Source organism: Saccostrea cucullata, unplaced genomic scaffold (genome assembly GCF_032062105.1).
Source record: "Saccostrea cucullata isolate Sc308-1 unplaced genomic scaffold, CSIRO_AGI_Scuc_v1 ctg4229, whole genome shotgun sequence".
In the NCBI taxonomy this organism is placed as follows: domain Eukaryota; kingdom Metazoa; phylum Mollusca; class Bivalvia; order Ostreida; family Ostreidae; genus Saccostrea; species Saccostrea cuccullata.
In genome coordinates, this window is record NW_026926713.1 from 85,454 (window position 1) to 157,542 (window position 72,089).

The 72,089-nt window shown below is 31.4% G+C and overlaps 2 protein-coding genes across 2 annotated transcripts; both read left to right on the forward strand.

The window, feature by feature from the left end:
• Window positions 1–10,729: 10,729 nt before the first annotated feature.
• Window positions 10,730–11,574, forward strand: LOC134272491 (uncharacterized). The gene is made up of 2 exons (XM_062754715.1): window positions 10,730–10,955; window positions 11,252–11,574. Exons 1-2 carry the CDS (start codon window positions 10,730–10,732, stop codon window positions 11,572–11,574), a joined length of 549 nt encoding a protein of 182 aa, XP_062610699.1.
• Window positions 11,575–23,821: 12,247 nt separating this feature from the next.
• Window positions 23,822–37,497, forward strand: LOC134272492 (perlucin-like protein). Its single transcript, XM_062754716.1, has 7 exons — window positions 23,822–23,916; window positions 24,108–24,162; window positions 26,665–26,795; window positions 27,649–27,711; window positions 28,573–28,652; window positions 36,968–37,043; window positions 37,241–37,497. The coding sequence occupies exons 3-7, from the start codon at window positions 26,678–26,680 to the stop codon at window positions 37,495–37,497; spliced, it is 594 nt and encodes a 197-aa protein (XP_062610700.1). The 5' UTR covers window positions 23,822–23,916; window positions 24,108–24,162; window positions 26,665–26,677.
• The last annotated feature ends 34,592 nt before the right edge of the window (window positions 37,498–72,089 follow it).

The following is a 72,089-nucleotide window of genomic DNA, read 5'->3' on the forward strand; positions in this document are numbered from 1 at the left end:
CGATATTAATATAATTTCATTTAGGAAATTTTAAATAGTAAAAGAAAATTGCACCAAAGAGATATATTTATCGCAAGGTTACATTTGTTTTATTTGATAAAATTTTAAATCTTTTATCGTCTTAATTCATTGAAATTATTCAATCAACATGCTCTAGGAAAAATTTGACAATGCAAACATGCATATTGGGAAAAAAAATATAGGCATGTAAAGGATATGGAATAATGAAAATTATTATATAGTCTATTTGTATTCCCTATATAATCTTTACAAACGCAAATAGTTCATAACACTACATATTCACCGGATTCTAGGCCGTATTCACCGGAGGGTCAATGCGCGTGCAACGGCATTGTGACGTCACAATCAAAACATCAAACAACGTTGTAAACAACGGTTGCAACGGCCGCAGCGAGCTACGTATCTGAGCAGGAAAACAATTATTCAAACCTATTTCAGGATTATTTTTTAATATTTGGACGTCTTACACATAGCGAAATTCGGAATGGAAAACACGGAAGTTACAAAGATATTTTTTTTTTTTAACAATGGAAGATCGCAAATGAAAATGATGTCGTCATACAGACTTCAATGTCTTATCTATTCAAATCCCGACTATATAATAAAACAATTATGGACTCTTTTGGTGTTGAATATGGTTTGTTATTAACCAGAAAACTATCCATATTGACCTCGGCTTCGCCTCGGTCAATATGAATATTTTTCTGGTGAATAACAAACCATATTCAACACCAAAAGAGTCCATAATTGTATAGTATTTAATATCAAAGTCCATAATACAATACAAATAGGATTAGAGCAAACACGGACCTCAAAAACATCATCAGTTGATCAGGTGCCATGCAGGAGTGATCATCCCCTGCTGACCGGTCACACCCGCCGTGTGCTCCTTGTCATGATAGGGAAATAACGGTAAATTCTTCATCATTGCAGTGCATAAATATTGGAATAACAATTAGTTAAAATATATTAGTCAGCATTCGACTCAATGATAATAAGTATTTGCTGACAAGGTTATAGTATCGACCAAAGAACTTACGAAATGACGACTTTAGATACCACTGTTGATATTCTTGTTTCAGCAACTTGTTTGTCAATAATTTCCTTTTTTTTTTAGAAATTTTTCATACATAAAGCATTCTCTTGCGTATCAAATCAACTGAGGTATATAAGCGCTGCATGCAAGCGATGAAGGTAAATTGCTGCATAAGTACGGGAAGTTGACTATAGAAAATGTTAAAGTCATCACTAGATCGCACTCTGTTGAAAAATCAAGTATCATAATGAAAATAATGAATAGCTAAATAGTTTTTAAACTTTGACTTATTTCTTATTTATTTGTCACATTTTATATATATCAAACAGTTTTCATGTTCACATGGCCATACAATCTTTACAAATTATGACCAGAACAAACTCGGACTTCTAAATCAATAGAAATGTGATGATGTGCCATGGAGGAGATAGGTAGATCTAGTCTGTCCTCTGATATGATCGAACTTTGGTGCTCATTTTTTGTGACCTAACTATGCTGCAGATTTTTGACTGTGGTGCTAGAAATTTGACTGTGTCAGTGCCGCCTAGTTTTATGATTATCTATGTCTGTTGACGAGCAAAAAGTAATAATATTTTTATATTTGTGCTGATAAAAACTGAATAGAAGATTTCCAATAATGTCATGGAGCACAAAGCGGATGTGACTAGTCGGAAGGGAATGCTCACTCCTCCATGGCACCTCATCCAACTCTAATGCTTCAGAGGTTCATGTTAGCTTTGCTCCTAATTTGTTTTATTAGATTGGACTGATGTTTTTGGATAATGTTCGTTATATCAATGTTTCATTGCAAATCTCAGCTTAAAATAGAAATGCATTAAAAAAGTTTTTGTGATATTTTGGTACTTTATGTAGACAAAAAGACTCTGGCTTGACCTTGCTACTTAATCAAAAGAATCGAATTAGAATTGGTATCTTTCTTTGCGAAAAATGCTGCTGAAATTAAAGCAGTCGCTGAACACTTTGTTACTAGCTGTCTATAATACATGAACATCAGTTATTATTCATTTACGATATCATATTGATTAAACATAAAGTAAAAAAATCAGTCTCACCTTTTGCAGTCTTAATAAGAAATGTGATTGAATTCAATTGTACCTTTTTCGCCATTTAGCGAGGATATTTGATTAAATTTATCAGTTTTGACATGCTTATAACACGTTAATGATATAGAGGAGAAACTTTTGTTAGATTAACATGTGATTTCATTATAGAACTAGATTTTAATCTTGCGAGGAAATTGTGATTAGAATAGATTTCTCAGCTTTGACATGTTTATAACATACTCATGCTACAGAGGAGAAAATGTTGTAAGTTTAACAGGTTCTTTTCATTATAGATCTGATTTTTAATTTCGTAAAGTGTAAAATTCCATTTTTTCATCTTCTAAAATCCCAATGATATATACAAAGGAAAATGAATTTTATTGCCATTTTCCGTGTGGCGGAAAAGTTCTAAATCTTGAAGGACACGTCTGCTATTTTAATGTCTATATTTCATGCTATAAACTTTTTTTAAAAACTTGAATGAAATAAAATTATTTCACTTTATATTTTTTTTTCTCTGTGATAACTCTTTGAAGGTTAGTGGGGATAATAGCTTGATAATTCTATCTGAATGTAAATTAGGCAGGTTAATAGGTCAGGGTAAAAGGAGGCCTAATAAGCATGCACATTTCGTGCACATCTGTCTCTGTAACTGATGCTAAGGAGTAAAAAAAGGAGGCTAAGATACTTTACAAAACCGATATTAATATAATTTCATTTAAGAAATTTTAAATAGTAAAAGAAAATTGCACCAAAGAGATATATTTATCACAAGGTTACATTTGTTTTATTTGATAAAATTTCAAATCTTTTATCGTCTTAATTCATTGAAATTATTCAATCAACATGCTCTAGGAAAATTTTGACAATGCAAACATGCATATTGGGAAAAAAAAATATAGGCATGTAAAGGATATGGAATAATGAAAAGTATTTAATATCAAAGTCCATAATACAACACAAATAGGATTAGAGCAAATACGGACCTCTAAAACATCATCAGTTTGATCAGGTGCCATGCAGGGGTGATCATCCCCTGCTGACCGGTAACACCCGCCGTGTGCTCCTTGTCATGATCGGGAAATAACGGTAAATTCTTCATCATTGCAGTGCATAAATATTGGAATAACAATTAGTTAAAATATATTAGTCAGCATTCGATTCAATGATAATAAGTATTTGCTGACAAGGTTATAGTATCGACCAAAGAACTTACGAAATGACGACTTTAAATATCACTGCTGACAGTCTTGTTTCAGCAACTTGATTGTCAATAATTTCCTTTTTTTTTTTAGAAATTTTTCATACATAAAGCATTCTCTTGCGTATCAAATCAACTGAGGTATATAAGCGCTGCATGCAAGCGATGAAGGTAAATTGCTGCATAAGTACGGGAAGTTGACAATAGAAAAAGTTAAAGTCATCACTAGATCGCACTCTGTTGAAAAATCAAGTATCATAATGAAAAATAATGAATACCTAAATAGTTTTTAAACTTTGACTTATTTCTTATTTATTTGTTACATTTTAAATATATCAAACAGTTCTGAAGTTCACATGGCCATACGATCTTTACAAATTATGACCAGAACAAACTCGGACTTCTAAATCAATAGAAATGTGATGATGTGCCATGGAGGAGATAGGTAGATCTAGTCTGTCCTCTGATATGATCGAACTTTGGTGCTCATTTTTTGTGACCTAACTATGCTGCAGATTTTTGACTGTGGTGCTAGAAATTTGACTGTGTCGGCGCTGCCTAGTTTTATGATTATCTATGTCTGTTGACGAGCAAAAAGTAATAATATTTGTATATTTGTGCTGATAAATATAGGATCTCCCATGGTTTGTGGTTTGATATGATTTTTATCCAACGAGTTGTGTGTTTTCTATCCCCGAGCCTTGGCGAGGGGATAGAAAAAACACAACAAGTTGGATAAAAATCATATCAAACCACAAACCATGGGAGATTCTTTTTATCACATATTTTTGTTCACAATAAATGTGTATTTTGTCTTTATTTCTATTTCAACGTTCCCTTTCGGTTTCCTCGGACCAAATAACGTAATAAATAATATTACGCTGTATGAAATAGTTCTTACAAAAATAAAAGAAAGAAAGTGTTTCAACACTTATTTTTTTAAATTCATGAATGAAAATTTGTCAAATTTATCAAATAAAGTGAAATTTGACATATTAAGTTATTCTTTCCATCATGCACATGTATTTGTTTATTTACATTACGTCACGCAGCGTACGAATACATAGTGTTGATACGAAAACGATATCACATGAGCTATATCAACGGGATAAAGGTGAAAATATGTGATAAAAACTGAATAGAAGCTTTCCATGGCCAATCATGTCATGGAGCAAAAAGAGGATGTGACTAGTCGGAAGGGAATGCTCACTCCTCCATGGCACCTCATCCATCGCTAATGCTTCAGAGGTCCAGGTTAGCTCTGCTCCTAATTTGTTTTATTAGATTGGACTGATGTCTTTGGATAATGTTCGTTATCTCATTGTTTCATTGCAAATCCCAGCTTAAAATAGAAATACATTAAAAAAGTTTTTGTGATATGTTGGTACGAGGGGCGTTCAATAAATAATGTCATTAGCTCAATGACATACAACATAGTAGTCATATGACATAAAGCTTGACTTTCTCTCATTATTGAATCTTTAATGAATTTATAACAGTTTATGTGACCACTTTTCATCATATAGTTTTATCGTGAGAAGCTGGGAAACAAGGGCTATTCGAGACACTGCATTATAAATGAATGGTAAAGAATCAGTAAACTAGAGTGAAAATAAAAGCTACATTAAAGCTGCTGTAAAACTTGTTAAAAATCCCAAAGAAATATTCACTGAAATATGTGACATTTACAGCAACCGATGTCTGTTTTATAGACAAATTAGCAGGTGGATTTCAAAGATAAAAAATTATATAATGGGCATCAAAAATGGGCACCCTCCTTGCCAACAAAAATTATAACAACTTATGTACTGTTTGCCAAATTTCAACAAATAATATTTGATGTTGTATGATTGACTTTAAGACACATAGCAAATTTGATAGACTTCATATCGGGAGTAGTTTACACTGTTTTTAAGAAACGTTTGACAGTAATTAAGCTTGGTACTCTAAGGTCACCCTGTATTTTGAAAAATGAGTGAAAACGACAGCGTGTACAAAAGTCTTAACAATTATTTTAAAATATCAGTAATTGTAGTAATCCACGTTTGTTGTATATTCAAACAGATATTGGAACATGAATCTATTGCTTAAAACCATTAAAACAAAATTTACCATAAGATGTACTTGATAAAAACGGCGAAGGTCTGTCAAGAGCAAAGGTATGCAAGAGCACAAAAACAGATTTATATGCAATTTTCTTAAATATTAGTGGTATTATTGTTCAAATTCGTATTCGGGGAGACAGTTTAATATCTGGAGGTGTCTAGAAAGCAGTTTTTTTGCAAAGAAATCGAAAGGTTTATCAGAGAAAGGACCCAGAATCAGGAAAATACTACATTGAATTTTTTCATGACAGCGTTTAAACCCGCATGCCCTAAAGAGTAAAGGGGTTTACGGGATAAACAGAAAGTTAATGATTTTTCACATTAACAATATTTGCCATATCTTTGACCTTTTGACTTGTTTCTATTTCCAAACTTGAATAAAACACCTTTCAGAAGGAAAAAACAAGTCCAGGAAATCATTGGATCTGCCATTTTCCAGTATACTAAGGGTCATCCCCAAAAATGAGTTCTAAAAACAATCAGAAATTGGATAAAAAATGTTACGGACATGTGTTTGAATTAAAATAGATTAATAAGTAAAATCATGAAGACTAAATCATTGAAAAACGTCGTTTGCTTCTTTCTGAGCCCCAATGACATTATTTATTGAACGCCCCTCGTACTTTATGTAGACAAAAAGACTCTGGCTTGACCTTGCTACTTAATCAAAAGAATCGAATTAGAATTAGTATCTTTCTTTGCGAAAAATGCTGCTGAAATTAAAGCAGTCGCTGAACACTTTGTTACAAGCTGTCTATAATACATGAACATCAGTTATTATTCATTTACGATATCATATTGATTAAATATAAAAAAAAAATCAGTCTCACCTTTTGCAATCTTAATAAGAAATGTGATTGAATTCAATTGCACCTTTTTCGCCATTTAGCGAGGAATTGTGATTAAGTGTGTCAGTTTTGACATGCTTATAACACGCTAATGCTACAGAGGAGAACATTTTGTTTGATTAACATGTGCTTTTCATTATAGAACTAGATTCTTATCTTGCGAGGAAATTGTGATTATAATAGATTTTTCAGCTTTGATATGTTTATAACACACTCGTGCTACAGAAAATAAAATGTTGTGAGTTGAACAGGTTCTTTTCATTATAGATCTGAATTTTAATTTCGTAAAGTGTAAAATTGCATTTTTTCAACTTTCAAACATTGGTGATGGTATCACCATCTTTAAAATTGAAATTAAATTTACCATATGATTCCCTGGACACACTACGAAGAAAAGGCATTCTTATAGAAATAGTCCTGGTATATGGAAATGACTTCTGCAAAAAATTTTTGAAATCATTAGAATGGAACCTAAATACAAGTATGACTAACCCTTTACTTCTTTAGCGGCTATGTAAAGATTTAGAATTACGTGAATAGTTTCAAAATTGTTATTCTATTCCTGAAGAGTTTACTTACACACACGTAAAAATTGTGTTCACTTTAAAAGACAGCAAATTCTCAACTTCGGATATTGAATCTCTATCTACTGGTTAAAGCACAACTAAAATTATGCAAAATGCAAAGAATAACTTTGACGAATATCCTGTATATTTTGTTTGTATGTGTTCCAACTTAGATTTGAATTCTTGCAGTTGTGCCACATTTGGTCTCGAACAAAACACATACTTCAAACACGATATTCTATGAAAAATCAGAAAAAATTGAGAAACTTTTAATGTTTTGGGTAAAAAAATTTTGTTCCATAAGTGATGATATATATGAGAGGGCCTCTGAAGAGGCATTACCTCCATTTTCCTTATCTTTGAAAGACTATCAAAATATCAATTAATTTTATTGAAATTAAGGGAGAGAACGAGATGAAAAATGAAATCTTACTCCTTTGTTGAATGCTGACTTTTCAGTATTATAATTCATTTGGAGCAAATTAAATTTTCTCTGAATGTTCACATATTTTGTACTGAGGTCATTGTGTACATTTTTCTTCATTTAAGCTAGTGTGTATGCAACAGTACAATGTCATTTATTCAATCATATAGTAAGACAATACTATATTTACAATAGTTCTAAGTATACTGTGTGATAACGCTGTAGAAACGAGGACATATTCTATGCGATTCGACAAACGTAATCTTGTAATTTAGATGTGTTTATCGACCGGGTAAAATAGCATAACCATATTATGAAGGGTCTGTTACGGTTGACACTACTGGTTATGGATTATAACCTGATTACGTCGGTTTCTAAATTCGAGGGCGTAGTTGAACCAGTTCTTCAACAGGTGAATGAATTTTTGATAAATACATTATTTTACAGAATTCCAGTGCTATCTCGTAATAAATGCAGAAAAAAAGGAAGAAATGTAGTACTAAAGAAAAGGGATCTTTTCGCCCCAATTTATTTTTTCTCGTTTAAAATTCGCCCAGCCACAGTTTTATTTAAGAAATCACTCTGTATTCCTTGAATTCACCCGTTTTAAAAATGGAAAATAAAAAGGGGGCAAAATATTCCCTGTATACAGTATTTAAAGTTTGCAAAAAATTAGTTTCTGTCTTGCATTCATATTATAGGCCTTAGCATGTCATCCGCGGATCCCTGGACTAAGTGTCGCAGTTGTTAAGGATAACCAGGTATTGATCTCCAAAGGTTACGGATTGGCCGACCTACAAACCAGAACACCCGTCACAGAATTCACTTTATTCCGACTGGCGTCAATAACTAAAGCAGTTTCTGCAACATTATTGGCGAAGCTGCTTCATGAAAATCCAAAGCAAGTAGTAACAAATACTTATTATCTTAACTCTTTCACACACAATAAAGGCGATGGTTTTATGTCTTAGCATCTTCTAATTTCACATACGTGTTTGATTGTTTGTTGATTAATTTCCTTCTCGAGTCGAGAATTTTTCACTCATATAGAGGCTCCACCACTATACAAAGAGGCATATTTTTGTCCTATACTGGGCATTTAGGGCCGTTGAGCAGTTAAGGATCTTTTTTTGCCAGCATCTATTGTGATACGGTACCTCTGTTTATACGATATCATGCGAAAGACCGGTCTCCACTTTCCACAGTAGGATTCAAACCCCCAATGTCAGGAAAAAAATTCTATCACCGCGACTCCAGAGCTGATGCTTTGACCACTGTACCACGTGGGCAAGTATATGTACATACATATGTAAATGATAGACATGGTATTGTTAATACTCGCGCCTATTTAAACCACAATTGCACTGAACAAACTTTTTCTTTTTTTGATTTCGGCTACAACTTATGCACTCACTTAACTAGTTTCTATGATGGCAGTTTTAAATTTTCAACAACAATAAGAACCGAGAATGCCAACATCCGGGACATTTTGTCACATGCGCTCGCCATTCCTAAACACAGTTATCTACGATTGAATCCAAAGCTAAACAGAACGAATTTTCCAAGGCAAGTATATGATCATTTATATGTAGAGACAGAGATTTAGCGTCATTCAAATATTAGCCCTAAACTGAAAACAGTAGTGGAATATTATTCTTTGACATATTGAGACCTTCACAATTTTTGTTATTCAGCTAAAATATCTTCATTTAAAGTTCATCTCTTGTTATGAAATATGTGGAGATTACGAACAGTAGTTTAACGATGCATGAAGAACATTCTATCTAGCCTGTTGCTATAAACACCCATCAAGCTTCAAATTAATAATTTTTACATTGCAAATTCGTTTGGAACATTAATTTTGTTCATTTGGTCTCAAACCACGACATAAAAAATAAAACTGCAACAATATGTCAAAAATGTATGACGTCAAACGAAATGCAAACTTCATTCGTAACTAATCAAGATACATTCTCATATCATGGATCTGCCAAAAATCTGGAAGAGTTAAAAAAAAAACATAGTGCGAAAAAGGTAGTGGGACAGATTAACAGAAAGACAATGTGAAAGACAGACGGACGAACACACAGACGGACGGACAGACGTATAGGAAATACAGTCCCCGCCGCTTTCACCGTTAGGTGACTGAAGAGAATCAGACATATACTAGTAGAGCTTTTACTGATTAATATAAGTAATGACATTTTTTTTCTTTAGCATTTAATGCCAAAGATGTAGTTTGTATTTTCAATTCACTTGATACGTAAAAAAATATATCAGTAATTTGCGTTATTTCTTCCATTTTCAGTGTTATGAAGAATCTGAAGTCCGTCTATCCTTTCCGGGAAACATACAAGTACACAAACATTGCCTTTGGCTTGTCAACAACGATTTCCGAGAAAATAGGAGGAAGACCTTGGGAGGATCTGTTCGACAAGAACTTTTTCGCCCCTTGGAATGCATTCTTCTTCATTCTTTTCGGAAGCAAGGGGGACTGATCACGTCGCTAAAGGTTGCATCGATGACGTCACAAAATCCACACCCATTCCTGTTTCCTCGGCCTTTACAAGTAAGTTCAAAAACTACAGTGTACATGTATTAAAGGTATCATGAAATGATCAAAATGTCTCTATTTTAACAGAAGGGCTGCTTTAACGCTGTTTTCTTTCCAACCCTTTCCATAATCGACTGGCATTTTGAGAGCATTGTGTAAATTTCGGTTCGCATTAGAAAATGAAAATGAGATAAGTGCAGAAAATATTAAACAATAAAAAGGCGAACGGTCCGTAGAAAATCATTGTAGAAATATTAATGCAAACAAAGTCTGTAACTCACCAAAATACATAATTAGCAACATTTAGGAACTTGTACGTAAAACCAAGTGGGGTAGACTGAGAGACAAACAGAGGGACAGACTAACGGACAAATGAAGAGGAATGAGGACGAGAAGGAGTCCGACAGTCTTTTATATTAATGTTAAATACCAAGGTGCAGTGACTTTTATTTACAGTTATATTAACAAGGACATTTCATGCCGACAAGAAATGCATTCATCTCCTCGGCACATTTTCCACCACTGAAATTACCAGGGATCGTGTAAATGCATACATAATTTTTTTCGGATTCTCTTCCGATACGAGGATTTATATAAGCTTAAGGTTTTTTCAGATTAATTATTGTTTGCAGTCTTAATCTTTGTCATGATAGAATTTTATCCCATAAAATCTTGCATAAATGAAAATACACATACATTGATATTTCTAACAAATTCTTACTACCACTTCATTGATAAACTTGCATGACATTAAAACATTCTGAAATATTCTAATTTATTTTGCTTCAGTATGGAACAAAGTTCTTAAGCCTTCTTTCCGATTCGATGTGCAGAATTATTTAAAATTAATTATAGTATTACTTCCATCTTTTATAGTTCGTGGAAGAAAATATGCAGTTCAATATGCTTAATGAGTAATGCCCATGATATCGCAAAGTGGATGAAATTTCATCTCAGTGGGGGTTTGAACGAAAGTGGAAGTCGCGTTATTACACAAGACACATTGAAATCCACGTACAATGCACGGAATTCCATATCTTCATCAGGCATAAGTGGATATTTTCCAAAACCAAGGGTTTCTCACAAGACAAGTGAGGATAATTATGCTCTAGGGTGGCGAAATGGTCATTATAGAGGTAACGTTGATACTTTTCTTAATGCTTTCACATAACATCAATGTATAAATTCATACTAGATGCTGCTTTCATATTAAGCAGTGTATTTCATTTCTTTAAAATGTAAAAAAAATTAATTGAGGGCGTCTCCATATATGAGTGAAAATTCTTTAGAGGAAGGTTAAACAACATACAATCAATTGAAAATATGGATGAATTTTTTGCTCAAAACCTTGAAATATTCAATTAAGTAGTACTGTATTCCTTTTTTATCAGGAAAGTGGACACATTTAATTGAAATAGATTCTTTCTTACAGAGTATAAAATATTACGCCATACGGGAACAATACTAGGATTTTCGTCTCTTATAACTCTCATACCGGAGATGAACATCGGAATCTTTACGACAATGAATGGACAAGATTCTGATTATATTTTCCGAACTCTTCCTCACAATTACTTAGCAGATATTGCATTGGGGGAAGATGCATGGCTAAACTCCAGCACAATTTGTTCTTTTCCAAATCCATGGTACTCTATGCCCCCAGAAGCGAGTCACACAATCAATAAATCTCACAAGCTTTCGAGATCTCCATCGGAATACGTCGGACATTACGGTAACAATGGATACGGGGATTAATATATCTTTTCAAACACTTCCACGGGGTTTATTGATATGAAGTACGGCATTGCGACTTGGAACCTGTATCCAAAGCATTCCCGAGACCAGTTTGCAGGAGAGGGTTATGGCATTCTACAAGACATCTCTCCATACAATCTTGGCACGATTAAATTCCACCACAACACCCATAGTTCTAATGCTATTACCAGCCTTGAGGTCACCAGTTTTGAACCAAAAGACCCCCTAATCTTCAGCAAGGTCTCCAGCTCAGTGGGATCCAATATTATCATTGGAAAGTAAATTTTTTCATCATTACACTTGTGACAGTTTTTCGAATTCCTTAAATATGTGGATTTTGTATCAATATATATTCTACTTATAAATGAGTTATAGTATCACAGTTGTGAAAATGTTCTTTAAATAAATTTAATTCTACACATATTGATATTATACCAGTGATCGTCTAAGACAAGGTCTTTTGTTATTGTATAGCAATTAATAGGCTTTTTTTTTTAACTATAAGATTCAAAAAGCACTTTTTTTAGAGAATTGGAAAGGAAAACGATTTTCATTGATATTTACGTTAGTTTTAAAATCTTAATATTATTTTCCTGATTCACAGAATAATTTCATTTAAAAAACAAATCTGATTAAGTCTGGGTAACAATGAGTATACATCGCCACGTGTGGTAGATATTTTATTAAACGTCAAATTAATCGGGAATTAGTAAATATACATTAATCCTGTGGTTACAGCAATTCGAATAACATATACAGTAAAAATTGTCTAACTAAGATTCTTGTGTTTTCATGAACGACTGGATTTGCTTTATTTAGTGTTGATTTTCCATGCAGAACCTATGAAAATGAAAAAAAAAACTAGATTTAAGGAGGGAGTGCATGTACAACTGTATATCTTCAAGATCCTCCCCAGCATCCCTCTCTCCAAAAAAATTGATTAGTTTTAGCATGCTTCACCTACTCCGAATATTAACCAGACACAATTTATGAGGTCCAATCTACTTGATCTGAATATACGTTTTCACGCAGTTACGTTTCAGTCATGTCACAGAACGATTGATTGCCGTCACAGTTGAATACAGTATCGTCTAAATAAAATTACGTCAAATTGCTCAAAAATATTCTATAAAGATTAACTTGGTATGCATTGGACTGCGCATGTTAAAAGCTCGATCGCTCCTTCTGGTATTTCTAATAATTTACATGTTCTAAAAAAAGTTTTAATAATAAACAACATTGAAACTTTATCTAATATTTTTTAGATATCAATGTCTACGTACGGATTCATTAATTCTATCTTCTTTCATTTGAGTTTGTGAGTTATAACAAAATGTAACCGATTTTATTTTTTTTTTTCACCTTGGATATGTTGAAATGTTTACTCAGAATTTTTATTGAGGACTTAAATCGCATCCATCAGCTTGAGGTTTTAGCTCTACTGGTCAGAGACCAGAAGAGCTTATGCGATAGTAATGCGTCCGTCGTCCGTCCGTCTGCCTGTCTGTCTGTCTGTAAACAATTTTTCAAAATGCTACTCCTCCTACAGTTTTGGTCCGATTTCAATATAAATTGGCACATAAGTAGACTGCACTAAGCTACATAATTCTGTGCATCGGTTTTTGATTTCAATGAACGGTGTTGCCATAGATGCTAAAAATAGAAATCTCTGTGAAATGCTTTCAAAATGCTACTCCTCCTACAGTTTTAGTCCGATTTCAATATAACTTGGCACACAAGTAGACTACATTAAGATACATAATTCTGTGCATTGGTTTTCAATTTCGGTGAACAAAGTTGCCGTGGTTTCTAAAAATAGAAATTTGTGTGAAATGCTTTCAAAATGCTACTCCTCCTACAGTCTTGGTCCGATTTCAATATAACTTGGCACACTAGTAGACTACACTAAGATACATAATTCTAAGCATCCGTTTTTGGTTTCAATGAACGGTTTTGCCATGGCTACTAAAAATAGAAATTTCTGTGAAATTCTTGCAAAATGCTACTCCTCCTACAGTTTTGGTCCGATTTCAGTATAACTTGGCACACAACTAGACTACACTAAGGTACATAATTCTGTGCGTTGGTTTTCAATTTTGGTGAACAATGTTGCCGTGGCTACTAAAAATAGAAATTTCTGTGAAATGCTTTCAAAATGCTTCTCCTCCTACAGTTTTGGTCCGATTTCAATATAACTTGGCACACAAGTAGACAGATATTGTCATGATCATTTTCACATAAAACTCAACTATTTAATACAAATGAAAGTGTGCGCTCTTCAATAAAGGTACATGTATTTGTTAAGGAAAAAATGCGATGAACTAGTGAGATCAGTATTGATACTATTTATTCGTTCATCAGCTCTTCATGCAATTAACCGGTAAAAATCAAATTTCTATAATTAATGATTATTCGGGCATTTTATTAAAAACCCATAACGATTTTAAACAAAACTCCATTTGGCTCAGTCCAACTGAATGATAATAATAAGTCCGTTCATTTTAAATGACATACAAGAGAATAAACTACAAACACGACATTATATAGACAACTTTATTTCGTGGCCACGAATTTTATTTCGTTCCCACAAATTTTATTTCGTGGCCACGAAATTTTTATTTCGTTCCCACGAATTTATTTCGTGGCCACGAATTTCTATTTCGTTCCCACGAATTTTATTTCGTGGCCACGAATTTTTATTTCGTTCCCAGGAAAATTTTATTTCGTTCCCACGAATTTTTATTTCGTGGCCACGAATTTTATTTCGTTCCCTCGAATTTTATTTCGTTCCCACGAATTTTTATTTCGTGGCCACGAATAAATAAAAAAAAATCTCATACCATGTCCTATACCAGTCACCGTACAAAGTAGGGTCTTCTCACGAGAAATAAAATTGTAAAATAGGAAAGCCCTAGCACCAATTGTTCAAATTAATGGCTAAGGATAAGTGTTTGAAAGGAAGGTCAAACTCAAAGGTCAAAGGGTCAAAGTTGATGGTTTCTTAATAAAGGTTTAATCTAACAAGGATTACATTTGTAGGTATGATAGTACTAGTTCTACCGTTTAAAAGTTATAGCCAATGTAAATTAATAAAAAAATGGCATTTTTGTGTAAAATGGGACAAACTCCAAGGTAAAGGTCAAAAGGTCAAATTTGGTGGCACCCAAAGTAAGGTCTTGTCACAAGGAATGTACACAAATTGAATATGAAAGATTGATTGATTATATACTGTTTAACGTCCCTCTTCAGAATATTTCACTGATATAGAGACGTCACCATTGCCGGTGAAGGGCTGCAAATTTAGGCCTATGCTCGGCACTTAGGGCCTTTGAGCAGGGAGGGATCTTTATCGTGCCACACCTGCTGTGACACGGGGCCTTGGTTTATACGGTCTCATTCGAAGGACCGCCCCATTTAGTCGCCTTTTACGACAAGCAAGGGGTACTGAGGACCTATTCTTACTCGGATCCCCATGGGGCGAATATGAAAGAGATAGCTACAATAAATGAAAATTTATGGTAAAGGTTAAAGTTTTTGCGGAGAAACAGACCGCCAGATAGACAGATAGACATACAGACAGACACGATAAAACTATATACCCCCGAATCTTCGATTACTGGGACATAAAAAGAAATAGTCTTCAGATAACTTTTCATATAATGATGCAGTATAAAGAAGACGTTACAAAAATGAAAATGTTTGTTCTGATTTTCATATTAAATTCTCTGAAAAATATACTCAGGACTGGGTAAAATCGTGGAGTAAAACAAGAATTAAAAGGTTATGTCTACATGTATAGTTTTTGCATTAGAATGTGTATTCTACACTAGCCCATAGCTTTACAGTGCATATTTTTAGGTGTTATACCCACCCCTTACTTATTTAAGAGGAAGTTGATTATAAACAAAAGCAACAAAAAAAAAAAAAAAACAAAAAAAAAAAAAACCGTACCTTTATTTTTCTATAAGGAGGCACTAAAAATAAGCTTAAAATAATATATAATTCTACTAATTTTCAACTGTTACTCTGTCACAGTACTTTAAACTATGCTTTAATCATTGTAAAGTATATTATGATATGATTGAACTTGTGTGAAGGCTTAGCTTCATTTCTATATTTTATCTTGTGCCTCTTTCAGTATTTTTGAAAGGTATAGAGTTTTATTAATATTTTTGCTTTTCATTTTATTTTTGTTTTGATTTAACGTATTTGGGGGGGGGGTAAAAATTTCCTCCTCTTTCATTGTCAAATAGGATTTGCCAAACTTATACAAGCTATAAAAGTTGAAATGAAGGAAAAGTTAATTTTTCTATTAATGAGTATTGGAATCTGATTGTTGCATGCTTTGATTTCTAAAAACAAGTGGAATATCATTCTTTAAGCAAACACTATAAGGAGGAATATTAAAAAGAAATTGTATTTAATTGACAATTAAAGAATCTCTTTTCACTTTAAAGGGGGTCATTTTTCAACGGGGGTCAATTTTTTATAGGACTAACATATAAAATAATGACCCCTAGGACACTTTTTCTACAAAAAAATGATTTGTTTTCTACGGGTAGGGGGTCATTTTTTGTCGTTGAAAAATGACCCCGGTCATTTTTCGATGGGGGTCATTATTCGTCTTTACACCGGCTTTCTTACAAATATCCAATAAAGCATTCAGCACTGCGTATTAGTTGGAAGCAGATTTTTATATATATAGAAATAAATTTAAACATGTGCATTATGTAATCTAAACTGAATCTGATCCTGCAATGCTATGTTGAAAACGTCATGAATTAAGGAGGCTGAGGCTTAATAAATTAACCGTCAGATATGAATAAATTTATATTTAGTACCTTAATCTGTCAACTATCATTTCACAAAGAAAAATATAACATGTTTTAGTTCTAAAATTTTACAATTTTTGTATGTTTTCAGATGGAGCTCTTCTTCTAAAGGGGACGAATATTAGTCTTAAAATGGCCAAGACCCAAATCTCACTTACATTTCTGTATTTAGGTCACATTTGCTGCATCAAATGTAGTGTTGATTTCAGAAAATAAGTAGCAGTTATTTTCGAAAGATACCCAAGCATTTTTAAAAATTAATTCTATATGGCTTGTACATTATTTGGCGGAATCTGATATATTTTTTTTTACAATTTCGCGTAGAGTTGAGCTCGACATTCTAAAGTGTGTTTTATACAGATTTAACAAAAGCAAATCATTGAGCAATGCACTCCGTTTAGCGGAATATGTTTTCAAAGAAAGGTGGTAAATAGATTAAAAATAGATTACAAAGGAAAGTTTTATACATTTACATTATCTTTTGGTTTTCCCATCTCAACGATATAATTATGATAAATGTAGAATTAAAGACCATTGACTTGTGCATTAGCTTAGGCTCATAATAGAAAATCCATAGATCCCCTCCCCCTATTTTTTACCCTGCCTCAGTTGTTTTTAATATCTGATTTTCTTCGTCGTAAGTCTTATTGAAATACCATTAACTTTTGTTTTCTTTTGCTGCGAATGTTTGCATACTTTTGACAGCTGAGATTATTGCAGCTGCTGGAATGCATATTAGATAATAATCATTGGTTGTGAAAAATTGGTGATCATGTGTTGTATGCATATTCAAATTAACCTTTGGTATGATATTTATTCTGGTACATATATTTTAGATAAATCTACATCGATTGATTAGATGGAGAAAAAATTCTGCACAATGGAGAAAATAAAACGAGTGAAAAAAAAACAAACAAACAAAAAAAAAACCTATTCTATTGTTTTGATTTTTTTTAAATAAAAAATCGGATGAGTCTAGGATCTTTTTTTCACTATGGCCTGATCAAAATAATTAAAAAAAAGCAATATGTTTACCTCGCTACTGAACAATAACAAATAACTAATGAACAATCGGGATAAAAAAAAAACAAAATTGATACAAAGCGTTTTCATTTACTAACTGATTGGTTTTTTTTTAAAAATCGCATTCATTATAAACCTTACACGTACATGTAACAGGATCAATGAATCTGTGTTTATCATTTTTAAAAATATGGAAGTAAAGATGCTGCTAAGATTTATAATGAATACGATTTAAAAAAAGGGAAGTTAATGAGAACACTTTGTTTTTTGTATTAAATGTCAAGGGGATACGACAACCCTTTTTTCTGGGGCACTGTAGGCAATACTGATACTTTCCTTTTCTTGGAAATAAACCCATAATTAAACCCATTGGGGGTGGGGGGGGGTAATATTTTTTATTAGAAAGGAGGGGTTAAAATATGTTTATTCCGTTGAATTTTCCGTAAAAGAAGTATGGGTAAACCTAAATTGAAATTTTTTTTAGCTATAATTGGTTTTTAATTCTCAAAGAAAATCATGTATCAAATTCAAGGACTTTAAAGGGATCTTTTTTTGACTCTACCCCGACCTTAAGTACAGATTAAATAAAATTGTACGCCTTGATTGGGATATAACTTTTGGCCTTATTTCATTGTAAATAATGCAAATAATAAATTTCTAGAATATAAAACAAAGATTTACCTTCTGTGATGTTCAAAAGTCTGCCCTTTGAAACCATTCTTATTAATCTATATATTTTTTTCACACCAAATTCTGTCTTTGTGAATCTTTGAATAATAATACTGTAGAAACCTATTTTACTCATGTAAACATGACTCAAATTGTTAATTTCAAATCTGAAGACAATACACAAAAGTTTGCATTGATCAACAGTCTTTAAGTTATTTATTTGAATATATAGTGAAAGAAAACAAATTAACAAAGAGTGCAAAAATAAACCAATTTGTGATGTTGCAGTATTTTTTCCTGTTATTTGTTGATCATCGACCGTAGAGACAGGACTTGTTCTGTTCAAAAAATATATTTGTATTTCAGACAGCATTTCAGAGGTGAATGTTTTGTAAGGTTTACAATAACGCAGACTTTATTTGTAAAAGAAAATATAGCAGTTTTAAAACTATATCAAACAAAGAAAAGTGAGTTTTAGTTTTTCTCTCTGACTTTATTGTATATCTACCACTGTTCTGCCAATGTGCGAATCACGTGACCCAGGCTGTCAAGTAACATGCTCTAAAGCTTTCTGTTTAAACGCTAAAATATTTTCCCGCAGTTTATATTTCTTTGAGAGTATTTTTTTTAACAAAAAGAACAGCCCATTTTTCAGACATGACCGAATTTCGGAAATAGGATGGTTGGATAAGAATATTCTTTCTAAGAAAGAGCATGGTGACCATCACAACCAGAGTCGTCTGTCTTAGAAACAGCCTTTATCTAATATGGATACCCTAATAAAAAAATACTATAGTTAACTATAGTTTACTATAGTTAACTACAGTAAATCAAAGTGACAATGTTTTCGTCAAAGTTTTTCAAAGTGTCAAAGTTTTCGCCAAAGTTTTCAAAGTGTCAAAGTTTTCGCCAAAGTTTTTCAAATTGTCAAAGTTTTCACCAAAGTTTTTCAAAGTGTCAAAGTTTTCGCCAAAGCTTCTCAAAGTGTCAAAGTTTTCGTCAAAGTTTTTCAAAGGTCAAAGTTTTCGGAAAAGTTTTTCAAAGTGTCAAAGTTTTCGCCAAAGTTCTTCAAAGTGTCAAAGTTTTCGACAAAGTTTTTCAAAGCGTCAAAGTTTTCGCCAAAGTTTTTCAAAGTTTTCGTCTAAGTTTTCGTCAAAGTTTTTCAAAGTGTCAAAGTTTTCGCCAAAGTTTTTCAAAGTGTCAAAGTTTTCAATAAAGTTTTTCAAAGTGTCAAAGTTTTTGTCAAAGTTTTTCAAAGTGTCAAAGTTTTTCAAAGTGTCAAAGTTTTAGATAATTTTTTTTCAAAGTGTCAAAGTCTTTGATTAAGGTTTTCAAAGTGTTAAAGTTTCGAAGTTTTTGATAGAGTTTTTTTAAAGTATCAAAGTTGTCAATAAACTTTTTCAATGTTTCAAAGTTTTCGATAAAGTTTTTTTAAGTGTTAAAAATTTTGATAAACTTTTTCAAAGTGTCAAAGTCTTCGATAAAGTTTTTTGAAGTGTTAAAGTATCCATGTTTTCGATAAAGTTTTTTGAAGTATCAAAGTTTTCAATAAAGTTTTTCAAAGTATCAAAGTTTTCGATAAAGTATTTCAAAGTGTCAAAGTTATCGATAAAGTTTTTCAAAGTGTCAAAATTTCGCCTAAGTTGTTCAAAGTGTCAAAAATTTCGCCAAAGTTTTTCAAAGTGTCGAAGTTTTTGTCAAATTTTTTCAAAGTGTCAAAGTTTTTCAAAGTGTCAAAGTTTTCGCCCAAGTTTTTCAAAGTGTCAAAGTTTTCGCCAAAGTTTTTCAAAGTGTCAAAGTTTTCGCCAAAGTTTTTCAAAGTGTCAAAGTGTTCAATAAAGTTTTTCAAAGTGTCAAAGTGTTCGCCAAAGTTTTTCAAAGTGTCAAAGTTTTCGACAAAGTTTTCAAAGTGTCAAAGTTATAACTATAGTTAACTATAGTAAATTATTGTTAACTATAGTTAACTATAGTATTTTTTTGTTAGGGTATACATGTATCGTATGGGTGCCTTCTTTTTATTTTAATCAATAATTGTTTAATGTCTAAAGTAAACAGTGTGTAAGGGAGTTTCTGGAAAGTCTATTGTCTTAACATATCTTCTACAAATTATTGAAAGATACCTCAAAGAAATTCCAAAAATATACATAAAACTTTACTGTTTCGTTTCTCGAGCATCACTGTGACAACCATTTTTTTTTGTCACGAGTCACCTACATATTGACTTCATTTTCATATTGTGAGGTCAAAATGATGAAGAAAATCATTACGTTTCGTATGCTATTTATAGAACATGTGCATGACTATAGGTGTGCCAAATTTTATTTAATCTGAATCGTAGTTTTGTAAATATAGAGATGGTTTTGATCACCCCTCGTAAGGGTTTCTTCTTAAGGTAGGTCACTCGTCAGCTTTCTGGAAAGGTTCATTCAGAACCTCTTACTTCAAAATTATCTATCAAAATTCAATCTTTATACACTATTTAATTTCAACAATGTTGATGTTTTAGCATTCAACGAAAAAACTGCTCAAATAGCTTCAAAGAAGGAAGATTTGCGAGGGACTATATTTTGCGGTGGAAGGATACTTAGCAGATAATTCTGCAAATCTACACATTTATTAAATTTAATATCTTGGAACTTTAGCCTCACATATTTTTACTCGGAGGAAATTTTCCATTACGATATTGCAAGGAATATTTAATATAGGTCTTAATTAATATTTTTGGAACAAGTTTTACACCTTCTTTCAACAAACTTTGCCAAAAAAATGAAGATATGTCAAATAAGTCAATGTAAAATTTAGACCATTTTTTGCCTGAAAATCACATATTTGGACCAATATTTCAAAATTAGCATCACTGACCCAAATTTATCTTTCATATTTTAAAGTATTCGATACTTGTGACTGATCAGCACTTAAGTCGTAAAAAGCTTGATTTGAGAAAATGTTTTATTGCCTATCTAGTATTTTAATACCTCAAACTATGTTACTTTTTAGTGCAGAAAAATGACAAAAATTTACGAACATTAATTTGCAAGATTTTTTCAATGAAAAATATTATTCAAAATATTTGACATAAAATAAGATTATATTTTGCCATGTTTACATCTGATAAAATATGATTAAGGTTTAAGTGTATTAACCAACGAGTTAAATTTTAAGTGCAAAAAGGCCAACTTCATTGTACTGTAGATCAGTAAGATGAACACTGACCACATATTTTCTCTGCGATTTGAAGTCACTCGATATGAGTACTTATCCAAAATATACTTATCAATAAATCCTTGATTTAAAAAAAAATCACGAGTGACATACCTTAAGACGACATACCTTAAGATTCTAATCGATAAAGATATTATTAACATGAAGGATCATTTAAATTTCACTCAAACCACACACTTGTTATGACTATAAAGACCTATAAAAATGTGCTTGCTTGCGAACCTTCAGATTGAAACTTCTTGAAAACCAACAAAAACTAATATATAACCCACAAACATAAAATAAACTACGTAATACACAAACGTAAAGCTATTTTTTTTTTGTTGAACGAACAAGAACAATTGATAAAAGATATGTGTTCATCAAAAATATTATGATTTGATAATGTTTAATATATATATAAATTAAGGTAATAATATTTCAGTTTTAAAACTTCTTGAGCAAATTTAATGTAAATCAAATTTATACTTACATGAAATCCAAACAATACACACTTCATTAATGCATGAAATCCTAGGACTTTATCGACAATGATAGTTGACCAGGACTCGATATAATTATGACATTTGCTTATTTGGGCTGCCACAAAATTCACACATGTGTCACTCAAGACCCTTGACTTTAAAATGTCGAGAGCTTTTCTTACGTCTCTTGGTTAAGTTAATTGTTACTGTCCTCACTTGCAAAGAGTACTTGATGTCAAATTACATATTTTTATATTTCCTGTTTCTGTTTTCCATTGCTTAATAGCGAGTGCATCAAATGCTTTTTATCTGATCACAAAACCATAAGAAATGCAAAATAAGATCTTCACTCTAGCTTTGATTATTTTTAAGAGTTGAAGTTTTGACTATTCGGGTATCAAAGAAATCAAGTGAGTGGAAATTTGACGATCGTCTGGTGTTAAATAGATTTCATTAAAAGAATGTAAAAGGTTTTGGAGTGTATTCTTAAGGAATAACAGACTAGTTAGTATAGTATGCCAAGCATAGTGGGAAACAAGGCATAAATTATCCAAAGTTTCCAATATCGTTGCTGTCCATGGCATACTTTTCGAACTAGGCAGTGATTGATTATATTTTCATTTTAGTGTGATATATAACTGTAGATTCAGACTTTCGATATGTATATATAAAATTTATATTACACGAGGACTCACACGCCAATTTCAATAATCCTCGACCACTGACATCAAACACAAAGGCAGTAGCATGATATTTACATGCATATTCGGTCTTCATTAGCGTCAGACACAGATACAATTTTGCATGAAATTTACATGCTTATTAGGCCCCTTCGCCCCCTACCTATCGACCTGCTTCATTTCATTTCGTGAGAATTATCAAGCAATCATCTCTGCTTACTTTCAAAGAGTTACATGTATCACAGAGAAAAAAGAAAAATGGAAATATTTATCAGTACATTTTGCCAGAAGAGGTATATACTTCGTAAAAAATGAAACTTTATACATGTACTCTAACAAAATCTTATCTTTTTAGTTTGTATGCCGTAGGATCATATAATAACACATTTAAGGATATTAAAATCCGTTTCCATGGCTTCTATAGTATATATTTTACTACAAAAAAAATCAATTTTACTCAGATATGATATATTCACACTTTGTGTTGGTCTACAATTTAATATGTCCCTGATTTTAATTTAAGTGGTGTTACATGTATCCACGGTTTTTTCAGTCAACCATTATCTATAAATTCATAATAAATAGTTCTCATTTCTTTGAATTATATATAATTTAAGAAAAAAGTCCATTTGTCAGAACGTCTTGTGAAATTTATAGAATTATTGTTATAAAATTTTAAAGAATGACCTATAGGCGATTTTTATTCCATTAACGTATGTGTTAATTTTATACAAAACGTCAACGTTACGATGTTGAAGCATATAACGTCAATGTAATGAAGTGACAGCACTGATTAAGAAAACAAAGCTTAATTGAAACGGCTGTAAAAGGAAAACTAGAAAAGATATTCTTAAAAAAATAAAATGTTTTACAACATACAAATCTTAGAGCATAAATATGCGGAAGTTTAACTTATTTTGATGACTTAGAGGATTTTTGCACTTCGTGAATTTAGCTCTTTTGCACACATTGCATAGCTGTCTCTTCGGTTGTCCTTGAAAATGTTCGAAAAGGATGAAAGTCAAATGTTTTCTATGCAAATAATATACTATTTAACGTTTAATGATCATAGATGTAGGTTTGTTACATTGTCAGTAGTGTCATTAGAATAAAGAGAATACAATTTTCTCAAAACTGTTTTTAAATATACTTTGAGTGGTATGACGGTAGTTCGGCCAAAAGTCCAGGAAGATAAAAAATGAAACACATGCACAATACAGTCAATATCTTCAAATATATGTATTTTAAAACAAATGAACTATGTTCGAGTCATTTTTAAAAACATTTTTGTATAGTAAGAAAAACCAAAGGACATGTAATAAATTTCCTATAAGTTGACTATGTTCACTGTAATGACAAACAGGAAGAACATGTCTGGAGCTGGGATGCGTCCCGACAACAGTGACTGTATTTATCTTTTTACAAGTTTTATTTCTGGAACCAAACATACATGTAAGTAAAAAATAATTTTGTAAACTTTTATTTTATTTTTTATATATATTTTAAAAAGTTTTATTTTTGTAACCAAACTTACATGTAAGTAAAAAATAATTTTGAAGGCTTATCTATTTTCTTCCCCAAAAGTTTTATAAATGTAACCAACAAAAAAATTGTGTCCTTTCTTTACCGAATGATCTATTCAGTCCTAGGACTAACGTTTATAACATGTACACAGTTTGGAAACAGTGATTGAATCACGTAAATATATGTCTTATTTGAAATAAATCTTCCAAAAGTGCTTACAAAAGTACAAATATAGTTTTTGTAAGCACTTTTGGAAGATTTATTTCAAATAAGATATATATTTAAAAATTTCTTTTAAGGTTTCAACTATACTGAAAGGAAAATAAAACGCATTGTAAACTTTGAATAAAATTAAAACTATCCTTAGTAATATGTTATCCAGATTTTTTATCAAACATTTTAATTCATGTTTAATCAACGAGTTACCAAAACCTTGTGAGACTTTGACTGAAACTTCATGAGTTATTGATATAGATATGTCGACACCACCCCCCCCCCCTTAAAAAATATCCTCATTTCCCTTGCGTGTCAGTACCAACCTTGATTATCCTATTTCTTCGGAGCATTTATCTTTTCTGTATTATATAATTCATATCTGTAAAGGGAGAGATCTTTTTTTTCGAAGGAGGGGGGGTCATTCCAATAAAAACAACCCAGCCCATAAATTTCATGACAAGCACATAAAACCCCCAAAACAAGCAAACAAATAAACAAACAAACAAACATATACTCCTTTCCCAAATATGAAAAACCTATTTGGGGGAGGGATGGGATGAGGTTAACTTTTAAAGCTTCATATATAGAAACCTAGTAGTTTTCATAGACACGTAGCATATTCGCTTATTTGATGAGGGGTCAGCGTTTTCTAGGGGGCGTCCAAGGTCATTTAAAGTAAACTTGGTTTATGCTAAAAAAAATTATGCAAAATCCAAGGGGTTTGTGTGTGGGGGGGGGGGGGGTGTCTGGAACTCTAGATCCGTGCATATCTATATTTTTGAAAACTGCGTCATTATTTGGCAATGCATGCAGTTTGTTAAAAAAAAAAATTACTTATTGTGTAACATATATGAACCATATTTGTGCGAAAGATACTTCCTTTGATCAATATGATTCAAATCAGATCTTTAAATTGATCCGATCACATAGATTGCATTACAAGTAACGATCTATGTGAGCGGATCAAAGGATCTGAGTTTAATCAGATTGCTTTCTAAATTAACTTATTCTAAAATAAATATAATAGACTTCACTTAGTCGAACAAAGAAAAGCAAAAATGATACAAGTACAACTTGCCAATTGAATTTTCATGTATCAACAAATTGTGTAATGCATGAACACAATAAAAAAAAAAAAAATGAATTTTTTTAAGAGTGTAAAGGGATTTTTTTCTTTCAAAAATTTTCTCTTGGGGAAAAATAGCAATATCTGCTATTGCTCTCTTGTAATATTTTTACAGTCGTTTGTAGATGTCTTGCTGCCTCTTAAATTTTAGAATTTCAAAAGTCCGATATGAAGCTATTATCTGAGGTTTGCCAAATGGATGTTGATAGATAATTTCGAGGGATTTGGATCCGGACCACAAAAAGCTTACATATATAGACTTATATAGTAAAAACATGTGTGTTTTTTTTCTTTGTAACTTTTTTAAAACAAGATTCATTTCAAAAATATTTTTTAACCACATGACAGAGCAATATGTCAAATAAATATTTACATAAAAAGGGGGGGTGTTCTATCTGGAAATCCCTGGTTATTAATAAAATTCTGACGTCATGACCTCCAAATAGCTCTCGCTTGGCTTAAAAAATGTAAACAAACCAAATGACTTCTCATTTAATACATATTTCTATGCATAATTTATGCTTGAAATGCACCTTGATGCATATCATTGTAAACTTTTGACATTTAACTTTTATTATATACCCAGAAAGTCTCACAAACATGTGAGCTGTTTTTATTTTTATCATTGAAAGGGAGGCATGCAAATTTCCTACATGTGCTTCTTTTCAGCCTTTTGGCCTTCACCCTTTAACCGTGGCCCTAATCTATTTACCTTAATATGAAAGTACATTATTATGACGTAGAAAAACTATCATCTAGCGTTAATTCAGGTAACGCATGTTTTTTGCACGCCATCTAGCGACAATTCAGTAAATAATCGATTGTTTTCCATTGGTGATCGTTGGTTTTACATCGGAGTCTTTTGATTTTGCAAACGAGTCTGTTGATTTTGTTTTTAAGGTTGTCTGTTTTATGTTTCATTATGTTTATAAAATTAGTTGTTAGTTTTTCATAAACGTCTTTTGTACCCTTTCCGCCGCCCATAGTATAGTTTCCTTGCCTTCGCGTCATCAGCGGGCAATAATGGAATATATATTCTTGTTGTCAACTGTTTGCAAAAATGTAACAATGTACGTGTATCACAAACATGCTAAGTTCTATGGTATTTTCAGCAAATACAATTTATCATTGAGTCATATGGTGACTGACGTTTTTCATACTAACTGTTAGTCCATTATTTATATATCGAATTGACGACGGATTTTTCCAATATATATTCTTAATAGTTTCCGATGTTTCGGAGTTCCGTATTTGCTCTGCTTCTATTTTGTATTGTTTTATGGTCTTTGATGTCGAATACTGTTTGTTTCTCTATATTCATCTTTTAGTTATAGATGCCTTAGGAGGATGTTTCTGATAACCTTATCAATAGCTGTTTTCAATACTGCTGTACAAGGTCAGCCGCTCTATGATGAGATGTCGGATCCGTGTAAAGAAAAGAGAAACACTTATGAAATGTATAAAGGTAACTAAATGAAATAAAATTCTAAGAACAATTGCAAAAATTCTATTTCTTAAGTAAAGACAAATATTTAGGTGCGTTTGATTAAACTCTTAAAATCTCGAAGGCAATTTATATGTTAATGTTGGTGAGAAGAGAGATATTTTGGCTAAAAAAACAAAGTGAAAAAGAAAAAGAATACAAATTCCTTGTACCAGTGAATGATAATGATAATTCATAGTTATCATAATCGAAATATCATATCAGTTTAAAGTCTTTTTTTAAGTATATTATAGAATCACATTTGCATTGCTTTCAATTAACCTCATAATCTTGTCATTGAAATATCAAAGATAATAATAAATAGGATATTTGTGTTAATAACATATAATTATGACTATTTTAAGAATATATATCGTATTAATGGCTCAAACTTAAAGCAAAAGACAAAGAAAACGAACTGTGAACGATCTAAAAGAAAGCTACATGTATGAAAGATATAATCCCTGAGCAGAGCATAAAATGTTACCCCTGGAAATTCAACACATTGAAAAAAAAAACAAAAACTTTATACAAGGGAATTTATAACTTTTCTAAAGTTTGTTGTCAAGGTAATGTCGCAATTTAAATAGATATGGTAGATTATTTCTTTAATATTATTTTTTTTTGTTGCAGGCTCTAGTTTTTTTTTTTTTTTTTTTTTTTTTTTTTACAAATTAATAATGTCCGCGTCATTGTGAACGTTGTACCCAACTCTGATTCGAAATGCTGTCTAAAATATAAAAGTCTCGAGGTTATGTTTCATTAATCGAATAATTTTGATTTGTGATTTGGTATTATTTCCTTGTGTCTTTGAACGTTAACCTTTCTCTTACAGAGCACGTATTGTCTCTACAGTTGGTGATCAACAAATTACAGGAAAAATACTGCAACGTCACAGGTTGATTCTTTTATTTACTGCTTTAATTTTCATACGATTTATATTAATTTATTTGATTTGATTAATTCTAATGAATTGGATTTTTTTCCCTTTATATAAACAAAAATAAACTCAAGGTCAAGGTAAAGTAAATTAAAATATGCCTACAAAGTTCTAAAATTTCATGCACAATAAAGTTTAACAAATTTAAATGCATCCAGGAATATTTCTAGGTAAACTCATCGAAATTAACATTCTCTTAATTCCCCCTTTAAAATGAAAAAAAAAAGAAAATTTGGATTGGGCAAGGCAGTTTTCTTAACAAAAAAAAAAAAAAAAGAATAAAATGTATCTATATTGCCTACAATGTCCCAGAAAAAAAGGTTTTCGTACCCTATGACATCGTTAAGAAATGATTTTAGAATAGAGATAAAATTAGATGTGCTGTTAAGGTCATCATACATGCCATTCAACAGTTAGTTAGTGAGAACACTTTGTAATGTTTTTTTTATCATTAGTTACATTAATTATTGTTTTGAAGTGTTCAAGTTAATTTGGTTTTCTTATCATTCTGATAACGCACAAGTGGAGGTCTAGCTCTACTTCTTCACTTATCATAATAACTTAGATATAAAAAGAGATGTGGAAACCAAAAGATGCTTATAGTGTATAACATATGATAGTGTATCCAATTTACCGCCTTTGGTGGAAAACATCATACGCTAAATTTAGTATATTGCTATATTTTTTTATAATATATTTTCATAAAAAACACAGAAAAAAATCGCTGATTCAAATCTACGATCGATTTTTTCAAATTATGGTACACGCCACATAGAATATATTTACAGCAATAGTTACTTTTTCAAATATATTCAACAGCATGTCCCGATGATTGGATATCTTTCGAAAACAACTGCTACTTATTTTCTGAAACCAAAACTACATTTGAAGCAGCAAAGGTGAGCTGAATAAAAGAACTTAATTCAATACATTTTTGAAAACTGCATTGCTTATTAAATACAGATGAAATGTTCAAGGTATTTGTATATATGAGAGGACTACTAACACAGTACTATATGCTATCTAGGATATTTGTAACAGTGCTGGAGCTTATATTCTTGAAGAGCAAAGCCAATGGGAAAAGTCCCTAACAAAAACAAAAGGTAAATATTTCTCTCCTGACAATATTAGGTTACATTTATTTCTTTGTACCACGACCGTCATGGTATTTTAAACGTAAGGGGAAAAGTAAAAAAAAAATACATCCTTAAAAGTGACAAAATAAATTTAATTCTTGAGAAAAGATTATTTGAACAAAAAGGATGTCATACTAATTGTTAGTCCATTACTTATACACTGAATTGACGAAGTATTTTTCCGTCATTTTCCGATAATGACAAGAAGCACATGGCGGGTGTAACCGGTCGAAAGGGGATGCTCACTCCTCAATGTAATCTAATCCAATCTCTAATATTTAGATGAGCGTGTTTGATTTGCTCCTATTTTGTATTCCTTTTAATGACTTTTATATTAAATACTGTCAATATCTCCATACTGTTCAGATAAGAAAACCATTGCTTATTTATTTTGCTTTAAGATTATACCCAAATGTGGATTGGCACAACAGATATCCGTCAAGAAGGAGTCTATATCTATGAATCCACAGGTTCCATTGTGACTAATGGAGACTGGTTGGAAGGCCAACCAAACGGAGGAAGAGATGAGAACTGCGTAGCTGCTCAAAAGCCTGATAACTATCAGTGGCATGATTATTCATGTAATCGTACATTTCACTATGTCTGCAAGAAAACCATTGCGTCTGCAAGAAAATTATTGCGTCCGCAAGAAAATTACACATAATTTTATTGTGAGGCCAAAGTTGTTTCCGCTATGACAGAGAACTCTTTCATAATTTTTACAACATTTATTTACTCGCGGTTGGATGTTTTTCGGTTTAAGTAGAGCATCAACTCTTTCGTCTGTAGAGTATAAAATTATGATTTCTTAATCTTTTTTCATGATAAAAAGTTTTATGTGAACTTTCATATTTGACACATTTAAATGCTGTAACTATTTTTCTGTAGAATAGAAAATTATGTTTTCATTGATTCTGATGATTAAAAATCTTTATGTGAACTTTCATATTTGACGCATTAAAATGCTGATTCTGATTCTCACAAAATTCGAAAAGGAGATTATATATTCACATTGTCAGATATTAATGACAGGCCCCAAGATTATATACTGAGAACAGACTTCAGTGAAAATTTGAAATCAATAAAACCTTTGACATAATTTTAATAGCATTGCAAAATTTATTTTAATTCGTATATCAAACAAACGTGCAGGATTTTGACAAGGCCTTTTTATAAATGACAAGTAATTCAAAATTAAAATTTTGACTTAAGTCTATATTCTGATAATGGTATCAAGGCCTTGTTAAACAAGGCTCCTCTGCTGTTACGTATTAGAATTATCTTTCCAGCTGGTATACATGAATATTGATAAAATCCTAATAACATTCGATTTTATCAAATTCTGGCCGCGTCATATCCCCCCTGGTGATAATTTGACGTGAGAATATATTTCTGGAGAATACATCCATATAAATTCAAATAACCATGATTTCAAAATCGTTTAAAAACAGATACTTGTTCTTAAAGTTCCATTGTAAAACGTTGATCGCGAATCAATAACCTCTTTCTCTTCTCGTGTTCAATTTAAATTAATCTTTTTGAATTAGCTGATCAAGGAGGGAAAAACGACAGATCTGGGAGGAATCAAGTGTATGTGTTCTGAAGTCTCCTGCAAATTATTCATTTTCTATGTTGAAAAATAGCAAACAAGTTTCAAGAATTATTCGGTTAACATTATACAATTTTTTTTTACTCTTCACCGAAATAATTTGACTGAAATTAGTACTGATAAATGAATATACCTTAAACAGCATTACACGTGATCTCGTATTTCTATAATTTTTACCCAAATTTAAATACATGTAGATTTTAAACCATTTACTGTACCATCACATGGTTTTGTGGTGACAAAATGTCGATGTTGGACGAAAAAATGTATTGTTATGACGTGATTTCGTTGTTGGAGAATATTTGTAGCAATACAATACATTTCTTCATGGTTATGATTGAATATATATGAGAAAGCAATAAATATTTACATATATACATGTAACATCCGTTAAACATATGGAATGCACACCTGTGTATCACTGAGATAAAACCATTTATATAAAAAGTTTAGATTTACCTAGTCTATATATAATTTTAAAGCTTTTTATAAATTGAAGTCAGTAAATAACCCTAAGAAAAGAAGAGAAATAAATATTTTTGCTTCATTTTTACTTAGTGCTATTATTTTTTTCACGTTTTTCAAGGTCATTCAATTATTTGATAAAATATTTTAGTGTCTATGTGTCTCAAACAGACATATCCAACTTAGTATGAAACTAGCAGAGTATAAAATAATAATATGTTAACGTAATTCAATTAACCTCCCTGTTTTAATTCATTTTACACACAAAATGTTCAATTAAATAATGTAGATCACAATTTTTAAAAATATTTTGTAGTAAATGCACCGGAAAAAAATGTTATGTTGACCTCTGTTTTCGGGTGCACCGTACCGTGCATTTATTTATTATGCAATGTAGAAAAAAAAAACCTCGACATGAATAGAGAATATTTTAAAGAAACAAAGGCACAGTGTCCTCCACTTCCAGTCAAAACAACCGAAAGAAGTAAAAAGAAAATCTTAGTCAATAAGGAGTAGGAAGGAACAGGGACTATATTTTAGGAAAAAGTGTGAATTATAAAACATATTTATGACCCTATTGTCCTTCTTTGTTGACATTGTTTTCATCAGCTATCTCTCGCAAAAAAAAACCAACAACAAACAAACAAACAGACAAACAAACAAAGCCCATACAAATTGAATATTTAAGCCCCCACCCCACCCCAACCAACACCCCCCCCCCCCCCCCCCCCCCGAAAAAAAATACAAATTACATCAGATCTGTGGTCAGAAATGTTAAAAAAATGTTTATTTTCATATACTTTTTTTCTTCATTCGACATTGAGCATGTTCGTAAAGGGGGAAAGTTTAATACGTTTAATACTATTAAACATTTTATAATTGCAGATAAAGATTTTAAAGGAATAAACATTTTCTTAGGGATAATACCACGAGGTTTTATCAAATATGTTTTAGATACACATTTGGTGGAATGACAGTAGCCCGTCCAGAAAGTAGAAAAAAAGGGAACAGATTGCATAAAGTTAGTATAATTCCATGCTTGTTGATTCTCTTTCTGAGTATTCGAGCACAAAGAAACTATGTGTGAGTCTATTATTTTTAAACATCTAAATTTAGCTTGAAAAACCACAGCGTTGTTGTCAATTACATAAGAAGTGCCTCTGTTCCAGAAAAACAGAAAGCATGTAACACAGGCTGAAATAAGCGCAGAAAGTAAGAATTTATTTTTTTCATTACTTTTATTTTTGTAATCAGAAATACATATGATACAATCTTTAATGTCTGTTTAACTCAATTAAGGATATCCGATCCTCAGCCAGGAAGGATAACTCCAAAAATTAATATGAAATTATTTTTATTATATTAATTTGAAATGGATCAAAATGAAACTTGAAAATGATTTTTTTTTCATGCAACAATTTTCATTTTATTTATCTTCATAAGAATAAAAGTTTTTGAAAGTCTAAGAGAAGGTCTTTAAAAAGTTGACATTTGTACCTTATAAAAGGATACAAAATAAAATAGTTTTCTAGAAATAAGATTTTCTTGAATCCAGCCTTAGACACAATTGCCTGTTAACATGATATGAAATAAGAAGTGAGTTGCGGTGTCTGGCAATGATAGCAAAATCCTTTTACACTATGTATTGTAGATTACATGACGGAAAAAGAAGACAAAATGTACCAAATAAGTATAAATAAGTATAAAAATCATGACAATTTCTCTGAATGCCTGGGTGCCTATTTGCAATTAGAAAATGCATATCTTCCACTTAAATGCATATATTCCAGTTCTTTTTTCTGAAAAATATTGAAGTTTTTACAATTTTCCCTATGTAATATGATGAACTTAAATCTTTAACTTAAAAAAAATAATGTTGATAAGTTTAAGTTACTTTGTAAATTTATGAGAATTTTTGATTACATAACTGCTAAATTTATAAACCTGTGGTTATGACTACCTTAAGTATTTCTTTCTCTTTTTTTATACATTTTATAAAACAGTAACGATGAATATTTTATTGTAAAACAGAGTTGAGGAAATAAGTGCATTCAAAGTGCAAGAAAATAAAAAGTAAAGAAAACAAAGTATGGGGTGAATAGAGAAAAAAATATAAATTTGTCACTCCTCTTAGACAATTATACAAAAGATGGGATTATTGTGATTTTACACGCCAGAAATAATATCTTAAGTGGAAAGAACTAATAAATATCAAATTAGACACATTATAGTTTTGAGAAAGCTTTGAAACTACTGTAACACAAATAAGTTTATACTGACAATGTAAGAATAGAAAGAAAATAAAAACTTGTTTCAAAGATATTAGGGTAGACCAAGAAAATCCTTCATTCTGTTTGAAAGTCAAAAAGTTTACATACTAGTATGCATTGAAAAATATGTTTGAAAAAAAGTTTCTAGATTGCCTATTGAAAAGTAGGTCTAATCTCAAGGTCAAGATCACAAGATAATAAATCATTTTATATTTAGAGAGGTCTTACTAAAATCATTTATGACTGTATTATATGAAACTCTTTTTTTCTAGTTCAAACATTAAGACAAATTCAATGTTCTATCAAAATTGTATAAAGGTAGATCTTGAAGATTAAGTTTGCGGAGTCAGTATGTTTATTTCCAAAGTTCTTGCCATTGTGATAAATATATATTTCTCACGTTTTAAAGTTATGATAAAGGTTAACGTTTTTGTGACAGACGGACCGACTGAAACATTGACAGAGTGACAACCTGATCGACTGGCATACTTAATTCAATGTCCTTCTGCTCTTGCGTCTGCAGGGGGCAAGGATGGAACACATGTATTATATTTTTCCTGATCGTCAATTGATTCCAAATATGTAACAACAATGTATATTACAAACACGCTCCGCCCATTATATGTTTTCATTGGTTGAATTCATACAAATAACGCGAGCAAATACTCACATGTGACTGCATTTTTTCGGAAACATTTGCTCATGGTAGGCAGTATAAATACATTTCATATATAGTCGAAAGGTGAGGAGTCGATCCTGACGTTGCTGGTTCCAATACGTCTACTGCGGGACGTTGACACCGATCCGTATAAAACGAGTTCTCGTTTTACAATAGAAGCTACCAACACAGATATCTCCGAATACTCAAAAATTCTTTTTCAGTTTCAGGTTTCTCAAAAAGATGTTTCTGATAACCTTATCTATAGCTGTTTTCAATACTGCTGTACAGGGTCAGCCGCTCTATGATGGGATGTCGGATCCATGTAAAGAACAGCGAAAAACTTATGAAATGTACAAAGGTAAGTGAATAAAATGATTTTAAGAACATTGGTATAAACATTTGTTTCCACGGTGAAGACAAATATTTATGTACATTTATATAAAATCAAAATAAATTCTAAAAATATTGATTGTAATTTACTTTTAGTGTAAATGAAAACAAAAAAAAACTTTACACATGCCCCCCCATTAAAACTGTTGTCAATATGATTTTTACGCCTTTCCAAATTTACAATACAGAATACGTTCTTGAGAATAAAGATTGTGAGGCTGGAAACAGAAGGTGAACAAATAAGAATATTTAAAATTTTTAGTACCAATGAATGATGAATTAATTATTTTTATAGATTTAACGAAGTATATATACATGAAAAACTTTCCAATCATTATGTAATGCACGTTTTAAAGGTATTTTTATAGCATAAAGTCGACATATACTTTGCTTCCAATTAATCTTTTAACCTGTATTTCAAATAAAAAAAAAACTATTTATATCTATTTAATATCAGTGTTAATAGCGTTTAATTATCACTATTTTAAGAATATATGTCGTACAATAGCTCATGCCTATGGCAAAAGATGAAGAAAACAAAACGAATAATGATAGATCTAAAAAATGTTTTTAAAAAAATATTTGAACAGACCATAACATTTTACCCTGATAATTCAAGACGTTGGAAACGTCTTCCATGGTGCTCTTTTGACCTTGGATTCAGAAAAAAAAATCATTCACATTAAGTTTTAAGAGTTACTCTGCATATCATTGGACATAGATAGCGTCTCTAGCTTTCAAAATTCGATTCTTTTACTCAACACATTCTGAGAGCTGTAGCTGCATCGGAGAAAAATCGAGATTACTGAGAAAATAAAGAGATGTTTTATATGTCTTAGAAAAAGGCAGAATGTAACCAACCAATAAAAAAATCATGCACGGGGAATTTATAACTTTTTCGAAAGTTTTGTGTCCAAGTAATGTCGCAGTTGAAATGTGCATGGAAATAAAATGTTTTACTACTGATTCAATGCGCCCAATTTTTTGTTGATAGTTTTTGAACAAATAAAATACAAATAACGTTATCAGGAGCATTGCAGAATATCTACCTAGTTTTGAAATGTTTTATGAAATTTAAAATTCTCAAGTTTATATTTTATAATTTGAATAATTTTGAATTGTTATTTGGTATTATTTTCTTTGTATTTTTAAACCTTATTCTTTCTCTTACAGAGCACATCTTGTCTCTACAGTTGATGATCAATAAATTACAGGAAAAATATTGCAACGTCACAAGTTGGTTCTTTCTGCTTTAAATTATTTTTTTCAGTTTTATACATTTCATACATTTCAGTTGCTATCAATTTTCGTGGATTTTGTAAAACAGACGTGTTCAAGGATACGTAATTTGGTAGACTAAACCTTCACCTATACAAATTAATAATACATTTCTCAATTCAATGAACTTTTAATTTCGTGGATCTGCTTAACAAAGAATTCCTCAAAATTTGGATGAAACCACAGTAAACAAAAATACACTTAAGGTCAAGGTGGAGTAAAAAAAAGGGGGAGTAGAGTAAAAAAAAAAAAATTTCCTCTTATGATCTGTAATAATTATAACGAAATAAATTAAGGTGTATTCAGGCATATTTTTTGGTAAACTCATTGAAATTTACATATCTTTATCTCTCCTTGCAAATAAATAAAGCGAAAACTGAGTATAAACAAGTAAAGAATTCTACTCAACAGGAACAAAAAATTGTTTCAGCATTGCCTGAAGTGTCACAGAAAAAAAAACTTTTTGGTATGCCCTTGACATTGTTTAAAAATGATATTTAAATAAATATGAAATTAGGATGCTGTCAAGGTTTATTTCAAATGCTAGTTAAAAAAGTTAGTTAATGAAAGACAGTTCATGAGAACACTTAGTATTTGTTTTTCATTATCATTTCAAGTGTTATGTAGTAACGTAAATTGTTATATTTAATAAATCAAGTTAATGATTTTTCCTTTTTATTCCAATACATGTAATGCACAAACAGATGGTTGGGATCTTTACTTTTGCTTGTCATTATATATTATAGAAATATAAAAATATGTGGAAACTAAAAGATACTGCTAATGTATAACATCTTGCTGTGTATTCCATTTAGTGTCTTTCGCAGAAAGCATCATCTGCTAAATTAAGCACATCGCTAAATGGTCTTTTTTATATCTTCATATCAAGCATAGTCAAAAATCGCTAATTTAAATCTAGGCCAAATTTTTAAAAGAAAACATCAGTAAGTCCAAACATTGTGCACGCCACATGGAATAAATTTACAGTAATAGATACTTTTTTCATACATATTTAACAGCCTGTCCAGATGATTGCAATTGGATATCTTTCGAAAACAACTGTTACTTATTTTCTGAAGTCAAAACTACATTTGATGCAGCAAAGGTAAGATAAAAAAGCTTAAGAGGTCTAGGGTCTGTAACCATTTCTAGACTGTATTCTTTTTTAGAAGAATAGCTCCATATATAAAGATATAAACAATTGTCAAATTTTAAACTACAATATATGAGTTTTTTTCTTTGGCAAATGATGGTTGGCAGCCTATGATATCGTTTATAAAATATATCAATTTGATATGATACATTCGATAACTTTTCAGCAGTGCATTGCTTAAAATTCAGATAAAATGTTCAATGCATTTCTACATATAAGAGATCTGTTAACAAAGTGCTGAATGCTTTATAGGATATTTGTAACAAAGCCCGCGCTTATATTCTTGAGGATCTAAGTCCATGGGAAATGTTACTAACAAAAGCAAAAGGTATATATATTTATGTTTTCAAAGAATTGTGAAAATTGTTTCTTTGAGCAATGACATTCAAACCGAAGAAAGAAAAAGTTTTATGCAGCTCCTTTAAAATGCAAAGAAACAACCGTAGAGAGAAAAAACTGATATAACCAAAATGAAATACAGGTAAAGAAATAAAAAAAAAATTAGTTATTTTCTTTGGCTTTAAGGTTTTACCCATATGTGGATTGGCGCCACAGATATCCGTCAAGAAGGAGTCTATGTCTATGAATCCACGGGATCCAGAGTGACCAATGGCGATTGGTTTAAAGGTCAACCAGGTGGAGGAAGGGATGAAAACTGCGTAGTAGCTTCTAAAGATAACAATTGGCAGTGGCATGATTTTCCGTGTAATGACAGGTTTCATTACGTCTGCAAGAAAACTATTGCATCTGCAAGAAAACTATTGCATCTGCATGGAAACTAAGTAAAAAATTAGATTTAGGTCAGCATGACTTTTACTTTATACATGTACAACCCTTAGAGAAATACGATTATACCCTTATTTAATGACTACGAGGTAAACAGTCAAACAGTTGTCCCCAAGTAGTAGGGAAGACCTGGGAAACAGTTGCCCGAGGCCGAAGACCGCGGGCAACAGTTTCCCAGGTCTTTCCCACTACCGAGGGACAACATTTTGACTGTTTTACCGAGTAGTCATTTAATTAGTGTTTATTATTATAAAAAAAAAGTAAACTGTTCCAAACCAGATTATACTCGATAATATCGCCAAGAATTAAAGTCATTAATTATAATTTGATTTTAAAACAATTAAAAACTTTTGATGTAAAATTGTGTTGCTTTTTATAAGTTCAAATTTACCGCGCAATAATAAAACCGTAGTAACGGAAGTGATTTGAAGCGAGGGGAAGTAATAACTGATACAAAGATCTAGCAGCCGTGATGTTTGTTTACATTAGGTATGAACGAGTAATTGTGTAAAGGTACATTTATTAAATTTGGAATTTTCAATGGATTCCGAGGAGTGGAAATGAGGGGATTGCATGGATATGATGATTAAGCTGGTCTTCAAGAGGGTGTGTCCCCATACCAAACCAGATTATACAAAATGTTTTGCGTTCCTTTTTAGAATTCAACCAATGAGAGGCAAGAATACAAACAAAATTAAATTATTAATAAATAAATTATAGTTTATTGTAGTAACTTTAAATTACCATTTACCATTCGGTATTTTTATGCATGAAAAACATTAAAATTATCATCCAGAAAGTTCGGAAAAAATGAGAAGGCAAAATCATCTCACCACTTGTGTTAGTCCTACTCAGTGCTGATAAAGAGTTATACAATTGAACATACCCAGAGAAATATTAACAACAATACAACACGTGCCTTTGTCACAAAAACAGTTTACGTTTAGCAAGTGTCTTTAATTTGTTAAAATTACATATATTTTTAAAAGTAGATGAGAGATATAACACACACCCTAATGGACTTTTACGAGGAGAGATGACTTTCACAGTTGACGGTTTACTTCTACAATTATACAATGTCCTGAAGCTATTTGACGATATACTGTATAACGGGTAATTTTTACTGCTGTAAATTTTTACTAATTTCGGTTGAAATAGGGTGTCTTAATTTTTTACGCGTTATTTTTTTACGAATTGAGCATGTCCATAAAAATTAAAATCATCGGAGGTGAAATTCTTGATCAATGTTTTAGCTTTTTGAATGCATTAACATACAAATACATGTTTAAAATGTGTCTGGACAACCTGATGTAAAAATAAAAACGTGTTCCCGTGATAACGAGAGTCAATGCAATAAATGAAGATATGTTTATTCATCTAAATACCTTTATATATCGCATGCCCTGAAATATATTCCTGTTTTCAATTAATGCACATGTCTACGCATCATTATTGTTGCGCACAACGTGTCCGTCTTCATTTTAATGAAAACAAAGAGAGACAACTCAAACCATCATGATTTAGTTGACAGAATGACAGGGGACATGGATTACCGCGTATTAAATAAAAATGTCAAAGTTTTTACTGCAAGCAAATAAAAAAGAAGATGTGGTCGAAGTCTTGAAAAACGGATATAATTTGAAGACTTCAGTTCGAAATTATTAAGTCATTATCAGAAATCACGCGTTCTATACAAACATCGTTAATTACCTGGTTCAGGTAATTAACGTTGTTTGTATAATTTGTGTATTAATTAATATTTACTTGTTTGATCCTAATTGATTATCAATTAAAAAATTCCCCCAAATACCAATGGTTGTCAGTACTAATTCTATAGCCTCCAGGACATCTATTCACAAAAAATCTTACGACTAATCGTAGTCGTAAGACGGTCGTAAGATTTTTTCGTTAGATTTTGGTTATTCACAAAAAATCGCACGATTGACGTTACGTCAAAAAACAGTCGTAAGTTTACGTCTAATCTTGGGTTGTCGTAAGTCTATAAATACTATATAAAGTCTAGTCTTGGATTGTCGTAAGTCTATAAATACTATATAAATATTGCATGTAGTTGAGTGTAACATTGAAAATTTTCACCCCAAGAAAACCATTGTCAACCGAAGCGCAGCCTAGGTTGACAATGGTTTTCGAGGGGTGAAAATTTTCAATGTTACACTCAACTACATGCAATATTTATCATATTATACTGAATGTTTTATACAGATACATATTACAGTGAACCGTGCGCGCATAACTTCCGCGCAGTCGCTATTTTTTGTAATACCACCCGTCGTCACTCAAGCAATGTTGACTGTTGCTACGCAGGAGGGCGTGGCTTCATTATTCAGCGGGGAGTAGTGTTTTTTATCAAATGTTTCTCGACGAATCAGATTCAAGTAATTTACATGAAAGTATAATATCATATAATATCAACTCTAAAAATAAAATTAGCCACTGCGTTTACTTAATCATAAAATATAAACAAAACGGAGCAGGGACTAATATTTCGGGTCAGCACACATCTGTTTGAATCTTTAACCAACAGAAAAATGATGCCGTTTACCGAGGAAGTAAAAAAGGGATGTCTATATACCATGAAACTATATTATTAATGCAAAAAAATACAAATATAGAAAGATAAAGAAAGAAAAGAAAAAAAAATAAATGCCTTCAACAAAATGGTTATGCGTAAATAATTTTAATTTTGAAAGGGGGTGGGGTAAAGAATTATATTCTCTTTTCAGCAAAAATATTTTATTTGATACTTTTATAGAAGTGGTTTGCTAAAAGTAAATTTTATCAAAGTAGGGGATAATCGCTGGCCTTAAATGAAAAAAAAAAAACAATTTACAGAAAATGGGCACTACATGACTGAGTTACCAACATTATCGCAACGTAATCTTGCAGGTGAATAAAAAAAAACGTGCTGGAACAATTTTCACGAATTCCAATGTAAAATAGGGTATAATATTCATCTATTAATTGTATTAACTTTAAGAATTTTAAATTCGTCACTTTGTTATTCAAGAATATGTAATAAAAAAGATATACGACGCCTGCAAATACTAGCTACCATAGGAAAACTGTACTTGTTTTTAAATGTCAGGGATATCAGGGGAAAATCGTACTAAAGAAATTACATGTAACTTTGCTGAGACAAGATGTACTAGTATACAGTCAATATCGATTATAAAATTATTTCACTTCTGTTTCAAATTTTAAAATAAAAAAAACTCTACATTTACTATAGCCTCGAATCAAATGTGTTTTCTTTCGCTTCTCTTCTTTGAATAATGTACCTTAGAATTATATATATATTTGTTATATACTACTTTTAATTTTATGTTGCCTTCAGTTAATATTTGTGATGGTTAACTGACTTTGTAAACTATTGTAAACTATTATTGGGTATTAATGAGTCATACACACCCTCCGTGAAAAAAATGGTCAAATTTGTTGTATGTTGGAAATTTTTACCCCCCCCCCCTTTCAATTTGTTTCCAGTGTCAATGTAAAAATTAGTTATGATATTAATATTATGCACGCAGTGTCGAATTCGCGAATCATGAAAGGGGGAGTGGCAGTTTCGAATCTGTGTAGCACACAGCCACATTAAAAAATGGTTTATTAAACCTTATATATATATTGGACACTATAATAGGGGCATGCCTATAACAACTTCTCAGACCTTTCCGATCAGCGGGAAAACAAACTCATTTTTTACGGGTCATTCATGTACACCCCCCCCCCCCCCAAACACACACACACACACACACCCTCACACACACACACACACGTATGTACCGCAAATTAACAAACAAAATTTAACTTCAATGAATGCAAAGATTCTGTATTATATCTACCACATGAAAGTTTTCCATCCAGAATTTAAATATATAGAAAGCGACTCTATTTTGAATAAAATTTTAATAACAAGTGTGTATAAGAGATGTTTATTCGAGCTTGCCGTAAAGGTTTGCGCTAAACGTAATCTTAACAAGTTTGGCTTTCCAGAAAGCCTGAAATGTCATCTCTTAGGCTGCGTTAATGTCACAGAATAAACAGTGGAATGTCATTTTTTCTAATCAATTACAGATTTTTCTATATTATTCCTCTAGGGAAGGGGAGTGGCATTTTATCTGAACAATATTAGATAAAGAAAAAAAGAGAAAAATCCTATGCTGTGGATAGGAAGGAAATATTTCAACATATTTATTTTTTGAAACTTTATATCTATTGCGCACAAAAAAATGTGCTGTTTCTCCGTTTATTTCTCCATGCTCTTCAAACTTTCATCTCAAAATATTACTAACCGTGTCATTCTAACATAATCTTTCGCTGTTGCAACAACAAAACATTCCTCATTATTATTGTTAATAGCCCTCCTGGCGCTGAAAGTGAGATGATTGAAAAAAAAAAATTGTTTGCAAGAAAAAAAAATCGATTTTTTTCTTTTTTTTTTGTTCTTTTTTTGTTTTTGTTTTTTTTTTTGTTTTTTTTTGTTTTTTTGTTTGCAAGATAATTCGGTCTAACGCGCTTCGTGCAGATGTCAACTACGAGAGCGTTGATAGAAAGGTAAGAAATTTCTTTAAGTTCACCGCTTTTGCAGATATAAACTAAGAAAGTAATTGATGGAAAAGCTAGGAATTTATATAAATCTGGCTTTTTTGCAATTGAGGCAAGAATTTGAACGAATTTATCCAGAACCAAGCGCAAATTTTTGTGCGCAATAAATATACAGTTTTTTCAATGGGTGGCACTGTAGCTCTCCGGTCTGTCAATATATTTTTTCGGAGAGCTACAGTGCTGCAGCTGAGAAAAGGATTGCAAGTTCTTTAATTATAAACATAAAATTAAACTCCTTAAAGAGAATAGATTAGACATGCAAAAAAATACTAATGCTTCTTTGTGAGCTTTAATCTTCCAATGTCCGTAGTTTCTTATGGACATTTATTTAATGAATCCGCTTATATACGGTGTAACATGTGCTTTTAATTTCTGAAGGTTAATTCAGGCTTTACTCTTAATATATTCGATTGCTTAATCAAATTCAAATGTATTATTTTCAAGAAATTACAGCAAGTTTATAGAATGACTAATGAACCAAAAAATTGAAGTTTTCGCCATCAATCCATATTAGTAAATGCGAATACTTATATGATTGTTTTAAATTTGATGTGAATTCTGACAATAATTTTTTACATTTTATTTCTCTTTCCATGGTTCATATAGATATCAAATACCCCCCCCCCCCCAGTCAAAACTTATTTACTACAGAAATGTTCGGTCAAGTTGACATCCTCATACTTTTTGTGAATTTGATTAATGTAGTATCAGGGACCTTTATGTATTCTAAGTTAGTATATACATGTAGGTCCCTGGTAGTATTAAAGTTAGTGTAAAAAAAAATAGTACTGAAAGATGTTGGAGTTGGAACTTATCCCCCCATCCGACATGTCCGAATCAAACAATTGTTCACTTTTTTGTGTTTTTACCCCCCCCCCCCCCTCCCGAACCAAACAATTGTCCTCTTTTTGTGTTATTGCTTGTCAAATACTTTTCAAGTTCGTTTATCCACCCTTTTCAAATTCGATTCTAGGTGACTCTATGTTAGCGATTTCGTAAATAAGAGACTGGGCATTACAAAATCAACTTGTTTTTAATAGTGGGGGGGGTTGAATATGTACAAGATAGATCGTTTATGATAAAATCTGGGTATTATCAGTGATTTTATCCAAAATAATGCATTCCGTTCCGCGTTTTAGCAACACCCGAAAGTGTGGTGGCTAATTGAAAAGGGAGGGGGGCTAAACCAACGAATAAAGGGAAGCTCCAATTTAAAATGCGTATATTATTTCAACTGTTGAAAAAAAGGGGGAGGTAGCCTTTTATGAAATACTGAAATCCTAAGAGCTTGGCTGAATTCCCTGCAAAAGTGGTGAAAAAAAGATTTTGACATTTTAACTTATTGTGACATATTGAATGGGGCGCTACTAATATGTCTTCGAAAGAATTTCTACTATTTTCAAGAGTTACTTATTTTTTCACTTTGAAAGGGACAAATAATCACCATGCATTAGATCGAATATATAATATGTAAATGGAATCTGTAGCGAGATGAAAATTTATTAAATGCGTATATGTATTAAAAGATAACTTCTTATATGGAATGAGTTGTAGGCGATTTTTTTTTTATGTGAGTGATCTCAACAGTCTCGCTATATTTACCCAAATTGCAATCTCGCGAAAAATTCTGCTTGTGTGGTCAATGATTTTATTTAAAAAATGAATATTTGTTTTAACAAGGGCAAAAGACATATCGACCCTGATATGAATTATTACTCACTAAACTTGCATTATACACGCATGCACTCACCCTCTTAACCCACCCCACCAGACACACAAACAAACAAACAATAGTGTTACTTTATCCTCTCTAACACCATACATTGCAAGGGCATGCTTTTTTAAAAAAGAAATAACAGTTTTACTATTTTTTTTTATATTTGAACAATACTTACCTACAACTTATGTACATATGTGTTTATTTTTTCAGTCTCGTTGCAGTGAATTTAACAAAAATGTATAAATAATTGATTTTCAAAATTTTCTTATTTATAACAACATTTCAAATATATACGAATTAGTCGGAAAATGAGAAATGAATAATGGTACATGTATTTATAGTGGCGACATCACTGTACCTCAAGATTGCGTAATCGACCGGGTTTCCCGCATTTATTGCGTCACCTGCGCATGAGCAGTTGTCGGTAACTAGGGAAAAGAAAATCTTACGACCGTTTTTCACTTACGACAATGTGTCAATCTTACGACCACTTTCGTGAATAGCTCGTAACTTTTATCTTAGGATTATCGTAAGTTCAAGTCGTAGTCGTAAACTTACGATTTTTTGTGAATAGATGTCCAGGTACTTAGCTAAATGGCAGTGATAACACTGAAATATTCTCATAATACGCTGTTCAAAGTTAAGGCAAGACGTTTTTTTAACTTCTGTGAAATTTAACGCGTTTAGATTTAACGGATTTTTAAAACTCGTAAAAATTAGTAAAAATAAGCAGTACGTACAAAATACCCGTTATACGGTAAATATTTAGCTCAAAATTTAGCTATAAGGAAACAATGCGTTATTTCAATGCACATAGAAGATGTACTTGAAGAAAATGACATTCACCCTACTTTCAACTCCCGATCTTTTACATGTAAGTGTCCCTAACACCATACGTATGACCACTAGAAGGGTTTTCTGATCTATTATGAATTCTGTACCTCCGTACATAATGCAAGTTGAAATGTCCAAGTAAACCTTCAACTGAAGAAGTCCATGCTTCTAATAAAAGTCTATTAGCGGAAACTAGGACTGCCGATGCAACTGGGACGACAGACGACAAAATAAATTTTCTCTATGACGAGCCCCGAACTTTTTTGACCATCAACAACATTCCTTTACTTACATGTACCTTTTGATGTTTTTCAGCTTGATCAGATCATTCACCTTTTTTCTGTAGAATATGAAATTATGATTTTTATCATTTTATGTGATTAAAAATGTTTATGTTAACTTTCATATTTGACACATTAAAATGTTGTAAGTGCTTTTCTTTAGAATAAACTGAAACATTATGATTTTTATCGATTTTTATGATTTAAATGTTTATTGTTAACAAATTCAAATGCTGATTCTGATCCTAATAAAATTTAAAAAGAAGATAAAATATTCACATAATCAGTTTTTAATGCCTGACACTAATATTATAAAATGAGAATAGACTTCATTCAAAATTCAGAATTAATATAATTGTTGATATTATTTTGATAACATGTTTTTTTTTACTTGGAATATTATACAAACCTGCAAAGTTTTAATTATGTATATTTTATAAATTAAAAGTTACTGACTTCAAAATTTTGACTGACGTCTGTCTTCAGTTTATGGTCCCAACGCCTAGTTTATCAAAGTTCCTCCGCTGATGCATATTAGAATGTTAACTAACCAGCCTGCATACAGATATATTGATAATATTCTAATGTCATTCGATGTTATCAAATTTTGGCCCAATCGAATCCCCTCTGGTGATAACTTGACTTGAAAATACATTTGTGAGAAGACTTCCATATAAATTGAAATAACCATTAATTCAAAATAGTTTAAAAACAGATTTTTTGTTCTTAAAGTTCCAATGTAAACTTTGATTGCGAATTGATGGCCTTTTCCTACTCTCGGGGGTCACAATTTGAACATACTGGATTCTACACAAGTATAGGATGCTTCCATATAAATACAAATATTTCATAGTTTTGCAGTTTTAGAAAAAATAAATGCCCAGGATGTTGCCATACGTAAATAAATGCAACACAGACTTTGTTGTTATTAAGAAGAAGACTAGTAATGCATTGAATAGTCTGGTCCTTATTTTGAAAAAGTAGGCTAGATATAATTTCAAACAGCAAATATTTATTATTAAGTCCAGCAATGAATTTCTATAAGTACGCTGTATTCAATCCAGTAATGTCAATGAAGTCCACATTTATTGTTCAAACCCTTTTTCGATATATCTGTTTGCATCTTGAATGCAGAATTTTGACTGAAGTCTGTCTTCAGTTTATGGTCCCCAGGCCTAGTTTATCAAGGCTCCTTTTTTATGCATATTAGAATGTTAACTAACCAGCCTACATGCAGGAAAATTGATAAAACCTAATACAATTCGATGTTATCAAATTTTAGCACCACCATACATCCTCTGGTGATAATTTGACTTGAAAATACATTTCTTGTGAATACTTCCATATACGAAAGTTTAAATAAACATGATTTCAGAATTGTTAAAACACGGATTTTTCTTCTTTAAATTTCAATATAAAACTTTGATTGCGAATCGATGGCCGCTTTCTACTCTTGGGGATCAGAATTTGAACATACTGAATTCTACTCTAGCAAAGGATGCTTCCATATAGATATGAAATGATCATAGCTTTGATGTTCTAGAAAAAAAATGAATAAATTTTCAAGATGCTGCCATACGTAAATAAAACCAATACAGACTTTGTTGTTTTTCTTAAGAAGAAGGCTATTAATAGAAGCAATGAATGTTTTACATATTATAATTATAGCCTTTTTGATAATATAAGTGTATCTTATTGAAAAAGAAAATAATGGTCTTTTATTTAGAAAGTTCAATTCATCCTTAAGCTAACGTAACTTTTGAAAATAAAACAAAGATGTCCTTGATTTTAATTTTATTCCAGCATGGCAAACATTTCTTTTTTTAAACCAATATACACCCCCTTTATCCTCCCTTCAAAAAAAGAAATCACAAGTCAGTTTTTTATTGCAATACCGTTCAAACTCACTAGGATATGAAACAGTGCACTCAAGCTTTTTTTTATGAGATTCGGCTTTATTTACTGTCTTAAAGGACACCAATGAGATATATAAATCCAAACGTTTTCGAATTCGTAGCAAGGCCTTTTCTCTTTTCTTTTTTAAGATATTTTTTTTTCCTATTGGGATGTTGATCTTTTATTCGGCACTGTTATAAGAACAACAACAACAATGACAAGAACAAATAAACCAACCAGTGATTTGCGAAGTCATGTCTTGCCAGAGAAAAACAATGGAAGAAGGAGTAAGACTTTGCAGAGATTAACCAACGGTTGCCCGGTTTCATGCTATACTTCCTCAAAAATGTCGAATATCTACAAAAGAGACACAAATATAGCCAAAGTGTGACATTTATCATATTCATCTTTTATAAAGATTCTCATCAGCGTCAAAATATGTCTTGGATATTGCCTAATCGGAGTTAAATAATAACAATCAATCTATCTTGAAAATATTTCCTCTCTCACATCTGCGATTTGTTATTGTACACTACCATTCTTATGAACTACACTTAAGCTAAATGTACCTCTATGCATATTTTATTTGATTAAAATATTAAGCCGTTGATATTAGGATCAATTGTTTCTAATGAAAACAATACACATATTTACCAAGGGTTGTTTTAATTTCAAAATATTACCATATTTCTGGGGGAACCCCCCCCCCAAAAAAAAAGAAAAAAACACGATTCTTTTGTCTTTTTATGCTTTCGTCTGAAGATTGGAAACATTGTTTTATAGCCTTCACATCTTTTTAGTGTGTCTAGCAGTCCATCGATTTTCCTGATCATCGGTCAGTTTCTCCGTGTCTGACTCACAGTTAGTACATGTAGAAATAGAAACCTAAATTGTTTTTGACGTCATAGAAGCAAAGATGACAGAACGCTGCTTTAAAAATGCATTATGTTCATGAATAATATTTGTGTTAATTTACAATTCTAAAAATTATACACAATTTAGCATATTTAAAGAAAGTCTCATAATATGACTTGGGTTGGGCAAAAATATACATATAAAGCAACAGTTCTTTTCAATTGTGAGATTTAATTTACCTGTAATTTGTACTGGTCACAACTCTGTTAAAAAAAGAAAGAAAAATGAAACTGTTATACCGATTACGTTGACGTGATTTCAATATTACTATAGATTGCAGTTAAGCGTGAAGTTTGACGTTACGTCACGATCTAGTTCGACAGCTGCGCTCAAGGTCAATAGTACATGCCTTCTAACCGCAAGCTTTAAGACTGAAAGTTTCGTCTAATCGCTGATTTTTTGCTCGTAAAACAGACTATTTCTGTGTCCTTGTTGATAATATGAATTGAACAATCACTTGAATATTAACGCTGGATGCATCTGTTGATAAAGTTCATGACGTAATGCAAAACTTTATACTGAACTGATATTGATAATATAAGTATCAAGGTATTAAAACAGGCCACGACAAATTGTTTAAAAGTCTACGTTAGAAATATCGGTATTAAAATACTAGCTTCAAAGTATATAGGTTTAAAGTATATACAAGTACTGTCGAGCAACATTATCTCGAACTTAGGGCAGAATTTTTTTTTTACATAAAATTCGAATATTGATGTTAAAATAGTATTATACATGTATACTTATCATTGAAAATCAGGATTAAGTGTTTCAAGATTTTGAAGTTAAAGATTTCAAATCTTATAGATCAAGGCAAGAATGTATTTTTTTTTTCAAATAATAAAAAGATCATTTTAAGACATATACTTGTATTTAATTGGCTCTCTTACCTTTTCAGAAAAGTTTTCAAACTTATCCATGGTTCTCGTTGGTCATTGATATAGGTTAATATAAATTTCTAAAAAAAAATGAAAATATGAAGAACCAATATATATTTACAAATTTGAAAAAAAAGTTACTAGTATTTTGCTTGTTGATACATTTATAAAACGATCAAATATTGTAAGTTTACAAATCATAAAGTTAGTAAATTAATGCACAAAACTAGCAAATACTTGGTGGTTGGGTGCCAAGTGCACTCCGAGTAATTTGAAGGGTATTTTAATGGTAAAGATAATGCATGCGGTTGGTATCAGAATGCGATTCAATTCAATAAAGATTTATTTAATCTCAAAATATTCATAAAGAAGTAAAGATAAATAGGAATTAAAATAAGTAGATAACTTCAATTTACGGCCATAAAGGCATTCTTGAATAGAAATAAGACAGATTGACAGTCTTGAAATAAAGTTCTATATGATAAACCCATAAAGAGAACTTTATAAAAGTCCAAAGTGGCCTTAGCACAGCACGCAAGATCAGTTAGCATATTGTCAACAACGGTTCGTTGCGGCTCAGCGCTATAACCAAGAGTAACCGCACCTTATTCAGAACTACACGTCCAAGCGTTGCTATAATTGGATATAGGTTATTTACAATGCGTGTTGTCTTTTTGCACAAGTGCATTGATTTTGACGCGCTGAAACACCTTTTCAAATGGCTTTGTTGGGACCACGTATGAATTTCATCTTGTTATTTATAAGCATTAGAAATGTTCAAAGGAAAAAATAACTTTGTAAATATTCATGTATGTATCTAAGGAAATATTTTCACATTTTATTTATAAAATTGTACTCCTAATATGTTTACATTTAGCCCTTGCGGGGCCTTTTATATATATTATGTAAAACATACCTATTTTAAAAGAAATATATATGATCTTAATTTCCACTCTGTCACAAATACAGTAGCGTGTTAGGTCGTTGTCGAACAGATTGTGATTTTTTTACACGTCTAACAAACAAGGTTATATTTGTTTAAATACTGATCCAGCGGTAATCAATAACAAAATGATCTCAACAAAAAGGAGACACAACATATCTTATTGTTGGTTTAAGATATTTCAGTATTCATGCAACGTATTTAAAGAGAAACAAGCCGGACACGTAAGAGGTTATTTCATGTAATGGAAGTTGAATAAAAGAAGGTACACATGGCATTCATCGAATCCCTTTAAGGTATTCAATGTATAACGACCATATTTTGTACCCAATAATTGGATGGTCCGATATTTTCAATCATGCTAGCATTTGAAAGATGTTATGAAATAAAAATGCTGTAATAAATTGATTTACAAAATTTTTATTATTTTCCAATTAATTTTACATTGAATTTAACATTGAAGTTTATGGGCAGCGCATATTTTTATAAGATATTGTAAAAAGTAATTTGAATTTCAAATAAATCTCTTGGCCCTTTTGATCAAGGACAGATAACTCTTCAAAATCTTTTAATATGCAAAATGATGGTCTACTTAAATGGTATCAATCTTGTGAATCTGGTTCATGTCACTTTTATCATTATCTAGTAATCCGTTTTTAACTAGTTTAAAATTATGTAAAATCGTTCAAAATTCCTTCATTAAACATTGAATACCTTAACTTTTACATCAGACAGGTAAATGATATATGGTGAAAAGATTAGAAAAGCATGATTTTTAAAAGAAATGAATATAGTTTTGGTGTTAATCAGACACTAAAAGTGATTTTACTTTTCAAAGTAATTATTTTTCAAATAAAAGGTCTTGTAAAATGTATAAATATGTAGCATAAAAGCAGTAGCCTTAACACTTCAACACTTTTGGTCAAGGTTTGCTTTTAAAAATTATGTCAAAATCAAAGGTCAAGGGTCAAGGTTCTTGCAATCCAATTAAGGGGCTTTTCACATGGATTATACATGTGAAGTATAAAAGTCGCATCCCTTACCGTTCAAAAGTTCTGGCCTAGGTTAAAGTTTTTTCGCAAGTACGGATATCTCCAATGTCAAGGTTAAAAGTGAAGGTTGTTAGAATCCAATGAAAGGTCTTTCAACAAAAAATACGTATGTGAAGTATAAATATCCTGCTTTTTACTGTTCAAAAGATATGGCCAAAGTAAAAGTTTGGATTTTTTGTCTAAAGGTGGGTCAAACTCCAAGGTCAAGATCAAAAGGTCAAATTTGGTGGTACCCAAAGAAACCTTTTGTCACAAGGAATGCACATGTGTAAAATGAAAGTCATAGCTCCACTTAATCAAAAGTTATGGGCAAGGGTAAAGTTTTTTTTCGGACAAACAGACAAATAGACAGACAGATAGACAGCTAGAGACAGCTGGACAGACAGACAAACGGACGAACACGACGAACACGACAAAAACTATATACACCCGAAACTTCGTTTACAGGGGCCTAAAAAGACATGGATGCAGGATACTGACAAATAAAAAAAAATCAGAATTAATACTGATATAATAGTTTCACTGTCCCCATTATTAATAATGATATCAAAAATAAGAAATCAACACATACATGTAATACGGAGTGACTTCTATTTTGGTGCTTATTTGTAACTAATTGTATATGATTCTCCAACAGGATATTAGATTTGTATATATATTTTAAAACTACTTGTAAAAGCCTGTGGATGATATCGTATAAAACGAGGCCTCATGTCGCAATAGATGCTTGCACGAGAAAATACCCCTGATTGTTCAGTACAACTGAATGAAGAGCATTGGTCAAAATTTCCAGCCCTCCTCTAGCAGGTGGTGACTTCTCGATAGGTGTGAACATTAATCGAAAGGGTGGCGAGAAACAAACAACCAAATAGTCATATATCGTAGAAAAAACCCGCCTTTACTAAGCTTTGAATTTATTTATGATTATTTTGTTTACATTTGTTGACAAAAAATTACGAGGGATTCAATAAAAAAAAAATCATCGTAAGAGTTCACATGGTATAACAAAAGGCAATTGAACCTTCTTTTGAGCGATTCAAAAAGCTATTCTAAGGAAGTAAATAAATAAGAAAACACTCAAAATGTCAAAAACATCTTGTTTTATTTTGAACTTTCAAAAACATTTAAATACAAGATGATTAATTACATTTTTTTTTTTCTGAAAAAAAAGTGTTTTGAATTCGGTTTGCCACAATCAGAATTGTAAAAAGATTTCCGAACAGTATTGTCAACTGGCTTGTAGTCTGTGATTCGGCTCCACTCTTTACTCTGGCTACTGAAAAAAAGAACGTTTTCTGTGTGTTTATTCAAATAATAGTATGCAATTATGATACTTTTTTGGTTGATAAAATATAGCAAAATAACTTTTTTGCTAATAAGATGGATAAATATAAAGTTTATGAGTATTTTATATCATGTACTGGTGAAATAAATACCTGGTATTCGGATGCAAGAAAAACAAAAATCAACTTTTTATTAGGGGGCTGTGATTGTTCTTTAAATTTACATTGTTTAAAGAACCATGAATTCATAGTCTACATGTACCTTTACCTGGAAAAAAAAACAGCGCAGCAGACATTCTTTTTTTCAAAAATGGAAATCAATAATGTTTACTTTTAGATAATGGGAAAAAAATAAATTATGTTAATATATTATTACCAAAAATTATACTGTCTCAATATTATTTTGAAAACATAACTTATAGAAAACTTTTAGTCTAACTTTTTTTTCCTAAATATATGAAAAAAACATTTTGAAACTTTTTTTTCAAAGTTACAGGTTTGGGCGTAATGACAAAAACATCATTCGAAATTACAATTTTTTATGGATTTCTTTATATACATGCGCATAAAAATTATATGATAAATTGTAGAAGTCAAGTACACACAAAATAAAAAAAAGAAGGATCGCAGCTAGGATAAGGCTGTCCGAAAAATGTCAAACTGCTCAGACTTGTTACTTCTCTGAACTACCTAGATATGACGTCATAATAGAATATGACGTCAAGTCATTGCATACTTGAGCTAACATGACGGGAAAGTGTCATAATTTGTACATTGCATGTAAATTTATTTGTGGGGCCTTGTTGTTTAATTCAAGTGTTAGGATTGTTTTTAAGCTCTAATTTGCTATTATGAAGTTGAACATTTGAAATTTAAGTATCCCTTTTCCTTTCACTTGTCCGATATGCTCATATTCAAACAATAGCGAAAAATTGTGTGTGAAACCCTCCCCCCCCCCCTCCCCTTACACGTTAGTGAAGTTGGAATTTAACAATCTTGTTTATGTTGGACTAGCACAAGTGATAAACAATCATAGTTTGAAGATATTCTGTGTGAATCTACAAGGGAAGTATGTCCTCGGAGTTTTGCTGGGGGATTGTGTGTAGTTCATCCATTTTTGTTTAAACCGAGATAAAGAGTGGAAAATACCCCCTCTTATGTTGCTAAATTGAATTTCTCGCAAAACATTTTCTTAACGAGTAAAAATCAAACCTGCCCCCAGCACATTCTGTTTACCAGACAACAAGATGAATTTATCTATGTAACAAACTTTGCTCAATATTTTTGTTGTGCACTTGTGCAGAAGCGATTTTTTTACAACATTGAAGAATATCGTAAATGTCCGTCACGTGATCAACACAGTCATGTGACTTCACAAAAATGCTTTATTTTAGTACCTGATTAAACTATTATCATGTTGACCGTAATTTCAAAAAAGGATTACATATTGAAATTAAAAGCTAGCTCAAAATAACGTGTATATTTTAAAGCATTTTATGCCTTCGGACAGCCTTATCATAACTGCGATTGGTGAATTTTTAATTCTTGATTTTTGTGCAATAAAAAAATCAATAAAAAAATATTAAAGTGCATAGAATATACAGAATTTTATAAAATTATTATATAAAAATCGTGTATTCTGTATATATTTTTGAATAGATTATTCTTCAATCTAAATTTCTATTGCAAATCGGCAGGACGATTTTGGCTAGTATACTGAGTAATCTCATTCTTGTTAAGTATGATGTACACAAGGTGAAAGGTACATTCAATGGAGTCAAGGGGGAGCCTTTTCGTATCATTACACAATAAATCTGGCGTGCATGTTTTGTTGATGAACGATTTTTATGGTCGAAATATGGAATGCCTTGTCAACCAAAAAAAAAATTACTTCTATAGTATTTCCTGAAATTATGAAAATACATGTATGTATTATTCTCACATAATCAGAGTATATAACTATCATCCACTGTATGGACGTTATTTTTACTTTTTTGTTAATAACAATACAATTCTAGGTTTATTGTTCTTAGTATACTATTCATTCTTAACATACCATTTTTCTTTCAATTTATGGTCCAGGTATATAGTTTTCTATTAGCAGATTCATGAATGACTATGTCATGTATCTGTTAGGGCTAAAACATATAACACGGAAACTTGTAGTAACTTGCATCTCTAGCTTATAAGCCATCACCGATTACAGATTTCATTAGTTGAAATGAAATGTAAACAGGAAGTAGACACAAATGATATCAGAAAGAAAATGCTAAATGTTTGTTTTTGCCCAAGGTCAAAGCAATTAAATCATAAACTTATGAAATAGATCTGGTCCCAGAATTATGAAAACAAAACTTAGACTTATATCAAATCTTTAATCGCCCGTAAAATGTTTACTAATTAATGCAACACATTTCTAATTTGCTGATAACAACAGCTTCATAAAGCAATATTAAAAAAGCAATACAATTTTTGTCTACCTAATGTAGTCAAAATTCAAGAATAACATAAATATTTTTACTTTAGCTTAAAAATTTCATGATGGAAGGACAAAAGGCTGTAAAGAGCAGTTGATTTAGATTTTTTTTTTTGACAAACGTCCAACTACTCAAAAAATGATTTTTTTTAATTATTAATTTTTAAGTTTATTGTCTTAAAAACCCTCACTAAAAATTAAATTCCAGAAGAATAAAAGAAAAATAATTTAAAGTGTTGCCTATTTTCTCAGACAGAGAATTTAAAATAAAATAGTAAAATTTATTAGTATATCTTAAGAAGTCGAGTCATCTCTCTGGGATCGTGCTTTTTTACGTCTTATGTGATGAATGAAAAAATAAACAAACACATAGACCTCGTTTCGACTTGTGTTTAAGGTGTTTAATATATTTTACATATATTATTTCACTTGCCTAGTGCTAGAATTAAATGCACAATGAGCAATCTCTATTTCTGTATATTATTTACTTTACACGGGAAAACTTAGTTGCTCTCCATGATGTACATTGTATTATCATTTGTTTCAAGTCTGAAGATTAATCAAAACTACGTTGTCATATTTGTAACCAGTACCAGGCACATGGCTTTACATTGAGGTTATTTGCCATCTTTCAGTTTTCAAAACGAAACATATCAAATTAAGTTTTCAAGAACAAGAGTCCATAAACAATACAAAATAGGAGGAGAGCAAACACGGACCTTCAAACAACAGAAGGTAGACCACGTGCTATGGAGTAGTTAGGTTTCCCTGGCGACTAGTCACAACCGCAGTGCGTTCCCTTTCATGATCGGGAAATAACGGAAAAATCCGTCGTGAATTTAGTTTATAAGTAATGGACCATCAATAAGTATTAAAAACACCCGTCAGTATTTCAGCACCTTACGCAATAATGCATGTAAAATCCATTTGTAAACAAGTTATTGCATCGATTATAGAAATGCTCACTTTACCATGACTGATATTCTTATTTAATCAACTTGTTTGTCAGAAATTTACTTCGCTTTAGAAAGAATTCATACATGGAGCATGCAGTTGCGCTGCGTATCGAAGTAACTAAGATATGTTAACTCTGTTTGCAGGTCAAGTACCCAGGTCAGTCTACCTACGTCTGTGGACAATTTCATAAGATATAAGATAATTTTATGAAAATTGAAAGTCTGGCTCTGTGATCACGTAGATGAAATATGAAATCACTATGAAATTTTGTTCCAATTACATGTATACCTCTTGATCTCCATTAAATTCCCTGAAAGTAACTTATCATGTATCAAACAGGACACTTTAACAAAAAAGTTGAGAGAAAGAGATAGAGAGATGAGATTGGAAGAGTATCAGGTTATCGTTAAAATGACACACCAGAAAGATTTCTTCCCAGATGATTATGCTCTTGAAAAACAGGAAGTTAATGACTAGGGTGGATATACTTGTCCAAAAAAGGTACAGTATTTCTTTTTCCATAACTTTTTTTTGTAACCAGATATAAGTATAAGATAAACTTATAGTATTCTATTTATTTGATAAAACAGCCACAATTCCTGTTTTATTGTAAATGGGAAACTGAGTGCATAATTCCATTTAAGGTGCATGAAGTGCAGATTTGAAACTTTTACAGACCCTGAGACGTGCTACTACCCCACACGCTCGCTGCACGAACGGTACACGAACGCTACACGGTTTGCACGAAACGCTGCACGGTTTACACGAAACGCTACACGGTTTGCACGAAACGCTACACGCTTTACACGAAACGCTTTGCACGAAAGGCTGCACGGTTTACACGAAAGGCTGCACGAAACGCTTTGTACACGTTTCTCACACGCTTTGTGCACGATTCTCGCACGTTTTGGCCACGGTTTGGATTTTTCTACTCGGAATATCTCGGGCATTATTTCCGTTTTATCATTCTTTCACAAAGTCACATTAAGCAGCTGTTTAAATTAAATATCAGTACACTAGTCTTATATAAACCGATAGAAATATTTAATATTCTGACAGTTGTAATTATTTAATCAATAATTTTCGGTTCGTATTTATTTATTTATCCAACTGTTTAAAAACGAAATGCCGGTATAATGAATGACTGTTTAATAAAATACAATTTTTATATACAGGTATTAGTCATTCATTTCAATGTAATGTTTTTATGAGCATAATTTAATAAATTAAACACAAATTCGATTTCTTTCTGCAGGAATATGAACTCATTGCTTTTAAATAATATTGATTATATTGTGTTTGATTTCCGTAGGCGGATTAGTTTTCGTGATTTTGATTTTAAATTAGTAATAAAATTAGCCTATATACTCTCCTAACGATTATTGATACATTTTTAAAGATTTTTTTTTTTCATTTTACGCAAGCATTATCGATAGGAGGGAAACCGGTAAGGGGGGGGGTTAATGTGATCTATTAATCTATTCTATTTTCTTTTTAAATGAAACTTATCAAATAACATCAGTATACCCATCATACTGTAAAATCCTTCATTTCAAAACAAGACTAAACGTATGTATATATGTGTACATTTATTAATACTAGTAGTCGCGGCATTTGACTATACATTGTACATACAATATTGATCGATCTTTACACCGGCATTCAGGTATATTACAAGAAAACTGAAATATCTGAGATGAAATAAAAAGTACGTGATATATAAAACAAATAATATACAATTATTCATGATTTACTCCTAAGGTTTTCTTACATGATATTCATGAAAAGACTACCAAATCAGTTCTGCTTATTTTACTGTTTATACGGCTAGAAATATGGATTTACAAATAAAAGATGAAATCCGCTGATTTATAAGTTGTACTCATACATATTTATAGAACCATTTTATTTAAAAAGAAATAAAATCCAGTCGTAATTTTCAGGTGTCATTAAGCCATAAGTCATAAAACAGGTTTTCAGTTGCCATGCACTCGGAGGCGGTGATCGTTGTTGTAAATGAACTTGATCACAGTTGAAAGGCAGAAAGAAGATTCCAATACATTTTTAAGGGGTGTATCTGCGCACACATTTTCAAAGGGATTTAAAAAAGAATAGAAAATTACGCATTTATTTAAACTAACATTAGATTAAAAGTAAAAAAAAAAATTAAAGACTCTACTAGTAATTTATTTTACCCCCCCCCCCCCTTCCTCGTTTATAAAGATGTGGTCGTCAGTGCATATGAATTAAAATTATAAAATCCATTTATTTGGCAATAATGAGCAACATATTTTATGTATTGAGAAGTATTAAATGACACATCGTTTCAAAACTTTCTTTCACGTACTTTAAATGTAAAGACAAGAGCGGAGTCCTGATATATTTTTGCTTTAAATTAAAAAAATAATACCGCTATTTCTTTCTTTCTTTGAGAAAAAATATTTACGAAGCCATGATCGCGTTGATAGTATATTGAATTCATAGCCCTTAAAATTGTTGTAAATAGTTGATTAATTTGAACACATTTTCTATAGAAAGATATCAAACAAATATAAATTATACAATACCATTTAATTTCATTTTGTTGTTCCATTTTTTTTGGTTTTTACTCCTTTAATATCACAAGCATAACTAATTCAATAATAAAATACTAATAGAATTTTACATCCTGACCCATCGATAGCCATATTTAAAATGAAATGACTTCCGAATAAATCTTACACGATTCTTGCACGAAAGTCGCACGTTTCTCACACGGTTCTTACACGAAAGTCGCACGTTTCTCACACGCTTTTCGCACGCTCGCTACACGGTTTGCACGAAACGCTTTGAAGCTCACACGAAACGCTGCACGGTTTACACGAAACGCTACACGGTTTGCACGAAACGCTGCACGGTTTACACGAAACGCTACACGGTTTGCACGAAACGGAAAGCGCACGAAAGTCACACGCTTTTTTGGGGTAGTAGCACGTCTCAGGGTCTGTATATATCCTATATAACATAATGCCATTGGAAACCTTTTATCAATTTTTTTCATCTAACACTTATTTTGGGCATGCAAGTGCAAAACATGAACATTGGTATTGTATGCGTTTTTTTTTTTTTTCAACCAATGTGATTTTTTCCTGTGGTATCAACATATATTTAAAATTTCATATGCTGTAGAAGTACTTTTTTCTGCGTTTTATTGTTTTACACTATGTACGCGGTCAAAAATTTTCCGCGGAAATGTGTCCAAGCGTCGTAAATATTAATGCATGGCATATAGTGACAGTTTAAGAAATCCGCGTAAATTTCTACCCGCGGAATTATGACCCCGCGGAAAAAAAGTCGTCTACAGTATTAATTTCGTTGAACTGTATATTCCCTTACAAAGAATACGGATCAAACCCGTAAATCGATATTTTTACTAGGATTAAAACAGTTTCAAACAGTTAGATGCCTTCGTTTAAAAAAAATGTAATTCACCATGTTTACCTTTTTACGAAAACGTTCGAGGAAGTGACAAAATTTTTATTGTTTAGTGATACGTCATGATCCTTATGCAAAGGTCCTCTGACGTATCATTAAGAGGATATGAATTGAATATCAGAATTTCTGATCGTAGCAAAGATCCAGTGATAACTATCTTTAAAAACTTTCTATTAAATACGGAGCTGTGTTTGGAATTAAGTAAGTATTAAGTTGATTTTAAATAAACCTAGCCGAAGTGTTTGATATACAAAACATGTGTTTTTACTGTTAACAGTGTTTTACATAAAAATATGATGTTAATATTTGAAACTTAAATGAAATTGTTAACATAATGTACATGTACTTACAATTACAAATACAAAGGATTACTCCGAAAATTAATATTTAATTTCAAATGCGTCAAAAAAAACTTAAAAATGATTTTTTTTTTCATTTAACAATTTTCATTTTATATATCTCCATAAGATTCAAAGTTTTTGGAAGTCTAAGAGAAGGTCTTTATAAAATTGACATTTGTAACCTACAAAGGGAAATAAAATAAAACAGTTTTAGAAAAATAAAATTTTCATGAGTCTAGATACAATTGCCTATCTATTAAATGATATGAAATAAGATGTGATTTGTGGTGTCCTGCAATGATAGCAAAAGCCTTCTGCACTATGTATTCTAGAATACATGACGGAAATAGAAGACAAAAATACCAAGTAAGTGTAAAAATCATGACAATTTCTCTGCATGCCTGGATGCCGATCGTTTTTTTAACCTAAAATATATTTGTTGATGAATTTGCAATTACACAATGCATTGCTGATATTCCAATTCGCTTTTTCGGTAAAAATTGTGGATATTTTACAATTTTCCCTATGTAATATGATGAACTTAAATTCTAGAAATCAGAAATTTTTTGGATAAATGTACGTTACTTTGTGGATTCAGAGGGTTTTTTTTGAGTATTTTGAGTCAAGATCAGAAGATAATAAATCATTCTATATTTAGAAAGGTCTTACCAAATTCATTTATGACTGTATAATATGAGATCCCTTTCATTCCTCGTTCACATATTAAGACAAATTTAATGTTCTATTAAAATTTGATAAGGATAGATCTTGAAGATCAAGTTTGCGGAGTCATTATCTTCATTTCCAAAGATCTAACTATTGTGATAAATATATTTTTCTCACATTTTGAAGTTATCAACAAGGATAACGTTTTTGTGACAGACGGACTGACTAAAACATTGACAGGGTGACAACCTGATCGACTTGCATACGTAACTCAATGTCATGTTGCTCTTGCATCTGCAGAGGGCAATGATAGTACATATGTATTTTATTTTTTCTGATCGTAAATTCATTACAAAAATGTCACATCAATGTATATTACAAACACGCTCCGCCCATTATATGTTTTCATTGGTTGAATTCATAGAAAACAATACTCACATGTTTGGCTTTTTTTCGGGAACATTTGCTCATTTGAGGCAATATAAATACATTCCTGTATAGTCGAAATGTGAGGAGTCGATTCTTACGTTGCTTGATCGAAAACCTCTTCTGCGGGACGTTGATGCTGAACCGTAAAAGCGAGATCACGTTTTACAAAAGAAGCTAGCAACACAAATATCTCCGAATGCTCAAAGATTCTTTTTCAGTTTCAGGTTTCTTAAAAAAAATGTTTTTGATAACATTATCAATAGCTGTTTTCAATACTGATGTACAGGGTCAGCCACTCTATGATGGGATGTCAGTTCCATGTAAAGAACAGCGAAAAGCGTATCAAATGTACAAAGATAAGTGAATGAAATTAGATTTGAAGAACAGAAGCATAAAGATCTGTGTCTACAGTAAAGGAAAATATTAAAGAGCAGTTTTTAAAATCTAAATAAATTCGTGAAAACAAAATACACCCTTATACGTGTATATTTTTCCAAAAAAAACTGTTGTCATTGTGACTTTTTGGGTCATTACAAATTTATAATATAGAATATAGCTGTGCATTCTTGAGAACATAGATTTTAAGGCTAGAGACAGAAAGTGAAAAAATAAAAATTAAGATTCATAGCTCTAATGAATGCTGAATTTAAGCTTGAGGAAGTATAAAAACATTAAAAAAGCAACATTCATAACATTATTTAATGCAGTTTTAAATGTATTTTAAACAATGCATTTTATGTTCCTTAGTTCCCCTGCCAGACAACTGAGCTTGTTTTTTGGGTTAAAGCAGGCAAAAACAAACAACATCATTGAAGTGAAAAAAAATGTCATTTATTGAAGTAAATGACGTAAATTTAGTAAAAACATTTTTAAAATACAAGAAAGGGGGTCAGCAAGGGGGACTTAAATATAAACTATAACATATCTTTATCACAATATTGCACAATCTGACCCCCAGCACCATAATGCCATTGTAAAATTTATACATAGAAAAATGGGGGATCAACCAGTAGACTAATTAAGAAAACAAAACATGGAAAAAACATTGGCATGTATAGTATACATGTATCTTAGTTGACACCCTACGAAACATAAAAAAATATAAATATACATGAAAATAAATGTGCTACATTGCTACCTGCTATCAAAAAAGGTGGGTAAAAGAAAATAAAACACAGCGGTGGAAGAAGGGGTGGATGGCAGCAACGTAAATTGTTATTTATAAGTAATCAAGTTAATGTTTTCTTTTTCTTATTATTCCAATAATGCATAAGCATGTCTAGCATCTTTACTTCTGCACTTGTCATTATATTTTAGGAAAAAAATAGGGATATGTGGAAACCAAAAAATATTGGAGATGTATAATATCGTACTGTGTATTCCATTTAGCACCTTTCGCAGAAAGCATTATCTGATAAATTATGTACATCGAAAAATGGTTTTTTTTCATATATTCATATAAAGGACACTCAAAAATTCAAATGAAATTCAAATCTATTTCAAATCTACGCCAAAATGTAAATGAAAAAAAAAACATCAGTTTTTTTTTTCAAAATATTGTGCACGCCACATGAAATAAAGTTACAGTAATAGTTTTTCTTTTTCGTACATATTTAATAGCCTGTTCAGATGGATGGATATCTTTCGAAAACAACTGCTACTTATTTTCTGAAGTCAATACTACATTGGATGCAGCAAAGGTATACTAAAAAGCTTAAAAGGTCTAGGAACTATTGCCATTTCTAGACTATTTTTATTTCATTTAGATGAATAGATCCATTTATAAAACTATACAACAATGGTAAATTTTAAACTACAATATTTGATTTATTTTCTTTGGCAAATGAAGGAAGACAGCCTGTGATATCGTTTATAAAAATATATATGTTATATTTTATCGATAATATATGATATATATAATGATATATATATATATATATATATATATATATAATGAGATATATATATATATATATATATATATATATATATATATATAATGAGAGATATGCAAACACAGTGCTGAATGCTTTATAGGATATTTGTAACAGTGCCGGTGTAACGTTGAATATTGACCCCAGTTGAAAATTGACCCAGGGTTCATTTTTCAACGTTGAATATTGAACCAGGGGTGTTTTTTCAAAAAAAAAAATTGAGACCAAAAGAGGTTGAATTTATACCCGGGGTCATTTTTCAACAGCTTGATTTTTTTTTTTCTTATCGCCGATGACTTCAACGAGTTGAAAAAAGACCCTGTTGAATATTGACCCCACCTCAGAGTTTGAACATTTTTTGAACTTGGAAGTTGTTTTACGGGATTTATCATTATCTCCATATTTATATTTCGGTTTCAATTTTTTTCCCTTTTCAAGAAAAATAGAAATAAACCTATCAGCCCGTGTATATATATGTACAATTTTATACACGATTTCAGTTATCTTCAAGTATGGCAACTTTATTTTTGACAATATTTTCTAAAATCCACACCCATAAATAACTACATGTACAAAACCATGAATAGGGAATAAAAATTCTGGAAATCTGGTAACTAGAAAGTGAGCCGTATATATAAATAATAAGGTATCGTCAAAGGTCAACATGTCTAAAAAAAATATTTTTACAATAGCTCCAAAACTATGTGTGGTATAAAGTCAAAACGTTTACAGTTTATAAATACGAGTATATCATTGATTAATAGATAGAAAGTATCACTTGATTTAAAGAAAAATGCACCTGCTTGATTTTTTCTTCTTTTTTGTGAAAACCATCATTGCAGAAATAATATATGTTTATAATTGAAGGGCAAGTTGGCCGTGAATGGTCTCTGAAAGGCTGTTATTGAAAGCTTGACATGAATAAAGACAAGACCCCTACAGAATCCGCCATTTTCAATGTACTTTCACTTTCAAGTCTTGACATTTGGACAAAATAAACGTAAAACAACTTTCCAGAGGCTATCAAAGTTCAACTTGCCCTTCATTGATAAACATATTTTGTTTTTGCAATAATAGTTTTCACTTAGAGCGCGGAATTAATTAGGTGTATTTTTTGAAAATATAAGAATTTTCTCAATTAATATTTTTTCCAAGTATGTTTTTTATCAAGTGATACTTTCTATCTGTTAATCAATAAAAAAAAACTTTATAAACTGTAAAAGTTTTAACTTTATACCTCACATAGTTTTGGAGCTATTGTAAAAATAAATTTTGGACATGTTGACTTTTGACGAAACCTTAACGTGATCAGGTGGGCAGAATATCCCATCTAGTCAAATTCAGTATAAAAATAAACAAAATTAAAAGCCTAAAAATTAGAATGAAACACATCGGTCAAAATGAATCCAATGATAGTTATATTTGTGAAAAGATCGATATAGCGACCATACCATGTAAGTAATGCTGACTTTAAACAAAGTTGGTGAAATCCTTGTAACAAACTTATCTGTCAGTAGCCTGTCTCAGCCTAAAAATCGATCGTTTTCGGAGCATAACCTTGAGAATGAAAACTAGAGTAAGAATCTAGGATGGACTAGAAAGCTGCACTCCCCACCATCTTTTTTATCATCATTTAAAAAGAACGCCGTCTCTGCAACTTCTTTTGATCTAAACAACTAAAAAGTGCATTCCTCTTCAAAGAAACAGAGGGAGAGAGAGAGAGAGATCCTAAAGTTTTTCTCGGACGCGGGGGTATGGTGTCAAAATCCTCTGAAATATTGTGACAAAAAAACATAAACAAAATAAATAAACGAAACGCAATAAACATAAAAGCAAACAAAAAATGGAAAGGGAAACTAGCTAATGTTGAAAACCAAACTATGTCTCTAATTGGATGGAAGGGCTGCTTGGAAAATTCCTCACAAACTATACAGTGTTTCCCAGATTCGGGGGGAAGGGGTCAATGTTTTATTTTGGCTACTTTATTACAAATATTAAATAACGCTGAAAGTTAGGCTGTGTATCTAAGGCAAACATTTTTTGATTTAATAAAACTACAAAAATGAAGAAAACAGCCCAGTAACAAAAAAAAGAACAAACAAAAAAAACAAACAAACACATTCTTCAAATATTTATGGTACTAATCCTAAAAAGGGGAGATTACCCCCCCCCCCTTTTTTTACATCCTCTACTTAACAAAATAAATATGTATTAATTTTGAGGTTCGTTCTTGAACTGTTTGGATAACTATGCGAAAAAGATCACTAAACCTTTTATTTTGAAAAAAAAATCCGTTTTTCAAGTTGGACATTATAAGTTATTAATGTTGTGCAGAACTAAATAAGCACGTGCATCATGCGTTAAACTCTCACCATTTTCCAAATACTAATATTATGAATTTTAATTTTTTTTTTAAACACTACCACTTACTTTTCTTTTTTTTACTACACTGTAACGTGCCTGTTGAAAGCAGGGGGAAACTAACCCAATTTCAAATTGTACAATGCCTATATTATTTTTATCTTTGCAAAAAAGGGGTAAGCATCCCTAACCCCCCTCTCCCGTTCCCGACGCCTATTTATTAAATCACAGTTGTGAAAACCAAGTCATAAATATGTGTTTTATGCTGTTGAATTTTGAACCGGTTTCATGATCAAAATTCCACGACCCGGCTCAGTTTTCAACGGACTAGGGTCTAAATTCAACACCTTTGGTCTCACTATTCAACGTTGAAAACTGACCCCCGGGTCAATTTTCAACCCGGGTCAAAATTAAACGTTACACCGGCGCTTATATTCTTGAAGATCTAAGACCATGGGAAAAGTCACTTACAAAAACAAAAGGTATATATTTCTCTTCTTTATAGAATTGTGATTGTTTCTTTGAACGATGACATATCAAACTTGAAAAAAAAAAAAGTAGTTATGCACCTCCCTTAACATGCAAAGAAACATCCGTAGAGAACAAAAATTAACCAGAAAGAAGTACATGTAAAGAAATAAAAACATTATTTTTTTGGCTTTAAGGTTATACCCATATGTGGATTGGTGCGACAGATATCCTTTAAGAAGGAGTCTATGTCTATGAGTCTACAGGATCCAGAGTGACTAATGGTGATTGAGATGCATATAGACGTCAACCAAACGGAGGAAAATATGAAAACTGCGCATTGGCTTATAAAAAAAAAACCGGAAGTGGCATGATTATCCGTGTAATGGTTTCATTACGTCTGCAAAAAAAAAAAACTATTGCATCTGCAACAAAACTAAATAACATTTTAGATTGAGGTTAGCATGACCTTTACTTTATACGACGCGATAAGTAATGTAAAGTTCATTGTAGTAACATACCATTTACCTCTCGAAGTTTTTGTTCATGAAATACATTAAATTATTATCCAGAAAATTCAGAGTAAAATTTGTTAGAAGGAAAATCAACTCACCGGTATCGTTAGTCCGTGCTCAATTAACACATTGAACACAGCCGGTGAAACGTAAACATTAACAACAACAGAGCGCGTGCCTTGTTTACACAGAACGTACGTTTTGCAGATGTATTCAAGGTTTAAACCGCGGGATTCAAATATAAATAAAAAAAATTCCATGTGAGACCTTGGCCTTGGAGTTTGATTTACTTTTAACGACGACGGACCTAATTCATTTCTACAATAGAAAATTTACTCAAATTTTAATATGAGGTAAAGTGACTTTTTGTGAGTTTAAATCGATGAAAAAAATACACGGTCATCGATATAGATTTTTAATAGGGAGCGTTTCAAAAGTAGGCAACGAAAATCGATGATTACTATAGGAAGTAATGGGAAAATGCGAGTTGTGGTATAAAAGTGATGATTAAAAAAATTCTGCAATAGAATTTTTATTTATATTAAGAAACAATGTTAACAAGATAATTTAGTAGCAAATAATGCCAAAAAATAAATAGGTCAACGGCCTAGATTTTTTAAGGGGGTGTGTCAAACTCTGGTGAATGGCATATTTTTGGGGAAATTTTCATTGAAAATACCTTGGCAAAAAAAATTGTGTCGCTTTATTTCCTTATTCTTCAATTTACTTTTACACTAAATAAAAATAATAATTTAAAGTTGTTTAAAACTCTAGGGATAGTGATAAAGTAGGATTTATGTGAATTAAATGCGTATAATACTCTAGGGATTGTCTCAAAGTACGATTTTTGTGACCCACTTTCCATGGGAATCAATATCTGAAAGCCTGATTATTTCAAAAGTTAATATTTTCTTAGCATACCTGTAATTAACTAAAATACTTGAACCCGATACAGTGTTTGTTAAATTAAAAATAAGCATAGATAGTAAAAGTTTAAGTATAAGGGACTGTTTCAAGATAGGTGTTTTTGATTTTTCGTTATATGCGTGCTTTACTGTATATGATCAAATAGTCAAATACGGATGCATTCATCACGAAAATAGTACAGAAAAACAAAAGGCTCATGGGCGACATTGCTCACCTTAGCACACTGGCTAGAGAAAAAAACAGCAAAAATCACTTCAGTATTGAGAGTTTACATTGGAGAGGGGGGGGGGTGGGGGGGCTTGAATTTTAAACAACCTGATGATGCTTCCATATTAATATAACAACTGGCTTTGCTGTTATTGAGCAGATAATTTTTTTTAATTTATTTATTTGACACCCCCTCACACATTATGGTCCAGCCCTACCCCTGGGGCCCCCATTTGAACCAGTACAACTATTACTACCTTAAGATTTTTATGCCCCCGTAAACGAAGTTTCGGGGGTTTATAGTTTTTGTCGTGTCCGTCCGTCTGTCTAGCTGTCTCTCTGTCCGCAAAAACTTTAACCTTGCCCATAACTTTTGATTTAGTGGATCTATGACTTTCATATTTCACATGTGTATCCTTGTGACAAAATCTTTCTTTGGGTACCACCAAATTTGACCTTGACCTTGGAGTTTGACCCACTTTTACATGAAAATGTTAAACTTTTACTTTGGTTACATGTATATCTTTTGAACAGTAGACACCAGGGGCCTGTTTCACAAACATTTCCTAAGATATGTCGTAAGACATAACTTAAGATATGCATAAGTTATAACTTAGGAAGTTCCTAAGATTTGTCACAGCTGTTTCACAAAACAATCTTATCTTAAATTTTTCCTAAGTCATTTCTTAAGTTGTGCCTTTAACGGACTAATGAAATAACTTCTCCGCTCTATCTACAACTCTCAGTATGTCAGTATGGTTTATATTTTTAGATTCCAAAAGTGATGGGCATGAGAATTGGGGATTATCCCTACTTTCAAAGGACTCGGACAAAAAAGTTTTAACTATGCGAAGTTTGCTGCTAGAACTAAGCATTCATAGACACAACCCCTTCAAGCCCTCTTCCCTTCCTGACACACAATATTTGTATTTTTTTAAACATTGTTCTACGTTTAATTTATTTTGCTCTTTATAAGGTATCAATCAATGTTTTTACTATACTTTTCTACTTGTCAACGTTAGTTGTTCGTGACTCGGATGTTTAAAGCTTTCTCACATATATAAAATATGCATACTATGCCAGAAAAAAATCCCAAATTCGCGATTACAGATTTGAGAATACCAAAAGAAGATGTTTAGAAAAGGAAATTTATTGTAATCTTATTCATACATGTAGCTATACATTGTATTGAGCGGATATGAAAACTGGTTGTAATCTTATGACCGTAATAACTGGAGGGGCACGGGAAGGGGGGGGGGGTAATAATAATTTTACCGATGTATAGAATATTAAATATAGAAAACAAAACTGCGTTATGCTTGTGTCCCCTTTTAATAACTCCCTAGAAGAGATTAGACGCAACCATAAATCAAGAACCATGTACTTATCGAAAGTGAAGAAATGTTTCCATTTATCTAAAATGTCTAAAATGTCATTTTTCAAATTCTAATTTAATATCGGTTAAAGTACTAGCAATTAGAAAATAAATATACATGTAGATATATGGTATCTATAATAAGGAATCAAATCATGAGCTTTTTTTGTTCACAAAGGCGTGCTCTTCAAATGATGGGGAATTATTCCAGCATGTGTACCATCTATTACGCCAGCTCCAGATTTTTTAAAAATATACTTTGACTAATTTTGACACATTTTGCCAACTAGTGAAATCGTATTAATTCCATGCAAAATAAAGCAGTTTTTAAGATCAAAATCATCCATATACTAGTAGTCTATTCGATTTTCTCACCCCAACACATTTTCTCTCTCCATAAGAAAGCTTGGATATGCAGCCGCAATATTTAGTTTCTTCCTAAGTCATCGATTTACCTTTCCTAAAGTTACGACATAACTTAGGAATATCCTAAGATAAGACGAGTTTAGTGAAACGGATAAGTAATGAACTTAGGAAAAAATTCTTTCCTAAGATATAACATAGACCTAAGTAGGCTTTATGAAACGGGCCCCCAGAGATTTATACTTCACAAATGTAATGTTAGTTGAAAAACCTTTCATTGGATACCAACAACCTTGACCCTTTGACCTTGATCTTGTAGATTTTCGTACTTGTGAAAAAACTTTAACCTTGGCCACAACTTTTAAACAGTAAGGGATAAGGCTTTCATACTTCATATATATGTAATCCTTGTAAGAAGACCCTGCAACGGATACCAAGAACTTTGACCTTGACCTTTGAGATTGGCCTACTTTGAAAAAGCAATCCTTGACCGTAACTTTTAAAGAGTTAGGGCTATTGTTTTCATACTTTACATATGTGATCCTAATGACATGATCTTTCATTTGATAATAATAACTTTGACCTTTGACCTTGGAGTTTGACCTACTTTTTAAAAAAATGAACGTTGGCCATAACTTCTGAATGGTTAGGACTAAGGCTTTCATGCTCTACATAAGTATTCTATGTGGCAAGACCTTTCATTTGATACTAATTACATTGACCTTGGAGATTTTTGTACTTATTAAAAAAACTTTAACATTGGCTAACTTTCAAATTTCACAATTGTTTTCCAATGAGATACCCTACTCTTGGTACCAATTAATTAAATTTGCATTTAAGAAAAGCTTTTAAAATCTTTGCTATGTTGCCATACTGGGCATCAGTGTTTCACAAACACATCTTGTTTCTTGGTATTTCTAGGTAAAACTTTGATCCCCTATTGTGTCCCACCTTAAACCCCCCCCCCCAAGCTGAAATACATGTATCTATCAATTTGTAATATGGGAATGTTTTCGCAAAATTTGACAATAATGCACCTGTGTTATTTTACTCTGAATCTAGACTACTATAATTGTAAAAGTATAAGAATTTCACACACAGGTAAAATACTTTATTAATAAAGTATTTCACATTTCAAGACAAAATGATGACAGGTATAACAGATTTAACTATGGAGTATCAAACAGTACCATTCGGTATCAAATACATGTATTGATGAAATTTAATATACAAAAATATTTTACTTGTATATATTTGTTTAATGATTTCACTTAGTCATTTTAAATAGCTACATGTATTACCTGTTACCTTATATACAAACTTTGATATTTTAACTATTTTTTTAACGAGATATAACATATATACATGTGGGGTAAAACTAACCGTACACTAACTAGAGTTCCTAATTATTTCATCACATCTGTATATCTAAAAAATGATGTACATGCTGTTTACATGTAGAACAACACTATAAACTTGCAATATTGTTACACATGAAAAGTTTGTAAACATTTCCCAGTGGCTAATCATATATTCTGATGCTGTAAAGTTGGAGGTCTTTTGGTTGAGAGAGTAAAGGTTGAAACAGCAGACATTGGCACACTAAAGAACCCTCACTCCTCATTGCTCCCAAGTGTCATTCACTGCATCTTGTGACTTCTCATCAGGGTTAAATAATCTTGTAACATGTGTTAAGCTACAACAATCAATCTATGCCTGCAATTTGGTGCATTTTTGGAAATGCTGGAAATTCAAGAAAAATTCCTGACGACGATGGGTGCTCCAATAGATGCAGCAATTTGAACTATCGGCATATTGTTGTTTCTACCTGAAATACACAAAAAAACTATGTGATATTCAGATAAATAAATAACATTCAATCAATTAATATCAAGTGTACACAATTTTTTTGCATTTTTTTAACAAAGGTAAAATTAAAAAAAATACTACTGTGCCCAGAAGCAACAAAGATTTGAAAAGCTGTTTTTAGCTTAAGGGTCACAGTCAAGGTCAAACTAAGGGTCATTTACCTTGGTGTCTTTTGAAAACTTAATTAGTGGAGTATGCATACCAAATATGAAGTCTCTATCTGTTAAAAGTTATGGCTAAGGTTAAAGTTGACAACAGACAGACAAACAGATAAACAGACAAACAGACAGGACAAAAACAATATACGCCTCTGATCTATCGATTGGGGCGCATAAAAAATATATGAATAAACTGAAAGACTCAAAATAAAAATTAATATTCACACCCTAATAAAAGATATGATTAATCAGCATTGTAAGTGTACAAAGAATAAGAGAATGACTTTTAAAAGGAGTGAAGTTTTCATTTTAAAAGACTTCAAAAACATACCTAAACAAGTCTTGGGTTTTTCTTCAACAGCAGGTATTTCCTCAGTACAAGTATCTCAAATTGCAGATTTTTTCTGTGGTAAAAAAAACACATTAAATTTGAAATGCAAAATACATTTGAGTATTGTGATCTACATACATGTACATGCATCTTAAATTTATATAAAATAGTAATCAGTGTGATTCAGTTTTGAGTTGTTAATTCTTTAAAGCCGCGAGTGCATGTACTGTATAAGATGAAGGCAATTTATTATTATCATTTTTATAGGAAACAATTATGAATGATACACAACTAATAATTCAACAACTGCATTAAAACAAATGATTCAAGGGTTCAAATACTGTATAATCTCTATTAACAGCCCGGGCGCTTAGAAAATTGTAAAAAGGGGGCGTTTTTTTTTTGTACTCTATTTATGATATTTAATGTCATATTTTAACAACAAAAATCTTTTGAAAAAAAAATATAAATACAAGGAACCAATAAAATAATGTCTAACTTTAATTAAAGTGAAGATAATCCACCCAAATTATGCTAAATCATTCATTACCATTGAAATATTGGATAATAGATAAGTATAATAATTAATTTTCACTTTCTTCAATATTTTGATATGATTCTTGTTGATTTTTATCACTTTACAGGTGATCCTTATTTCCTGACAATTGAAAAAGACCTCAGGAGGTGCTTATAGGGGCGGGGGCAGTTAATATGGATTATATGGTATATGACGTATAAGATAGCATACTACCATACTTGATTCTTATGATTACGTGTTGGTAACACAGGGGAATTACCAACAACACACATGTTAAATCTTTAAAGAAGTTTGCTAGTTTAATTTCATTGCTATATAGGAAAACTTTATCAATGATTGAATGAAGCTAGCACAAAATACATATATTTAAAAATAAAGTGATCAGCCTGTTTCAACATTGCTGGTACTTTACTTGATTCATCTCTAAGCAGGTAAATAGCCAGGTTTATCTGCATGGCTTTATATTAAAGCTTGGTTGAATATTCTTTGAGAATTAAGTATGCTTATAAATTAACTCGGCTACTCTAATAAAGTATTTTGCTTAACATGTACAACCTATTGCAATTGCATCCAAAATCTTTAACATTTTTACATAGACCTAAAGATGCATTAAAAGAAATATATTCAACAATAACATGAATGATAATAAAACATAATGAATAAATGCAACATTTCGCCTAAAACAAAAAATCTAAATATGGTTACCTGTTCCAAATGAAATACTGACAAGTGTATTGATTAGTATCTGTCATTGTGCGTGTTGCATTTAAA

Excerpts from the sequence above, each read along its gene's own strand:
- LOC134272491 (XM_062754715.1), top strand. The coding sequence starts at position 10,730 with ATGAGTAATGCCCATGATATCGCAAAGTGGATGAAATTTCATCTCAGT. Across the intron at positions 10,956-11,251 it reads GCGAAATGGTCATTATAGAG|AGTATAAAATATTACGCCAT; the intron begins GTAACGTTGATA and ends TCTTTCTTACAG.
- LOC134272492 (XM_062754716.1), top strand. The coding sequence starts at position 26,678 with ATGTTTCTGATAACCTTATCAATAGCTGTTTTCAATACTGCTGTACAA. Across the intron at positions 26,796-27,648 it reads CACTTATGAAATGTATAAAG|AGCACGTATTGTCTCTACAG; the intron begins GTAACTAAATGA and ends TTTCTCTTACAG. Across the intron at positions 27,712-28,572 it reads AAAATACTGCAACGTCACAG|CATGTCCCGATGATTGGATA; the intron begins GTTGATTCTTTT and ends TATATTCAACAG.